Consider the following 72,089-nt stretch of genomic DNA (forward strand, 5'->3'; position numbering starts at 1 on the left):
CCTTTTCCTTCGAAGCCTTGGCCATGAAGAAGTCGGCAGGAGTTTCATCGTCGCTTGACGGGTTCCTGAAGAAATTTGTTGTAGGAGAAGAGGCACATGCAATGCTAGCCATGCCTGAGTCGGAGTCATCATCTGACTCATTTTCTTCTTCCGAGGCAGACGATTCTTCTTCTTCAGAATCCATTTCCTTGCCGATGTATGCCTTGGCCTTGCGAGAAGTATTCTTGCGGTTGGAGGAGGACTTGGAAGGATTCTTTGAGGAAGATCTTGACAATGATTTTGAGGATGATCTGTCCTACTTCTTGAAGAACTTCTTTGTTTTCTTCTCATCATCGGAGTCGTAGTTCTTGCTCTTGCTTTTCCCTCGAAAGTTGCCTGAATCATATCTCCTACTAGCACGGATTTCAGCTTCCCAGATAGGGCAGTCCGAAATGAAGTGTCCAGGCCTTTTGCACTTGAAACAGGTGTATTCTCCGACAGGTTTTGGTGAAGATTTTGAACCCCCAGAGTTGCTTGAACTTCTTTTCTAGAACTGGCTCTTCTTGTGGAAACATTGGAATAGTTTCGTGATTAGTGCGAGATCTTTGCTGAGTCGTTCTGGATCATCTAAATCTTCTTCGGACATTCCATATGAGGAGTAATCAGCCATAGCTTTGAGAGAATGATTTTTGCGTTGAGTTGAGCCATACAGATCTCTCTTCTCTTCTTCTTGTTCTTCGTGAGTGTTCAGTCTTTCCATGACATCAGTAGAGTTAAGGCTTTTGAAATCAGGATGCTCTCGAATCATCAGAACAAGCGTGTCAAATGAAGTGCCAAGGGATCGAAACAATTTCTTCATAACTTCATAGTCAGTGATATCTTTGGTGCCGAGTCCTTGAAGTTCATTTGCTATGTCACTGAGGCGGTCGAAGGTTTGCTGACAGCTCTGATTTCCAATATCCTTGAAGCGATTGAAGTTCGCTCAAAGAGTGTCAATTCAAGCTTCTTTCTGAGTTGAAACTCCTTCATTGATCTTCTTGAGGACATCCCATAGCTCCTTTGCAGTCTCACACTGGCGATACTGAAGGGATAGTCCGTCCCATCGAATATGGGGATCTTGAGATGCGACTTGTAGTTCACTGAAGACATCCTTAAACTCCAAAGTCGTTAGACTAAAATGAGCAGAGTCAAGGAGTACCTTGCTATGATGCCAATTGTGTCGGTGGAAACGACACCTATGGGATCACTGGGATCCCGTCTACGGTTGGCGGGCGCGGGGTTGTGCAAAGAGCGGGTCTGGTAGTCAGCACAAGGATCGTTTACCCAGGTTCGGGCTGCGAGGATGCGTAATACCCTAGTCCTGCTTCGGTGTATATTTGAGTGTTCTTGAGCTCTCGAACTAGCTGCGGTGCGTGCGTAGTCCAAAAGATCCGAATCCCTCTCCTGTACGCCTCGAGCCTCCTTTTATAGACGAAAGGGGTTGCCACAGTGGCACACAGGAGGTGGAAAGGTATACAGTGTACAAGCTTATCGCCTGTCATTACGGGACAACGCGCATTAAATGCGCCCCTTAGGCGTCCCGTTGCTTTATTGGGGACGTCAACGAGGCCCATCTCGTCCGTCGCCGCTCTGCCTCACTCTGATACGCGCCCAGGCCAACAAGGCATGCAGCGCTACGTAGGCTGGCAGGCTGCTGAGATGGCATGGTGGTAGGGTCTTCATGAAGATCTGCATGCCACCACATAGGTGCTTGCTGAGTTGGCCTGGAAGCCGCACGTTGCCACGCAGGTGCCCGTTCAGCTGGTTGGGCTGGCAGCTGTATGGGAATGGCGGTGGAGTCTTGGCAGACGTGGGTCTGGCTGTGGCCCCGCAGGTGTCCTCGGCAAGGGTCTCGCTGGGCCCCCGGCAAGGGTCTTGTCGTGGCATCGCGGTCATCCTCGGCAAGGATCTTGCCGGGGGTCTCCTGGATTTCCTCGGCAAGGATCTTGCTGAGGGTCGTCGTCTTCTGGTCTTCATCTGATCTCGTGTGTTTATGATCTTCACAAAGATCTTCATGCCACCACGGAGGTGCCTCGCGAGCCTTGGTTCCAATGTGATTGATGGTGTTGGAACCCCTGGGCTCAAGGGTGTGGCGCGCTCTGCTGGCGTTGGGCAAGCTGCCCCGGCAAGGCTCTTGTCGGGGCTGCAGAGGCCGCACCGGCAAGGGTCTTGCCAGGGGAGTCCACCTCGCCCTCTTGCTCTTTGTGTCTCTGGCCTTGGCGTTGCTCTGCCCGTCTTGTGCTTTTGGTTGGAGCGCTGCTCTGGTATTCTTGTGCTTCTGCTCCCTCCCTCTGCCCTGCTAAGTGTGGCCGCAGGTGCGGCTCTGACTGCCCGTGCACAAGTAGAGGGGTAAAAAGGAGAGCCCCTACTTTTGTACACCGACAGGAGCCCCCGGGCCTGGGCGACACATAAGCGCAATGCATTGTTGGGCTAGGCCCAGAACGGTGCGCGGGCATGCGGGGCAGATTTTTACCGCAGTAACTCCTTCGCTCGCTACGCTTCCCCACGACCCGTGTTGAATGTGCGACGTGGAGGGTCGTGCGTGACGTGGGGGTCATACGTGGGGCGGTTCCTGCCCTCATGCGTCACATCGTGGTAAAGAGGCGGCTCGCGCCTTCCCCATAAAAAGAGGAAAAACGCAGCAGCGCGGTTCATTTACTGAGTGGACTCGGGTCGTGGCCTTCAAGGCGCCCGTGCCCTATGATCACAGGGTACAAAACGGTCGCCTCATCCGTTCCCTCTGTCGGTGGGAAACGACACCTATGGGATCACAAGAATCCCTACTACGGTTGCCGGGGCGCAGGGTTGCAAGAAGAGTAGGATTAGTAATCAGCACAAGGATCGTTTGCCCAGGTTCGGGCCGCGAGGATGCGTAAAACCCTAGTCCTACTTTGGTGGATGTATTGAGTGTTCTTGAGCCTTCCAACTAGCTACGGTGGCTGGATCGATCCAAAGAGCCGAATCCTTCTCCAGTATGCCATGGGCCTCCTTTTATAGTCGAAAGGGGCTGCCACAGTGGCACACAGGAGGTGGAAAGGCGTACAGTGCTATGAGCTTATCGCTCGTATTACAGGAAAAGACACATTTAATGCATCGCTTAGGTGTCCCCTTGCTTTATTGGGGACGGGAACGAGGCCCGTCCCATCCGTCGCCACTCCTCCTTGCTTCGACACGCGCCCTAGCCAGCGATGCATGCGGCGCCATGTAGGCAGGCAGGCAGCTGAGGTGGCGCGGTGGTAAGGTCTTCACGAAGATCTGCATGCCGCCACGCAGGCGCTTGTTGAGTCGGCCTGGAAGCTACATGTTGCCACACAGGTGCCTGCCCAGCTGGTTGGGCTGGCAGCTGCATGCGAACGGCGGTGGAGACTTGGCTGGTGTCGGCCTGGAAGTGGCCCCGCTGGCGCCCTTGGTGAGGGCCTTGCCGGGTGGCCCGGCAAGGGCCTCGCCGCGGCGTGCTGTCGTCCCCGGCAAGGATCTTGCCGGGGGTCTTGTGGCTCTCCTCGGCAAGGATCTTACCGAGGATCATTGTCTTTTAATCCTCATCTAATCTTGAATATTCCTTGTCTTCACAAAGATCTGCATGCCACCATGGAGGTGCCTCCCGAGCCCTGGGCTCAAGGGTGGTGCACTCCGCTGGTGTTGGACGAGCCGCCCCGGCAAAGGCCTTGCCGGGGCCGTGGAGGCTGCCCCGGCAAGGGTCTTGCCAGGGGAACCTGCTTCATCCCTCTGCGCATTCTGGTCTCGGCCTTAGTGTTGTTCTGGCTGTCTTGGGCCTTGGTTTCACCTCGGTTCACCTCCCTTGTTCTGCTTAGTGCGGCCGTGGGCGCGGCTCCGACTGTCCGTGCACTGGTAAAGGGGTACAAAGGTGCGCCCCTTCTTTTGTACACCGACAGGAGCCCCCGGGCCTGGGCCACACATAAGCGCGACACGTTGTTGGGCCAGGCCCAAAACGATGCGCGGGGCGGTTTTTACCACGGTAAAACTTTTCATGCGCTGCGCTTCCCACGACCCGCGTTGAATGCGCGATGTGGAGGGGTGCGCGTGACGTGGGCGGCATGCGTGGGGCGGTTCCCGCATGCATGCGTCACATCGTGGTAAAGAGGCGGCTCGCGCCTTCCCCATAAAAAGAGGGAGGCGTGGAGGCGCGGCTCATTTACTGGATGGACTCGGGTCGCAGTCTTTAAGGCGCCCACGCCCCCTGATCATGGGGCGGGGAACGGTTGCCTCACCCGTCCTTTCGACCCTGCACGCTCGCCACGCGTCCTTCATGTAGGTGGCGAGCTGTGGAGGCGGGAAACCGGGCCGTCGCTGGTTGGGGCAGCGGGTCGGTCCCGATTCCCTGCGCTCCCGATGGCTGGATTGGCTAAGCGGGGCGGCCGAGCCCCGACCCCGCCCCTTTATAAGGAGAGGGAAGGGGGGAATGGCACTCCGCACTCTTCTATCTTCTATCTCCTCCTGCTTCTGCTTGTTCCACTCACCTGCCATGGAGAAGGGGAACCCCGGTCCCTCGACGGTGGCGGCGAGGGTCGCCGCTCGGCAGCGCGTCCCTCCTCCTCCTGAGCCCACGGTGGTGGAGCCGGCCGCGAGGGGAAGGGGGAGTGGCGGGGCCGTGGGCGAGGTCATGGAAGAGGTCGTGGTGCCCGGGGAAGAGGAGGACGGGGTGGCGCGCCAGCCTTGCCCCCGCCAATGATGCCTTTCCTGAAGGAGGGCCACGTTGGAGACCAGCCTCCGCGTCGCCGTCTTTGTCTTCCCACCCCGTTTGCTCGGGAGATGGAGCGTGACCCGCCCCAGACCCTCAGATTGCACATGAGGGGTTGTGGGAATGGGGGCACACGGTCCGACGTTGACTTCCCGGCTCCTTGGGTCATGTACCTCCGCCGTGGATGGAAGACGTTCGCTCGCATCTATAGCCTAACGGCGGGGCTCATCCTCTACTTCAAATTAATGGAGGACGGCCTGCTCTCCATGAAGGTCTTCGGGGATCTTGGAACTCGCCTGAAGTGCTGCGTGGAGAGCTCCTCCGACGGAGATTCCGACGATGGAAGCTCTTCCTCGAGCAAAAGTGACGAGGAGGACAGCGTGGCAGATGATGGGGACGAGTCCGACTAGGCGTCGGACGCCCCGCGCCTGGGCAGGTGCGGCAGCAGCAGCATCTACACCTGGCCGATCCTCCGGCGGAGTTTCGCCGGGGGAGGGGCCAGCTCCTTGAACTTCTCGGGGCCGTCTCCTTGGGCGGCTGGCGTCGGGGGGCTGCGGAAGAGGAAGAGGGCAGGTGGCAAGGCCGTCAACTCGAAGTACGCGGACACTGACGCCTTCGTCGCTTGTTCGGCGACTTGCCGCCTTGTCTTCTAGCTCCTTTCCCGGCACCGTCATCACTGGCCCATCCATGGGCGGCCACCGGGGTGTTCTCTTGGTGCTTTCTGCTGCTCGTGGTTCGCCTAGGCACCCCTTTTGCCCTGTCGCCTCCTTGACCTACCTCCTGAGGAGAGGGACAAAAAGGGATCACGGGCATCTCATCTATTTTTTAATCTGCAAGCCTTTGGGCCTTGTTAAATTTAAAGCTTGTAATCCCCCTTGTTCATGTTTTTCTTTCCATACGAACTGTACCTGTATGGGACATTTTTAATGAAAAAGGGTGCTTGTCGGGTTCTTCGTGCGTGAGCGAGGCCCATGCCAAGGATGAATCCTTGTTATTTTCATAATAAACGTTATCGCTCGGCAACAGGCCTTGCCGTTTCTCTTCTTCGGCCGACCGTTCTCGCGCTTTTGGCGGAGGCAGGGGCAAAGTAGAGTTAGGCTCCTCGTTCATCCCTTCGCCACCGCAACTACTACCAAATTCCGACCCAGGAGGTAACTCTCGGGTACGGGGAAAAGGGGAGTACGGTGGGTTTAAGACATAAACGAGGCTTCACATGTCCCAGTTCCATACGGAAACGTACAGGAGGGGGATGGAAAACTTATCTAAATCCGCAGCCCCCGGCAACCTTGGCTCGCCGTGGTTGGATCCTTACATCTTCAGCCCCCGGCAGCCTTGCCTTGCCGGGGTCGGAGCGTCAGTTCGTTCTCCTTTCCCAAGTGGCTCAGCAGAAGTGCCATGTGAACCAAAGAAAACAGAAGAGACGCACACCCGACCTCTAGGCTAGGGGTTAGTCGCTGCTAAGCACTATCAACCCTAACCGAGGAAGAGACTCAACCTAGCATGCATGCTATGACTTAGGGCGCCAGTGCTTCGTTTATTTATGCTCAGGGTCTGCGCCTGGCTTTGTACAGAGGGTTACATGCCTTGCCGGCAAAGCTTGTACAAAAGGTGGCTTGCCGGGGGGCCTGGCAAGCCGCGCCTTATGGGTAAAACTTGCGAAGATGCTCGATGTTCAAGGAATTACTCACTGGGACAGCATCTTCAGTCTCCAGGCGGACTGCGCCAGGCCTAGTGACTCGTATTACCCAATAAGGGCCTTCCCACTTCGGCGTCAACTTTTTGGTATTCTTGGCTGACTAAACACGCCGAAGAACAAGGTCGCCTTCCTCAAAGCTTCAGGCATGAACCTTGCAGCTATGATAGCGGCGAAAGGCTTGCTGGTAGCGTGCTGCTCTCACAGCCGCCCGAAGACGATCTTCCTCAAGGAGCGTTGCGTCATCTTGCCGCAACTGCTCTTGCTCAAGCTCATCATAAGCGAGCACTCGAGGTGACCTGTATATGAGTTCCGTGGGGAGAACTGCCTCTGCCCCATATACTAGGGCAAAGGGTGTCTGACCGGCGGCTCGATTTGGCGTCGTCCTAATCGACCAAAGAACCACCGGCAACTCATCAATCCAGCACCTTCCACTCTTGTGCAGCCTGTCAAAGGTCTTCGTTCTCAGGCCTCGCAACACTTCAGCATTCGCCCTCTCCGCTTGGCCATTGCTCCGGGGGTGTGCCATGGAAGCAAAACAGACCTTGCTGCCGAGATCTTGAACGTACTGCATGAAGGTGTGGCTCATGAACTGCGTGCCGTTGTCGGTGATAATTCTGCTTGGCACACCAAAGCGGCAGACCAGTCCCTTGAAGAACTTGACGGCTGACTGTGATGTGACCTTTCTCACTGCTTCCACTTCCGGCCACTTTGTGAACTTGTCGATTGCAACGTACAAGTACTCAACGCCCCCGACAGCACGGGGGAAGGGGCCCAGTATATCGAGTCCCCAGACCGAGAATGGCCAAGAGAGAGGGATTGTTTGAAGGGCTTGAGCTGGTTGATGAAGCTTCTTTGAATGGAACTAGCATGCTTCACACTTGGTTACTAGTGCCATTGCATCCTGGAGGGTTGTGGGCCAGAAGAAACCTTTTCGGAATGCCTTGCCGGCAAGGGCCCTTGACCCAATGTGGGAGCCACATATGGCTCCATGTCTCTCCGCCAACAGCTCCAGTCCTTCCTCCCGGGGGATGCACTTCAATTTCACACCGTTCGGCCTCCTCCTGTACAGGATGTCATCGATGAACTGGTACAGGGCAGATCGACGGGCTACTTTTTCCGCCTCTTCCTGCTCCTCGGGAAGCTCCGCTGTTTGGAGGAATCTGACAGTATGTTGTGCCCATGCTGGAGCCTGGGGCTCGACGGCAAGGACCAAAGGCATCTCTTCTGCCATGGGAGCGGCTGTCTCCACGGCCAGGGCTTGATGCCCTGCCGGAGTCAGTTGCTCTTTGGCAGGCTCAGTGTGCACGGCAACATCCTTGCCTGCAGTCCCAGGGGGCTCGGTGGGAAGGTACTTGCCGGGACCTGATTTCCTCCGCTTGTTCTGCCCCATTGATGGTTCGACAGATGGCTGAGTTAACCGGAGCAAAAAGGTACCTGGTTCCACAGGTAGCTTGAATGTGGCACGCTTCAACAGGTAATCGGCGATGTCGTTCTCCGCTCGGGGAACGTGCTCCACTTGGATACCGTCAAAGCGCTCCTCCAGCTTCCTCACTTCATCTATGTAGGCCTCCATCAATGGGCTCTAGTAATCCTTGTTGACTTGCCTGACGAGAAGCTGCGAGTCACCCCTGACGATGAGCTTCTTCACCCCGAGGTCTGCCGCGATTCTGAGATCGGCAAGCAGCCCCTCATACTCAGCAGTGTTGTTTGTGGACATCTCCCTAGGAAAGTGCATCTGGATCACATACTTGAGGTGCTCTCCGGTGGGTGCGACAAGCAGCACACCGGCACCGGCGCCTTGCAGCGAGAAAGCCCCATCAATGTACATGATACAGTCATGGTCTGCTTCCTTGCCAGGGAGAGCGGTCTCCTGGATTTCTTCGTCGGGCGTTGAGGTCCATTCTGCAATGAACTCTGCCAAGACTCTGCTCTGGATTGTCAATGTACTTTCAAACTTCAACCCAAAACATGACAACTCCAGGGCCCACTCCACAATCCTTCCGGTGGCATCTGGGTTATGCAGTATCCGTTGCAATGGGAGGCGGGTGACAATAGTGATCTCGTGGGCTTGGAAGTAATGACGCAGCTTCCTCGAGGCCATAAGGAGGCCGAAGAGCAATTTCTGCACACCGGAGTACCTCGACCTAGCCCCCTGCAAGAGGGAGCTGACAAAGTAAACCAGGTGCTGCATCATCTTCTTCTTTTGCATCACCTCACTTGACTGCGCGGGCACTGCCTTGGTGGCATTAGACTCTGCTCGGGGCCTTCCCTTGCCGGCACCAGGCCCTGCCGGGGGAATCTTTGGCTTGCCATCCACTGGTTCTACCGTCGCCACTGCCTCCTCGTCGACCTTCCTCTGTGCCATCAGTGCGGCGCTGACCACTTGATTCGTCTCCGCCAGATATAGCAGCAACGACTCTTGTGGTTTTGGCGCAACCAGTATTGGCGTGGAGGAAAGGTATTTCTTCAGATCCTGCAATGCCGCCTCGGCTTCTGGGGTCCACCCCATTACGGTGAAGGTAAAAGCCTACGTCCAGTTTGAGGTGGTATTGATTAGGGTTTCGATAACCAGGGAGCTAAACTGCTATGCCTGGCTCTCGATGAGATCTTTCTTGTCCCTAAACCGCTGCTGGGTCGTCCCTTTATATAGGGAGGCTGATGCCCAGCAGCTCTCAGAGTCCCGGCCGGCTCATAAGAGTGTCCGGCTCGGACTCTCAACTATTCATGCCTTACACTACAAGTTCTACCATAATAATGATTGTAACTACGGGCCTTAAGCCATATCCGGGTCTTAAGCCCATCTTTGGCCCACCGTCTTCAAGCTTGGCGCCGGGCTTCTGGCAATGACCTTTATGAGTAACCCGGCCCCTCCTGGCGGGTGACTCTAAGGTCTATATCCTCAACATTAGGCCCCAGATTGATTTGAGCCGGCTCATGTCAATCTTCAATCCTTTCGACAGAAAATCTCCGGCTTACAATTGTGTGAAGGCCATAACCCGGCGTGACGTCATCCTCTGGACTCCGGGTAATCCGCCATGACGTCATCTTCCATTAAGTCCGTTTTTTACTCCGCCAGATCCGCAACGGATCTTATCTTTACTGTCATCCCGAAAATCGAGGCGTTTCGTGGGGAGATAACCACGCCGTGGTCTCCTCGTTTCTCGCGCCCACTTATGAGCTCACCCTTATAAATAGACCGGCCCGACGGGCCTTCAGCCACTCCTCTCTTCTTCGTCTTCTTCCTCGCGCCACTGCTCCCCTGCTCGAGCTCTGCTGCTGCCGCCGCCGCGGGTCTTCTCGCCGTCACCAACTCAGGCCGCTGCATCACCCTGATTTGACCAGAGAAACGCGACGACCTCCGCGGCTCACCAGCCCCTGTAAGTCCTGCTTGCCCTGTAGAACAGATCTGCCGTAGGGTTTGTCCGTGTTCTTCGTGTTCTTCGCCGTCACCCACGAGCTCCGGTAGTTGTCATTTTTACTGCCCGTCTTGATCTTAGACCTGCATAGACCTGCCGCGGTAGCTGTTTGGCACTCATTTCAAATGCAAGTAGATCTCTTTTGACTGCCTAAAGGCCCCATTCAAGCCCAAGAACTTCCCTCGCGTCCGTTTTTAGGTCTAGAAATTTTCTTTTTCAGCCGACCGTTTGATCCAAATTATTTACCGCAATGTGTGAAACTTGTTTTCACCACACTTAGTAAAAAACTGTACTTCATTGAACCATGGCGACTTACATTTCCGGTTTAAAGAAACCACACGCCACAGGATCTTCCGGCTCAAAAGAAGCCACAAGCCGTAAAAGTTTCCGGTTTACTTACAACAAGGCTGTAGACGAACTGAATTACTCTTGGCATCTTTTCGGCGGCTTAGATAACCCAATGTACTCAGATATATATCATTAGGCCCCTCCATGAGCCGCCACCTTAAACCTTGACTTGTAAGTCTCTTCCGGCTCATTATTTAAACCGGACATTTTTCCCTGTATCATTGGCTTCCCACGTTCATCATGCCTCCCAAAGCTCCCAAAGCACCCATCACTTGCAACTGGATGAGGTCCAACGTCACCGACGAGACCTTGATGGACTTTATGAAGTCGGGTTACTTGCCCAAGAAGGACGTCATGTCCTACCGTGCCCCTGACCCGTCAGAGGAGAGACCACAACCAAAGGATGGGGAGGTAGTGATTTTTGCGGATCACATGAGCCGGGGCTTCGCACCGCCCGGCTCAAAGTTCTTCAGAGACGTGCTGAATTTCTTCGACCTGCAGCCTCAAGACATAGGGCCCAACTCAGTGTCCATTATCTGCAACTTCCAAGTGTTCTGCAAGGTCTACCTTGGAGAGGAGCCCAGCCTGCTGCTCTTCAGAGAGCTCTTCTACCTGAACCGGCAGAATGAGTGCGCCAATGGGCCAAGCTTGGAGCTCGGTGGCATCTCCATTCAGCGGCAGAGGGACTGCCTTTTCCCTTACGCAGAGCCGCCAAGCCACCCCAAAGACTGGAACCAGACATGGTTCTATTGCCAAGACACGTCACCGGCTGATGAAAGTCCGCTGCCCGGCTTTCGCCCCTCGCATCTGGAACCGACACGCCCACTGTCAGACAAGCTGACTCAAGCGGAGCGCCAACCTCTCCTCCCCACTATTAACAGGATCAAGGCTCTCCTGGGCAATGGTCTTAATGGAATTGATCTGGTCCGGGTCTGGATCTCCTGGCGGGTAATCCCATTGAGCCGCCGCCCCGGCTTAATGTGCGAGTACACGGGCCGGAAAGATGATCCCTTGCGACACAGCCGCAGCGACCTCCCTGAAGATGTCGCCGAGGACATGACCAAGGCTCTCCTGAACGAGAGCTTGGCAGACTACGGGAGGACCGGGTTAGCCCCCTTCTGCAAGACCAATCCAGCCCCAGCAGTAAGCCACTGATTTGAACATTTTATCTTTGTCTACAGATAACCTTCATCTGAATCTTTAAGAAATCATCATTGTATTTTTCAGGCTGATGACAAATTCTGGCGGGTCAAATATGACCACGAGGCGGCCAAGAAGGCCAGGAAGGCGAAGAAAACCGCCAAGAGAGCCGCTCCCCGTAAGAAGGGAAGTAGGCCTACTGCTTCGGAGCTGATGCAACTAAGCGACAGCTCCGAGTCAGAGGTAACCCCTGAACCTGTAAACTCTTTGTTATGTTTTATTGTTTATTTCTGTCCGCCTTACCAACACTTGTCCATCAACAGGATGACACCGGAGCCAGTAACCCGGTGGTTGAAGAGGTAATGATACTTTCCTCCGACTCGGAGCCCTTGCCAAGGCTGAAAATCCGAAGGGTAACTCGGAAAGTAAGCTTTTCACATCCTTTAGCTTATCAAGGTCCTCAATTTATTTTGAAGCGACAGACTCATGAGAGCCGGCGGCACACCCGGACCAACAAGGACGCTGACCTCTCTTCTGGCTTACCGGATGCGTTGAGGAAGCGCCAGACCGAGGTGATCTCAAATTTGTACCCTTTTCATCCTTTGGCGGGTGTTATACGTCAACCGCTCAACTCTTCTCACTCAAATTATCAGGAAACTTCCCCCTCTTCTGGCGACTCTATGCAGTCAAGCCTGCCGGCTTTCAAGATCGTGCCCGGGTAATGATGATCATCTCATATTGTACTTGTCTTTACTTACATTTTTATGCTTAACCTTTCTGTCTTTTCAGTGCCCAGGCCAAACTCACCAAGAGGGCGAAGAAGACCAACCGGTCGAAGAGCCGGATTTGCCTGAGCCGGAGGTAGCAGGTCAAGAACCGCCAGCTGCCTCCGCTCCCGAAGCCACCGCTCCAACCGACAAGGCAACTGCAGAAGCTTCTGCTAACCCGGAAGCCTCCAGCTCGACTCAACCAGCAGATGATCCGGACGTGGTAATCACCCGGACGGAATTTGTTGAGCCGGGGAGACCTACTGCGCTGGCCAAGTGCTCCGCCAAGGGGGAGTTGCTACAGCCCCGCTGGGTTAACCTGGACCTCACCGACTATGCCAATTTCAACATCGGAGAGATCGTCTCCGGCTTCGTCAGCCAGGTGCACAAGAGCCGGGATGCAGAGATCAGCATGGTAAACCAGATTCAGCAGAAGTCTGAGGTACCACTCGTCTTTCTTCTTGCTTATTGTATAGTTATCTTGTCATTCTTACCATGCTCTAGCCCCCAAGTCTACGACTTATGATAGAATGTGTTGTAGACTTTAAGTTCCGGGTTAAACACTTGAACCGGTCAATTGTAGATAGAAACGTTCAATATGCATTAGCCCCCAAGTGCCAAGTGTCTTTGCTTGTAAAGTGCTCGGGACTTTGAAAATTTATAATAACTGTTCATCCTATAACCCGGAAATTATGCAGGCTGCTTGCAAGAAATTCGAAGCTGACATCTCCGATCTGAAGAACCGGCTGAAGACACAAGAAATTGAGACCCGGAAGGCCAATGCCAAATTCGTGTCCAGCATTGCCGCTCAAGAAAAGATGAAGACGGAATTTGATGCTGAACGGAAAGCCTGGGCCGAAGAGAAGGCCACTCTGGTGAACCGGGCCGAACAGGCGGAGAAGGCCCTGTCAGAGAAGACGGCCGAACTCTCCGGCTTAAAGCGCCAAGTGTCCCAGATGGTTGCTGCAATCTTCGGTAAGTCATCCGCCAGCTTTCATCCAGTTTAAAAAATTTATATCTCATAACTCATCCTTGTCGGCGGCTTATCTGATTCTATTAAACAGGTCCCAGAAGTGCCAACCTCAACCAGAGTGTGGTAACCAAGCTGAAGGCCGTGTACACCCTGGTGGAGCAGCTCTACACCGGGTCACAGCGTGCCTTGGCTGTGGTGGCCCTATCCAACGAGGTGCTGACTCACCTGGCGGAAGTTCTTCGCCGGCTCGCCGTTCTGCCTCAACGTATCCAAGAGCTGCGACGGGCCTCTGCAAGAGCCGGAGCGATCGCCGCGCTGAGCCGGGCCAAGGCGTTCCTTCCAGATTTAGACCCGGCGGACATCGCCCTCGGCTATCCAAGTCTGAAGGAAGACGGCACAGCCTTCGACCAAAGGGACTTTGCCGCCTGCGTGAAGATCGTGCGCCCGATCGCCACCCTCATTGGAAACGACACAGATCTGACCAAGTACCAGCCGGGTTACAATGCGGAAAATCAGAGGATCCCGACCCCGCGCTATGAAGCCCTCAGCTTAATCCCGCCGGCTCGTCAGCACACCTTCGCCCCGGAGATTGACCCGGCGGGGTTAATTGACGAGGAGGCTCAATTCGAAGCTCTGAGTGGCATCGACTGGAAGTCGTCGACCTTCCAAGCCTTGGGAACAGCCGGAGGAGAAGAGAGGGACGAACCGGAGACTTCAGCCCAGCAAGCGTCTTAACTCTGCAGGCGGCTTATAAAACAATGCTCCACCCTTTTGGATTCAATGAGTCTTGTAATAGAGTAGGACCAACACTTTAACTCTGCCGTGCCATCGTGCACACGTTGAATGCCGAAGTCCATTGAAGTTGTCTCCTTTATATTTCTCCGGGTCATAATTGATCATTCATTTTCCTTAAGCTCAAAATAGTTGCCTTTAACTATCCGGCATAAAAGGACAAATCACAAGTCTCTAGGCGGCTTACCGCACTAAGAATCATATGTTTTAGATATATAACCTGGAATATGAACCAAAAAAGACTGGTCCTCAATTATGTCCTTAATACAGCCGTAATAACACACTTAGCGGTCTGCAAGTATACTTCCGGTTTAGATAACCCGGGTAATAAGGTTGGTACCTTAATTCCGATTTACCTGTCTTAATAGTTAACACTGTAAATCAACGTTAAGCCGGCAAAGTGAGACCCGGCTGTACACACTTTGAAATAATCAAAAGAAACTTGCTATAAAACAGAAGAACTTAGGGGCTTCCGGTTCGAATATGACCAAAGACCCGGCCCAAAGGGGTTTTGCTAGGATTCGAATACGATCATATAGCCCCCAGTGGGTGTGGCGATGCCAATCAAGAGGGTACCGACAGCTATGTTCTCTTTGGTTCGAATACGACCCATGTTTGAACAGGAAGCCCCCAAGTGATTTTAAGAATTGTTTAACGACGCTGATTCGAATACGATCCACATCGGTTCCCAAAGGGTTAAACTAAGATTCAAATATGATCAAAGAAAACTCCACAATGAGCTCGGCACTTTGCCAATCAAATGGGTATCGACAGCTATGTTCTCTTTGGTTCGAATACGACCTATGTTTGAACAGGAAGCCCCCAAGTGACCTTACTGCCTACGGCTAGATTCGGATATGATCATAAGCCGGATCCTCCTTCAAGTTTATCATGTAATCTTGCAATGAAAACAACACGTGCACATTTGGAGGAGAAAAAAGGACAGAGGTCCTGCTTTATTGCTTATCATAATATATACATGGCTTAGAGAAATATGTACATCATGAGAGCCGGTGGCTCAAGTGTAGTAAGGCCGAAGCTGAGCTATGTTCCACGGCCGACAGGTCTCTTCCTCCGACTTACGTGAATCTTTGTGCTCCCGAATGTCAATGAGGTAATACGACCTGTTGTGCAAATTCTTGCTGACCACAAAGGGCCCTTCCCAAGGCGGGGATAGCTTGTGCGCGTCTGTTTGATCTTGGATGAGCCGGAGCACCAGATCACCTTCCTGGAAGACCCGGGATTTAACCCGACGGCTATGATAACGACGCAGGTCTTGTTGGTAAATCGCTGAACGGGCTGCTGCCGCATCACGCTGTTCGTCCAACAAGTCAAGAGCATCTTGGCGCGCCTGCTCATTATCCGCCTCAACATAAGCCGCCACTCGAGGCGAGTCATGACGGATGTCACTGGGGAGGACTACTTCTGCCCCATAAACCATGAAGAAAGGCGTAAAACCTGTAGACCTGTTAGGAGTAGTGTTGATGCTCCATAACACGGAGGGCAACTCCTCCACCCAACAACCCGGCGTCCGTTGCAAAGGGACCAAAAGCCCGGGCTTGATGCCCTTCAGAATCTCCTGATTAGCTCTCTCAGCTTGACCATTGGATTGAGGATGAGCCACCGAGGAAACATCAAGTCGGACATGCTCTCGTTGACAAAACTCCTCCATGGCGCCTTTGGATAAATTGGTGCCATTGTCAGTTATAATGCTGTGTGGAAAACCAAAGCGAAAGATCACCTTTTTCATAAACTGAACCGCCGTGGCTGCATCACACTTGCTAACTGGCTCCGCTTCAACCCACTTGGTAAATTTGTCAACTGCCACCAAAAGGTGGGTCTTCTTATCCTTGGACCTTTTAAAAGGCCCAACCATATCAAGCCCCCAGACCGCAAAGGGCCAAGTAATTGGGATCATCCTCAGCTCTTGAGCCGACACATGAGCCCGTCGCGAGAACCTTTGGCAACCATCACACTTACTGACCAAGTCCTCTGCATCAGCATGAGCCGTCAACCAATAAAAACCATGACGAAAAGCCTTGGCCACAAGAGACTTTGAGCCGGCGTGATGGCCACAATCCCCTTCATGAATCTCACGCAAAATCTCTTGACCTTTCTCAGGGGAAACACAACGCTGAAACGCTCCCGTAACACTGCGGTGATGCAACTCGCCATTGATAACAATCATTGACTTAGCCCGCCGGGTTATTTGTCTGGCGAAAGTTTCATCCTCAGGCAACTCTCCCCGGGTCATGTAAGCCAGATAGGGCATTGTCCAGTCCGGTATGATATGGAGAGCCGCCACCAGTCGTGCCTCCGGGTCAGGGACAGCCAAGTCTTCCTCTGTAGGCAACTTAACAGAAGGGTTATACAGGACATCCAGGAAAGTATTAGGCGGCACCGGCTTTCGCTGAGAGCCCAGCTGGCTTAGAGCATCAGCCGCCTCGTTCTTCCTGCGATCAATGTGCTCTACTTGGTAGCCCTGAAAGTGCCCAGCAATGGCATCAACCTCGCGGCGATAAGCCGCCATGAGAGGGTCTTTAGAGTCCCAATTGCCTGATACTTGTTGAGCCACCAAGTCTGAGTCACCGAAACACCTTACCCGGCTCAAGCTCATCTCCTTAGCCATCCGAAGACCGTGGAGCAAGGCCTCGTACTCAGCCGCATTGTTAGTACAAGGAAACATCAACTGTAGCACATAATGGAACTTGTCACCTTTAGGGGAAGCCAACACGACTCCAGCCCCCGAGCCCTCCAACTGCCTGGACCCATCAAAGTGAATAGTCCAATATGTGTTATCCGGCTTTTGCTCGGGCACTTGTGACTCTGTCCAGTCATTGATGAAATCCACCAAGGCCTGAGATTTAACAGCAGTGCGTGGCACGTATTTGAGACCATGAGGTCCAAGCTCTATAGCCCACTTAGCCACTCTCCCTGTGGCCTCTCTGTTTTGAATGATATCACCAAGAGGGGCAGAACTGACCACAGTGATGGGATGACCCTGGAAATAATGCTTAAGTTTCCGGCTCGCCATGAACACACCATAAACAAGCTTCTGCCAATGCGGATACCGCTGCTTGGACACAATGAGCACTTCGCTGACATAATAAACCGGCCGCTGAACCAGATGCTCCTTACCCTCTTCCTTGCGCTCCACCACCACAGCCACACTGACAGCTCGTGTGTTCGCCGCCACATATAGTAATAAGGGCTCCTTATCAACCGGAGCAGCCAGGACTGGGGGCTCTGCCAGCTGCTTCTTCAAATCCTCAAAGGCAGTATTAGCTGCATCATTCCAGACAAAGTTATCAGTTTTCTTCATCAACTGATATAATGGCATGGCCTTCTCACCCAAACGGCTTATAAACCGGCTTAAAGCAACGATGCGACCCGCCAAGCGCTGAACATCATTTATACACGCCGGTTTAGCCAGGGAGGTGATGGCCTTGATCTTCTCCGGGTTAGCTTCAATGCCTCTGTCAGAAACCAAGAAACCCAAGAGTTTGCCTGCAGGAACACCAAAAACACACTTGGCCAGGTTAAGCATCATCTTGTAAACCCGGAGATTATCAAAGGTTTCCCTTAAATCATCTATCAGGGTTTCCTCCTTTATGGACTTAACCACAATATCGTCCACATAAGCATGAACATTGCGCCCAATCTGGTCATGAAGACAGTTCTGCACACAACGCTGATAAGTCGCCTGTGCACACTTGAGTCCAAAGGGCATAGACACATAGCAGAAGGCTCCAAAGGGAGTGATGAATGCCGTCTTCTCCTGGTCCTTAACTGCCATTTTAATCTGATGATATCTGGAATAAGCATCCAAGAAACTTAAGCGCGCACAACCTGCCGTAGCATCAATAATTTGATCAATACGGGGAAGGGCAAAAGGATCAGCCGAACACGCCTTGTTTAAGTCCGTGTAGTCCACACACATCCGCCAAGTGCCGTTCTTCTTGAGCACGAGCACTGGGTTAGCTAACCACTCTGGGTGAAAGACTTCAACAATAAACCCGGCCGCCAAGAGCCGGGCCACCTCTTCACCAATAGCTTTCTGCCTCTCCTCATTGAACCGCCGAAGGAACTGCCTGAACGGCTTAAATTTCGGATCAACATTGAGAGTGTGCTCAGCGAGTTCTCTAGGTACACCTGGCATGTCAGAAGGTCTCCATGCGAAGATGTCCCTATTCTCACGGATGAACTCGATGAGCGCACTTTCCTATTTTGGATCCAGATTGGCACTGATGTTAAATTGCTGAGATGAATCTCCCGGAACGAAATCAACAAGTTTAGTCTCATCAGCTGACTTAAACTTCATTGCCGACTCATGCTCCGTAGTCGGCTTTTTCAGAGAGGTCATATCTGTTGGGTCAACGTTGTCTTTGTAAAACTTCAATTCCTCTGTTGCACAAACAGATTCTGCATAAGCTGCATCGCCTTCCTCACACTCCAGAGCCACCTTCCGGCTTCCATGAACCGTAATGGTCCCATAATGACCCGGCATCTTGAGCTGTAAATACACGTAACACGGCCGTGCCATGAACTTGGCGTAAGCCGGCCGCCCAAATATAGCATGGTACGGACTTCTTATCTTGACCACCTCAAAGGTCAAATTTTCCACCCTGTAGTTGTTCTCATCTCCAAAGGCCACTTCCAACTCGATCTTGCCGACCGGATAAGCCGGCTTACCAGGTACCACACCATGGAAGATAGTGTTTGACTGGCTGAGGTTCTTATCAATCAACCCCATACGACGGAACGTCTCATAATAGAGGATGTTGATGCTGCTGCCTCCATCCATGAGCACCTTAGTGAACTTATATCCTCCCACCTGAGGAGCCACCACCAAGGCTAAGTGACCCGGATTATCCACCCGGGGAGGGTGATCCTGAAGGAAATATGCCCAAGAGGCAATAATAAAGTATTATATATTTCCTTATATAATGATAAATGTTTATTATTCATGCTAGAATTGTATTAACCGGAAACATAATACATGTGTGAATACATAGACAAACAGAGTGTCACTAGTATACCTCTACTTGACTAGCTCGTTAATCAAAGATTGTTATGTTTCCTAGCCATAGACATGAGTTGTCATTTGATTAACGGGATCACCTCATTAGGAGAATGACGTGATTGACTTGACCCAGTCCGTTAGCTTAGCATCCGATCGTTTAGTATGTTGCTATTGCTTTCTTCATGACTTATAAATGTTCCTATGACTATGAGATTATGCAACTCCCGTTTACCGGAGGAACACTTTGTGTGCTACCAAACGTCACAACGTAAATGGGTGATTATAAAGGTGCTCTACAGGTGTCTCCAAAGGTACTTGTTGGGTTGGCATATTTCGAGATTAGGATTTGTCACTCCGATTGTCGGAGAGGTATCTCTGGGCCCACTCGGTAATGCACATCACTATAAGCCTTGCAAGCATTGTGACTAATGAGTTAGTTGCGGGATGATGTATTACGGAACGAGTAAAGAGACTTGCCGGTAACGAGATTGAACTAGGTATCGAGATACCGACGATCAAATCTCGGGCAAGTAACATACCGGTGACAAAGGGAACAACGTATGTTGTTATGCGGTCTAACCGATAAAGATCTTCGTAGAATATGTGGGAGCCAATATGGGCATCCAGGTCCCGCTATTGGTTATTGACTGGAGACGTGTCTCGGTCATGTCTACATAGTTCTCGAACCCGTAGGGTCCGCACGCTTAACGTTACGATGACAGTTTTATTGAGTTTTGATGTACCGAAGGAGTTCGGAGTCCCGGATGAGATCGGGGATATGACGAGGAGTCTCAAAATGGTCGAGATGTAAAAATCGATATATTGGACGACTATATTCGGACTTCGGAAAGGTTCCGAGTGATTCGGGTATTTTTCGGAGTACCGGAGAGTTACGGGAATTCGTATTGGGCCTTAATGGGCCATACGGGAAAGGAGAGAAAGGCCTCAAAAGGTGGCCGCACCCCTCCCCATGGTCTGGTCCGAATTGGACTAGGGAAGGGGGGCGCACCCTTCCTTCTTTCTCCTTCCCCCTTCCCTTCTCCTACTCCCACAAGGAAAGGAGGAGTCCTCCTCCCGGTGGGAGTAGGACTCCCCCCTATGGCGCGCCTCTCCCCTTGGCCGGCTGCCTCCCCCTTGCTCCTTTATATACGGGGGCAGGGGGCACCCCAGAGACACAACAATTGATCCTTGAGATCTCTTAGCCGTGTGCGGTGCCCCCCTCCACCATATTACACCTCGATAATACCGTTGCGGAGCTTAGGCGAAGCCCTGTGTCGGTGGAACATCATCATCGTCACCACGCCGTCGTGCTGACGAAACTCTCCCTCAACACTCAGCTGGATCGGAGTTCGAGGGACGTTATCGACCTGAACGTGTGCTGAACTCGGAGGTGCCGTGCGTTTGGTACTTGATCGGTCGGATCGTGAAGACGTACGACTACATCAACCGCGTTGTGATAACGCTTCCGCTGTCGGTCTACGAGGGTACGTGGACAACACTCTCCCCTCTCGTTGCTATGCAACACCATGATCTTGCGTGTGCGTAGGAAATTTTTTGAAATTACTACGTTCCCCAACAGTGGCATCCGAGCCTGGTTTTATGCGTTGATGCTATGCACGAGTAGAACACAAGTGAGTTGTGGGCGATATAAGTCATACTGCTTACCAGCATGTCATACTTCGGTTCAGCGGTATTGTGAGATGAAGCGGCCCGGACCGACATTACGCGTACGCTTACGCGAGACTGGTTTCACCGTTGCGAGCACTCGTTGCTTAAAGGTGACTGGCGGGTGTCTGTCTCTCTCACTTTAGTTGAACCGAGTGTGGCTACGCCCGGTCCTTGCGAAGGTTAAAACAGCACCAACTTGACAAACTATCGTTGTGGTTTTGATGCGTAGGTAAGAACGGTTCTTGCTAAGCCCGTAGCAGGCACGTAAAACTTGCAACAACAAAGTAGAGGATGTCTAACTTGTTTTTGCAGGGCATGTTGTGATGTGACATGGTCAAGACATGATGTGATATAATTTGTTGTATGAGATGATCATGTTTTGTAACCGAGTTATCGGCAACTGGCAGGAGCCATATGGTTGTCGTTTTATTGTATGCAATGCAATCGCCATGTAATGCTTTACTTTATCACTAAGCGGTAGCGATAGTCATAGAAGCATAAGATTGACGAGACGACAACGATGCTACGATGGAGATCAAGGTGTCACGCCGGTGACGATGGTGATCATGACGGTGCTTCGGAGATGGAGATCACAAGCACGGTGCTTCGGAGATGGAGATCACAAGCACAAGATGATGATGGCCATATCATATCACTTATATTGATTGCATGTGATGTTAATCCTTTATGCATCTTATCTTGCTTTGTTTGACGGTAGCATTATAGGATGATCCTTCACTAAATTATCAAAGTATAAGTGTTCTCCCTGAGTATGCACCGTTGCGAAAGTTCTTCGTGCTGAGACACCACGTGATGATCGGGTGTGATAGGCTCTACGTTCAAATACAACGGGTGCAAAACAGTTGCACACGCGGAATACTCAGGTTAAACTTGATGAGCCTAGCATATAACAGATATGGCCTCGGAACACGGAGACCGAAAGGTCGAGCGTGTATCATATAGTAGATATGATCAACATAGTGATGTTCACCATTGAAACTACTCCATCTCACGTGATGATCGGACATGGTTTAGTTGATATGGATCACGTGATCACTTAGAGGATTAGAGGGATGTCTATCTAAGTGGGAGTTCTTAAGTAATATGATTAATTGAACTTAAATTTATCATGAACTTAGTCCTGATAGTATTTTGCAAATTATGTTGTAGATCAATAGCTCGCGTTGTTGCTTCCCTGTGTTTATTTTTGATATGTTCCTAGAGAAAAATTATGTTGAAAGATGTTAGTAGCAAAGATGCGGATTGGATCCGTGATCTGAGGATTATCCTCATTGCTGCACAGAAAAATTATGTCCTTGATGCACCGCTAGGTGACAGACCTATTGCAGGAGCAGATGCAGACGTTATGAACGTTTGGCTAGCTCAATATGATGACTACTTGATAGTTTAGGGCACCATGCTTAACGGCTTAGAATCGGGACTTCAAAGACGTTTTGAACGTCATGGACCATATAAGATGTTCCAGGAGTTGAAGTTAATATTTCAAGCAAATACCCGAGTTGAGAGATATGAAATCTCCAACAAGTTCTATAGCTAAAAGATGGAGGAGAATCGCTCAACTAGTGAGCATGTGCTCAGATTGTCTGGGTACCACAATCGCTTGAATCAAGTGGGAGTTTATCTTCCAGATAAAATAGTGATTGACAGAATTCTCTAGTCACCATCACCAAGTTAGTAGAACTTCGTGATGAACTATAGTATGCAAGGGATGACGAAAGTAATTCCCGAGCACTTCGTGATGCTGAAATCGACGAAGGTAGAAATCAAGAAAAACATCAAGTGTTGATGGTTGACGAGACCACTTCAAGTGTTGATGGTTGACGAGACACTAGTTTCAAGAAAAGGGCAAAGGGAAGAAGGGGAACTTCAAAAAGAACGGCAAGCAAGTTGCTACTCAAGTGAAGAAGCCCAAGTCTGTACCTAAGCCTGAGACTAAGTGCTTCTACTGCAAAGGAACTCGTCACTGGAGGCGGAACTGCCCCAAGTATTTGGTGGATAAGAAGGATGGCAAAGTGAACAAAGGTATATTGGATATACATGTTATTGATGTGTACTTTACTAGTGTTTATAGCAACCCCTCGGTATTTGATACTGGTTCAGTTGCTAAGAGTAGTAACTCAAAACGGGAGTTGCAGAATAAACAGAGACTAGTAAAAGGCGAGGTGACGATGTTTGTTGGAAGTAGTGCCAAGGTTGATATGATCATCATCGCACACTCCCTGTACTTTCGGGATTAGTGTTGAAACTAAATAAGTGTTAGTTGGTGTTTGCGTTGAGCATGAATATGATTTGATCATGTTTATTGCAATACGGTTGTTCCTTTAAGTTAGAGAACAATTGTTGTTCTGTTTACATGAATAAAAACCTTTTATGGTCATACACACCAACGAAAATGGTTTGTTGGATCTCAATCGTAGTGACACACATATTCATAATATTGAAGCCAAAAGATGCAAAGTTAATAATGATAGTGCAACTTATTTGTGGCACTGCAGTTTAGGTCATATTGGTGTAAAGCGCATGAAGAAACTCCATACTGATGGGATTTTGGAATCACTTGATTATGAATCACTTGATGCTTGCGAACCGTGCCTCATGGGCAAGATGACTAAAACGCCGTTCTCCAGAACTATGGAGAGAGCAACAGATTTGTTGGAAATCATACATACAGATGTATGTGGTCCGATGAATATTGAGGCTCGTAGCAGGTATCATTATTTTCTGACCTTCACAGATGATTTGAGCAGATATGGGTATATCTACTTAATGAAACAGAAGTCTGAAACATTTGAAAAGTTCATATAATTTCAGAGTGAAGCGGAAAATCATCGTAACAAGAAAATAAAGTTTCTACGATCTGATCGTGGAGAAGAGTATTTGAGTTACGAGTTTGGCCTTCAGTTAAAACAATGTGAAATTGTTTCACTACTCACGCCACCTGGAACACCACAGTGTAATGGTGTGTCCGAACATCGTAACCGTACTTTATTAGATATGGTGCAATATATGATGTCTCTTACCGATCTACCACTATCGTTTTGGGGTTATGCATTAGAGACAACTACATTCACGTTAAATAGGGCACCATCAAAATCCATTGAGACGACGCCTTATGAACTGTGGTTTGGCAAGAAACCAAAGTTGTTGTTTCTTAAAGTTTGGGGTTGCGATGCTGATGTGAAAAGGTTTCATCCTGATAAGCTCAAACCCAAATCGGAGAAATGTGACTTCATAGGATACCCAAAGGAGACAGTTGGGTACACCTTCTATCACAGATCCGAAGGCAAGACATTCGTTGCTTAGTATGGATCCTTTCTAGAGAAGGAGTTTCTCTCGAAAGAAGTGAGTGGGAGGAAAGTAGAACTTGATGAGGTAACTGTACCTGCTCCCTTATTGGAAAGTAGTTCATCACAGAAATCTGTTCCTGTGACTCCTACACCAATTAGTGAGGAAGTTAATGATGATGATCATGTAACTTCAGATCAAGTTACTACCAAACCTCGTAGGTAAACCAGAGTAAGATCCGCACCAGAGTGGTACGGTAATCCTGTTCTGGAGGTTATGTTACTAGACCATGACGAACCTACGAACTATGAGGAAGCGATGATGAGCCCAGATTCCGGGAAATGGCTTGAGGCCATGAAATCTGAGATGAGATCCATGTATGAAGAACAAAGTATGGACTTTGGTTGACTTGCCCGATGATCGGCGAGCCATTGAGATTAAATGGATCTTCAAGAGGAAGACAGACGCTGATAGTAGTGTTACTATCTACAAAGCTAGAATTGTCGCTAAAAGGTTTTCGACAAGTTCAAGGTGTTGACTACGATGAGAGAGTTTCTCACTCGTATCTATGCTTAAAGACTGTCTGAATCATGTTAGCAATTGCCGCATTTTATGAAATCTGGCAAATGGATAAACAAAACTACATTCCTTAATGGATTTATTAAAGAAGAGTTGTCTATGATGCAACCAGGAGGTTTTGTCAATCCTAAAAGTGCTAACAAAATATGCAAGCTCCAGCGATCCATCTATGGACTGGTGCAAGCATCTCGGAGTTGGAATATACGCTTTGATAAGTTGATCAAAGGATATAGTTTTATACAGACTTGCGGTGAAGCCTGTATTTACAAGAAAGTGAGTGGGAGCACTACAGCATTTCTGATAAGTATATGTGAATGACATATTGTTGATCGGAAATAATGTAGAATTATTCTGCAAAGCATAAATGAGTGTTTGAAAGGAGTTTTTCAAAGATAGACCTCGGTGAAGCTGCTTACATATTGAGCATCAAGATCTATAGAGATAGATGAAGACGCTTGATAAGTTTTTTCAATGAGTACATACCTTAACAAGATTTTGTAGTTCAAAATAAAACAGTCAAAGAAAAGGTTCTTGCGTGTGTTACATGGTGTGAAATTGAGTAAGACTCAAAGCCCGACCACGGCAGAAGATATAAAAAGAATGAAAGTCATTCCCTATGCCTCGGCCATAGGTTCTATAAAGTATGCCATGCTGTGTACCAGATCTATTGTATACCCTACACTGATTTGGCAAGGGAGTACAATAGTGATCTAGGAGTAGATCACTGGACAGCGGTCAAAATTATCCTTAGTGGAATAAGGATATGTTTCTCGATTATGGAAGTGACAAAAGGTTCGTCGTAAAGGGTTACGTCGATGCAAGTTTTGACACTAAATCTAGATGACTCTAAGTCTAGGTCTAGATACATATTGAAAGTGGGAGCAATTAGCTAGAGTAGCTCCGTGCAGAGCATTGTAGACATAGAAATTTGCAAAATACTTACGGATCTGAATGTGACAGACCCGTTGACTAAAATTATCTCACAATCAAAACATGATCACACCTTAGTACTCTTTGGGTGTTAATCACATAGCGATGTGAACTAGATTATTGACTCTAGTAAACCCTTTGAGTGTTGGTCACATAGAGATGTGAACTATGGGTGTTAATCACATAGTGATGTGAATTACTGATGTTAAATCACATGGCGATGTGAACTAGATTATTGACTATAGTGCAAGTGGGAGACTGAAGGAAATATGCCCTAGAGGCAATAATAAAGTATTATATATTTCCTTATATCATGATAAATGTTTATTATTCATGCTAGAATTGTATTAACCGGAAACATAATACATGTGTGAATACATAGACAAACAGAGTGTCACTAGTATGCCTCTACTTGACTAGCTCGTTAATCAAAGATGGTTATGTTTCCTAGCCATAGACATGAGTTGTCATTTGATTAACGGGATCACCTCATTAGGAGAATGACGTGATTGACTTGACCCATTCCGTTAGCTTAGCATCCGATCGTTTAGTATGTTGCTATTGCTTTCTTCATGACTTATAAATGTTCCTATGACTATGAGATTATGCAACTCCCGTTTACCGGAGGAACACTTTGTGTGCTACCAAACGTCACAACGTAAATGGGTGATTATAAAGGTGCTCTACAGGTGTCTCCAAAGGTACTTGTTGGGTTGGCGTATTTCGAGATTAGGATTTGTCACTCCGATTGTCGGAGAGGTATCTCTGGGCCCACTCGGTAATGCACATCACTATAAGCCTTGCAAGCATTGTGACTAATGAGTTAGTTGCGGGATGATGTATTACGGAACGAGTAAAGAGACTTGCCGGTAACGAGATTGAACTAGGTATCGAGATACCGACGATCAAATCTCGGGCAAGTAACATACCGGTGACAAAGGAAACAACGTATGTTGTTATGCGGTCTAACCGATAAAGATCTTCGTAGAATATGTGGGAGCCAATATGGGTATCCAGGTCCCGCTATTGGTTATTGACCGGAGACGTGTCTCGGTCATGTCTACATAGTTCTCGAACCCGTAGGGTCCGCACGCTTAACGTTACGATGACAGTTTTATTGAGTTTTGATGTACCGAAGGAGTTCGGAGTCCCGGATGAGATCGGGGATATGACGAGGAGTCTCGAAATGGTCGAGACGTAAAAATCGATATATTGGATGACTATATTCGGACTTCGGAAAGGTTCCGAGTGATTCGGGTATTTTTCGGAGTACCGGAGAGTTACGGGAATTCGTATTGGGCCTTAATGGGCCATACGGGAAAGGAGAGAAAGGCCTCAAAAGGTGGCCGCACCCCTCCCATGGTCTGGTCCGAATTGGACTAGGGAAGGGGGGCGCACCCTTCCTTCTTTCTCCTTCCCCATTCCCTTCTCCTACTCCCACAAGGAAAGGAGGAGTCCTACTCCCGGTGGGAGTAGGACTCCCCCCTATGGCGCGCCTCTCCCCTTGGCCGGCTGCCTCCCCCTTGCTCCTTTATATACGGGGGCAGGGGGCATCCCAGAGACACAACAATTGATCCTTCAGATCTCTTAACCGTGTGCGGTGCCCCCCTCCACCATATTACACCTCGATAATACCGTTGCGGAGCTTAGGCAAAGCCCTGCGTCGGTGGAACATCATCATCGTCACCACGCCGTCGTGCTGACGAAACTCTGCATCAACACTTGGCTGGATCGGAGTTCGAGGGACGTCATCGAGCTGAACGTGTGCTGAACTCGGAGGTGCCGTGCGTTCGGTACTTGATCGGTCTGATCGTGAAGACGTACGACTACATCAACCGCGTTGCGATAACGCTTCCGCTATCGGTCTACGAGGGTACGTGGACAACACTCTCCCCTCTCGTTGCTATGCATCACCATGATCTTGCGTGTGCGTAGGAATTTTTTTGAAATTACTACGTTCCCCAACAGATCCTCCCTACTCCACACTATAGGCTGCTCAGACCACCGCAAGTAGCGTGGAATCGCCGGCTCAATAGCATTCGCAGCCCTCTTATGAAGCTTCTGATCTCGCTTACACAGACTAGTGGTAAACACATGATACTGTCCACCGCTAAGCTGCTTTGGATTAGTCTGATAATCTCCCTGCTGCTATTGATGACCCTGGCCAGACTGCTGATTAAAGCCCCCTTGACCGTTCTGAGGATTAGAATTTGAGCCGCCGCCCGGGCCATTGTAATTCTTAAAGGCCTTCATGATTGCACAATCCTTCCATAGATGAGTTGCTGGCTTCTCTCTAGAGCCATGCCTTGGACAAGGCTCATTCAACAGTTGCTCCAGCGTCGGGCCTGACCCGCCGCCTCGGGGAGGGGGCCTCCCCTTGCGTCGCTGGTTATTACCTTGTGAGCTGGCGTTGGCTACAAACTCTAGGCTGCCATCGGCCTTGCGCTTGCCTCCTCCTTGGTTCCCCGGGTTATGCTGAGGACCCTTGCCATTGCCGTTCTTCTTTCCCTTCCCTGTCCTTTCATCATCTGAAGCGGGGTCCTTGGTACCATCAGAATCGGCGTACTTGACAAGAGCCGCCATCAGTGTACCCATATCATTGCAGTCGCGCTTAAGCCGCCCGAGTTTCATCTTCAGGGGCACGAAACGACAATTCTGCTCCAACATTAAGACTGCAGAGCCGGCATCCATCTTATCTGATGAATGTATGATCTCCTTGACCCGGCGAACCCAATGTGTCGTGGATTCACCCTCCTGCTGCTTACAGTTAGTCAAATCCACAATTGACATAGACTGCCTACAGGTATCCTTGAAGTTTTGGATGAACCGGGCTTTCAGCTCAGCCCAAGACCCGATGGAATTCGGTGGCAGCCCTTTCAACCAAGTGCGGGCAGTCCCATCTAACATCATGGTGAAGTACTTAGCCATGGCCGCTTCACTGACCTCCAGCAGTTCCATGGCCATCTCATAACTCTCGATCCAGGCTGCGGGTTGTAAGTCTGCTGTGTAATTAGGCACCTTCCTAGGGCCTTTGAAGTCCTTGGGTAGACGTTCATTGCGGATAGCTGGCACTAAACAAGGGACACCCCCGGTCCTGGTAGGGATACCCACGTCGATGGAAGTCGTCGGATAAGCCGGGGGAGTCTGGTAAGCCGTCAACTGAGGCACCTGCTCCGCCTCGTGCCGCGCTCTGTCTTGGTCTGCTGCGTGAAAGGCTCCGTTATGAGCCGGGCCATGACCAGGGGGCGGGTCATGGCGTCGGACGTTACTTGAGCCGGTCGCTAAGACCATGTGTCTGCTGTAACTCGGGCTCCGGCCTGGCCGAGGGGTCGAGTGGATCCTATCCCGGCTGTAAGAGTATGCCTCTTGCTGCGCCAGTGCTGTCTGAAGGAGTTCCCTGACCCGGCGGGTTTCAATAGCCGTCGGAGAGTCTCCATCAATTGGGAGAGCCGCCAGCCGTGCTGCCGCGGCGACCATGCTCTCCAGCGGGTTAGCATAATGACCCGGTGGTATTGGTACATACTGAGGCGGGGCAGGGGGCACCTGGGGAGGCCCTATTACGTGTGGCTGAATAGGGGTCCCTGACCCGGGCACTATGACCCCTGGCAGGTTACTAGACCCTGCATCTGGCGTGTTGAAGAGGTTTCGTGGATCGTAAACCGGAGGGAGTCGAGATTGGGCCTTTTGATGCCTCCTTCTCATGACCTCATTGGACGCGTTCTGATCCATCGTGAGCCGGAAGGACTGCGCTTGAATCAACTGGGTTTGGGCATCGAGAGCCGCCCTCTCCGCAGCCATCCTGATCCCTTCTGCTGCCAGATCCTCCTTAGCTTTCACTAGATCCAACTTTAACTGTGCCACCTCCGCATCATGCTGAGCTTGATCTGCCGGGTCAACCGTGGCGTTTAACAGGGCCGTCATCTTGTCCGTGAGATCCATTAGCACCTGAGCCGGCGAGGGCACCGGGTTTCCCGCTCCAGCAGGAGGGTTCTGAACAGGCTGCGCACCGGCCATGAAGATTCCAACCCGGCTTGGCGGCTCAAACGGGTCCGGAATACTGTCACCATCGGAGCAACCCATGAGCCTGCCGTCTTGAAGTTGATACAACGAGTTTGACTCATCGATGGACGACTCGCCGTCAGAGCCGGCGGCCGTCTCATCACCAGATCCAGATCGATCAGAGAGCCCTCCATGGATACATCCCACAAAAGCATGCCTTAAGGCAGGCCGGGACCGGGCGGGTCGTGCACGCTGAGCCGTCTCGATGAGGTCGGCGCAGAGATCTGGCTCAGGGCCCGGCTCACCAACCTTGCCAATGAAAACATGAATTCCGCCGAAGGGGACCCGGTACCCGTACTCAATTGAGCCAGCGTCGGGGCCCCAGTTTGCATCATCGATGTAGAGCTTGCCGCGACGACTCTTGGTCATCCGGCCCACAGCGTATCCCTTGAGCCCTTCGAAGCTGCCCTTCAAGAACTCAAATCCACCGTGCGCTGGCCCCACGGTGGGCGCCAACTGTCATGGAATTGTCACGGCAGATGTCCTCGAGCTAGGACTTAGTCGTGGAGCCATCGCAGCTAGGAAGCTTGAAGGGGTTAAGCGGGACAAGGAACACGAGGGTTTATACTGGTTCGGCCCCTTACGGTGAAGGTAAAAGCCTACGTCCAGTTTGAGGTGGTATTGATTAGGGTTTCGATAACCAGGGAGCTAAACTGCTATGCCTGGCTCTCGATGAGATCTTTCTTGTCCCTAAACCGCTGCCGGGTCGTCCCTTTATATAGGGAGGCTGACGCCCAGCAGCTCTCAGAGTCCCGGCCGGCTCATAAGAGTGTCCGGCTCGGACTCTCAACTATTCTTGCCTTACACTACAAGTTCTACCATAATAATGATTGTAACTACGGGCCTTAAGCCATATCCGGGTCTTAAGCCCATCTTTGGCCCACCGTCTTCAAGCTTGGCGCCGGGCTTCTGGCAATGACCTTTATGAGTTACCCGGCCCCTCCTGGCGGGTGTCTCTAAGGTCTATATCCTCAACAGTCGGGGATCTAGCATTTGGGGTTGTCTTCTTTATTTTGGTTCCGTAGTCAGACCTTGATTGTACTCTGAATGATGTATGATTTTATTTATGTATTGTGTGAAGTGGCGATTGTAAGCCAACTCTCGTTATCCCATTCTGGTTCATTACATGGGATTGTGTGAAGATGACCCTTCTCGCGACAATACCTACAATGCGGTTATGCCTCTAAGTCGTGCCTCGACACGTGGGAGATATAGCCGCATCGTGGGCGTTACAAGTTGGTAATCAGAGCCATCCCCGACTTAGGAGACCCCTGCTTGATCGAATTGCTGGCGTTGTTGAGTCTAGAAAAGAAAAATGTTTTGAGTCTTAGGATTATATACGCTCGGCGGACATGGAGATGAATCGGCTCATGGTGGCGACGCAACCGGTGAGCTGATGCACATCTTTGATCTGCTTGGGTGCCTCAATCTACTCAATAGCCTTGATTTTGTCTAGGTTTGCCTTGATCCCGTGCTGCGACACGAAGAATCCGAGAAGCTTGCCGGACGAAACGCTGAAGACACACTTCTCAGGGTTCATCTTAAGGTTGATCTTGCGCAGTTTGGCAAATGTCTCTTTCAGATCTTGCACAAGAGTTGCCCCGTCCTTGGTTTTGACCACTATGTCATCCATGTATGCTTCCATATTTCTATGGAGCTACGGTTCAAAACCAATTTGGACTGCTCTTGCAAACATTGAGCCAGCACTCCTCAATGGAGGTGCCTCCCAAGCCCCGACCCCGCCCCTTTATAAGCAGGGGGGAGGATGGCACCCCTCAATCTATCATCATCCATCTCCTTTCACCTTGGCTCCTTTCTTTCCTCTGCTATGGCGAGAGGGCGTGCCGGCACTTCATCGGTGGCGACGAGGGTCTCTGCTTGACAGCGCGCTCCTCCTTCCCAAGAGCTCGTGGCAGCGGAGCCGGCCATGAGAGGAAGGGGAGGGGACGAGGCCGAGGTCGTCGTGGCGCTCGGGGAAGAGGGGGACGGGGGGGCGCACTAGCATCGCCTCCGCCAGTGGTCCCTCCCCCGATGGAGGGCCACGTCGGGGACCAGCCCCGCGAGTTCTTCATTAGGCTGCACCGGCCAGTGTGTCGTCGTCTTCGTCTCCCTGCTCCATTCGCCCGGGAGATGGAGCTCGATCCGCCACACACTCTGATGTTGCATATGAGGGGCTGCGGGAATGGCGGCACGTGGGTTGATGTCGACTTTCCCGCCCCTCACGTCATGTATCTTCGTCGTGGATGGAAGACCTTCGCTCGTGTCCACACCCTGACGGAGGGGCTCATTCTCTACTTCAAATAAATGGAGAACGGCCTGCTCTCCGTCAAGGTCTTTGGGGACTTCGGGACTCCTCCTCAAGCGGAAGTGACGAGGAGGACAGCGACATCGACTACGAGGGCGCCGAGCGGGGCGCGCCGACTCCAACTCCGACTGATGGTGCCGCCCCTTCCTTAGCCACGCGCCCTGCCGAGGGCCTTCCTCGTCAAGCTCTCCATCTGCGCATTCCCTGTCGCCCCCTTTTTGCCTTCGCCTGCCGCACCTGGGAGGAAAAGGGCAAGAACGGGAATCACGGGGCACTTATCTTTTTTTAGTTTGTAAGCCTACGGGCCTTAGTAGAATTTAGACCTTGTAATCCCCTCGCTCGGGCATACATTCCGTACGAATTGTACTTGTTAACAACGTATGAATGAAAAGAAGGGTGTTTGCCGGGTCTCTTTTGTGTGTGGGCGGGGGCCACACCAAGGAACGAGTCCTTGTTATCTTAAGATAAACATTGTAATCCGGCAAGAGTCCTTGTCATCCTCCAATAGCTCGATTACACTCACGCCCATGGCGGAGGTAGGGGCAAAGCAGGATGGGGCCCTTCTCCCGTTCCCTTCCCACGGCGCTATGACCAAGTCCCGGCCCAAAGTAAGGTTCTTTGGACATGGGAAAAAGGGAGCATGATCGTATAAGAGTGAGCGAAGTCTTGTGCGTTCAAGTTTCATACGGAAGTAGGGAGCAGGGAATGAAAAACTTATCTGATGTTGCAGCCCCCGGCAGTCTTGGCTTGCTGTGGTCGGACCTTCGGATCCGCAGCCCCCGGCAACCTTGGCTTGCCGGGGTCGGGGCGCCGGCCTGTTCTCTTTCCTCCAAACAGCTCAGCAGAAATGTCCATGCACCCTGCGAACCTAAAAAGGACGGGAAGGAACAGAGAGATACACACTCGACCTCTATGCTAGGGGTTAGTCGCCGCTAAGCACTATCAACCCTTACCGAGGGAGAGACTCAACCTAGCATGCATGCTAAAACTTAGGCGCCAGCGCTCCATTTATTTATGCTCAGGGTCTGCGCCTGGCTTTGTACAAAGGGTTACATGCCTCGCCGGCAAGGCTTGTACAAAAGGTGGTCTGCCGGGGGGCCCGGCAACTGCGCCTTATGGGTAAAACTTGCGAAGATGTTCGATGTTCCAGGAGTTGCTCACAGGAATAGCATCTTCGGTCTCCAAGCAGACTGCGCCGGGCCTGGTGACTCGTATTACCCGATAAGGGCCTTCCCACTTTGGCGTCAACTTGTTGGAATTCTTGGCCGATTGAACGCACTGAGGAACAAGGTCGCCTTCCTCAAAGCTTCGGGCATGAACCTTGCGGCTATGGTAGCGGCGCAAGGCTTGCCGGTAGTGCACTTCTCTCACAGCCGCCTGAAGACGATCTTCCTCGAGGAGCGTTGCGTCATCTTGCCACAATTGCTCTTGCTCAAACTCATCATGAGCGAGCACTCGGGGTGACCCGTACGTGAGTTCCCTGGGGAGAACTGCTTCTGCCCCGTAAACGAGGGAGAAAGGTGTCTGGCCGGTGGCTCGATTTGGTGTCGTTCTGATTGACCAAAGAACCGCCGGCAATTCATCAATCCAGCTCCGTATGCACTTGTGCAGCCTGTCAAAAGTTCTTGTCCGGAGGCCTCACAATACTTTAGCATTCGCCCTCTCAGCCCGGCCGTTGCTTCGTGGGTGTGCAACAGAAGCAAAACAGACCTTGCTACCGAGGTCCTGGATGTACTGCATGAAGATGCGGCTCGTGAACTGTGTGCCTTTGTCGGCGATAGCTCTATTTGGCACACCAAAACGGCAGACTAGCCCCTTGAAGAATTTGACGGCTGATTGTGCTGTCACCTTTCTCACTGCCTCCACCTCCGGCCATTTTGTGAACTTGTCGATTGGAACGTACAAGTACTCAAAGCCCCCGACAACACGGGGAAAGGGGCCCAGTATGTCGAGCCCCCAGACCGAGAATGGCCATGAAAGAGGGATTGTTTGGAGAGCTGGAGCTGGTTGATGAAGCTTCTTTGAATGGAACTGGCATGCTTCACACTTGGTTACTAGTGCCATTGCATCCTGGAGGGTTGTGGGCCAGAACAAACCTTGCCGGAATGCCTTGCCGGCAAGGGCCCTCGACCCTATGTGGGAGCCACATATGCCTCCATGTATCTCTGCCAATAGCTCCAGTCCTTCCTCCCGGGGAATGCACTTCAACTTCACATCGTTTGGTCTTTTCCTGTACAGAACATCATCGACAAACTGATACATGGCACACTGACGGGCCACTTTTTTCGCTTCTTCCTGCTCCTCAGGGAGTTCCCCTGTTTGGAGGAATCGGACGGTATGTTGTGCCCATGCCGGAGCCTGGGGCTCGACGGCAAGGACCAAAGTCATTTCCTCTGCCATGGGAGCAGCTGTCTCTACGGCTAGGGCTTGATGCCCTTCAGAGTCTGTTGCCCCATGGCAGGCTCAGCGTCCACGGCAACATCTTTGCCGGCAGCTCCTGGGAGCTCGGCGGGAAAGTACTTGCTGGGGCCTGATTTCCTCCGCTTGTTCTGCCCTGTCGGTGGTTCAACAGATGGTTGAGTTAATAGAAGCACAAAAGTACCTGGTTCCACAGGCAATTTGAAGGCAGCGTGTTTTGACAAGTAGTCGGCGATGCCGTTCTTCACTCGGGGAACATGCTCCGCTTGTATACCGTCAAAACGCTCTTCCAGCTTCCTCACTTCGTCTACGTAGGCTTCCTCACTTTGTTGACTTGCTTGACGACAAGCTGTGAATCACCCCTGATGATGATCTTCCTGATCCCGAGGTCTGCCGCGACGAGACGGGCAAGCAACCCCTCGTACTCAGCGGTGTTGTTTGTTGACATCTCCCTGGGAAAGTGCATCTAGACTACATAATTGAGGTGCTCTCCGGTGGGTGCGACGAGTAGCACACAAGCACCGGCGCCTTGCAGCGAGAAAGCCCTGTCAAAGTACATAATCCAGTCGCGACTTGCTTCCTTGCTGGGGAGGGTGGTCTCCTGAATCTCCTCGTCCGGCGTTGAGGTCCATTCCGCAATGAACTCCGCCAAGACTCTACTCTGAATTGTCGAAGTGCTTTCAAACTTCAACCCAAAGCTCGATAGTTCCAAGGCCCATTTCACAATCCTCCCAGTTGCGTCTGGGTTATGCAATATCCGTTGCAACGGGAGGCGGGTGACGACGGTGATTTCGTTTGCTTGGAAGTAATGACACAGCTTCCTCGAGGCCATAAGGAGGCCGAAGAGCAATTTCTGCACACCAGAGTACCCTGACCTAGGCCCCTGCAAGAGGGAGCTGACAAAGTAAACTGGGTGCTGCACCATCTTCTTCTTCTTCACTATGTCATTTGGTTGTGTCGCTTCTGCTTCGCCAGCGCCAGACTCTGCCACGGGCCTTGCTTTACTAGCACCAGGCCCTGCCGGGGGGAGCTCTGGTTTGCCATCCGCCATCCCTGCCATTGCTACTGCCTCTTTGTAGACCTCCCTCTGTGCCACTAGCGCGGCGCTGACCACTTGGTTCGTTGCCGCTAGATATAGCAGCAACGGTTCTTGTGGTTTAGGCACAACCAGTATTGGCATAGAGGAGAGGTACTCCTTCAAATCCTGCAGGGCTGCCTCGGCCTCTGGGGTCCATTCCATCGGGCCCGCCTTCTTCAAGATTTTGAAAAAGGGAAGGGCACGCTCAGTAGACATGGAGATGAAACTGCTCATGCCGGCAACGCAGCCAGTGAGCCGATGCACATCCTTGATCCGCCTAGGCGCCTCAATTTGCTCAATGGCCTTGATCTCGTCTGGATTCGCCTCGATCCCACGCTGCGACACAAAGAACCCGAGAAGTTTGCCGGACGGAACACTGAAGACACACTTCTTAGGGTTCAGCATGAGGTTGATCTTGCGCAAATTTGCAAACATCTCTTCTAAATCTTGTACGAGTGTTGCCCTGTCCTTGGTTTTGACCACTATGTAATCCATATAAGCTTCCATATTTCTATGTAGCTGAGGCTCAAAACCAATTTGGACTGCTCTTGCAAACGTTGAGCCATCACTCCTCAACCCGAAAGGCATTCATAAAAAACAATACGTACCACATGGGGTGATGAATGTTGTCTTCTCTTCATCTTCTTTCGTCATGAAGATCTGGTGGTATCCCGAGTAAGCGTCAAGGAATGATAACAAGTCACACCCGGCCGTGGAGTCAACAATTTGGTCGATGCGTGGTAACGGGAAAGGGTCCTTTGGACAAGCCTTATTGATGTCTGTGTAATCAATACACAGTCTCCACTTTCCATTTGCCTTGCGCACCACCACCGGATTGGCCAGCCCCGTCGGATGGAGTACCCCTCTTATCAAGCCTGCCGCTTCCAACTTCCTGATTTCCTACGTGATGAACTCTTGCCGTTCTAGAGCCTACTTCCTGACCTTCTGCTTGACGGGTCGGGCATGAGGACAGACAGCAAGATGGTGCTCAATCACCTCCCTGGGAACACTGGGGATGTCGGATGCTTGCCACGCAAACACATCGACATTCGCCCGCAGGAAAGTGACGAGCGCGCCTTCCTATTTGCTGTCGAGGGTGGAGCTTATGGTAAAAGCCCCTCCCATGCCATCCTCCTTGACGGACACCTTCTTGGTCTCTGGTGGTGCAACTCTGGATTTCTTGCTCTTGCCGGTGGAGCTCTCTGGCACGTCCTTGATGGGAGCACTACACTCCGAAGAGGTGTGCTTGCCGGAGTGGGTGCGAGAGGTCCTGCCGGTCTTCTTCCCTCCCGGGGCTTCGGCGGCAGGAGCAAGTGCCTTGGCGGCAGTCGCTGCAACCGCCTCCCGGTAGACTTGGTCAGTGCAGATCAGCGCATCGTTCTTGTCGGAGGGGACGGTGATGATGGTCATCGGCCCAGGCATCTTCAGCATTTTGTAGGCGTAATGTGAGGCCGCCATGAACTTGGCTAGTGCTGGGTGGCCGATGATCCCGTTGTAGGGCAAGGGGATCTCGGCTACATCGAAAACAATCCTCTATGTCCTATAGTTTAACTCGCCTCCGAACGTCACGAGCAGTGTGACATTACCCTTCGGCTGACTCCTCCCCGGGTTGACCCCTTGAAACGTGCCTGTCTCTTCGAGGTCTCCATCAGGAATCTGCAGCCTTTTGATCACAACAGGCGAGATCAAGTTCAGACCGGCCCCGCCGTCAACTACCATTTTTGTCACCTTGAGGTTGCGTATTGTTGGCGATACCAACAATGGCAAACACCCAACCGCAGTTGTGCGATCAGGGTGGTCCTCGGTGCCAAAAATGATAGGCATGCTGGACCACATCGGTGGCTTTTGAGCATCGAATGATGGTTCCACTGTTGTGATCTCACGCGCCCACTGCTTGAGTTGGCGGTGAGAGGTGTGCAGCGAGGCGCCACCGTCGACACACATGGCCTCCGTAGCTTTTTGGAACTCATGCTCGCCGGACTCGTCGTCCTCGTCATGATCATCATCTTCTTGCTTCTTATCGTGGCCCTGAGTGGCCCTCTCTTGCTAATTATCCTTGCCGTGGTGACCTCCTTGGCCACCACGCTTCTTGCCAGATCCCTCGGCACCATCCTGACCCTTCTCCTTGTCCCGCCTCTCATACTCAGCTTTTTGCTTCTCAGCAAGCAGCTCAACTTGCCGGCAGTTCTGGAGGTCGTGGCCCTTGGTGCGGTGGATCTTGCAGTATTGCTTGTCGGAGCCTCCTGGCTTCTCGGCAGCCGCCAAGGCCCGGCAAGTGGCGCACCCAGCAATTTCCTTGCCGGTGTCGTCTGCCTTGGCCATCTTGGCGGTGCCGGTGTCCTCAGATCCCTCGACGGCAAGCACGGTCTTGCCCTTGCGCTTCCTGTTGCGGCGCCGGCCCTTCTTCGTCGGGGCGGCTGTGTCTTCGTCTGTGGAGTCGGTTTCCGTGCCGGCGTCCTCGCCGGGGTACTTCCTCCCCTCTTCAGCTCAAGCGCACCTATCACCCAGAACATAAAGTTCGGCCACATCTTTGACCTTGTTCATCGCCAACTCTTCACGCATCTTGCGGTTGCGCACATTCTTATGGAAGGCGCTGATCACGGCGGCGGGATGAACATCTGGGATGTTGTACTACACCCGGCTAAACCTCTGTATGTACTTGCACAGGGTTTCACCTTCTGGGGATGATATGCAAATCGCTTGCCTGGCCATGAGCTTGGTGGCCTCCGGTGAAGGCGCCAACGAGCTCATGGCACAAATCCGACCAAGAAGAAATGGAATCCGCCGGCAAGTGCATCAACCATGACATGACATTGGGTTTAAGTGACAACGGGAAGTAATTGGCAAGCACCTTGTCGTCGCGAGCTCCAGCAGCTTGCATCGTGATGGTGTAGATGCTGAGGAACTCCGACGGGTGGGTCTTGCCGTTGTACTTCTCACCAACGTCGGGCTTGAATGTGCGGTGGGAGGGCCACTGGAACTGCCATAGCTCACGGGTAAAGGCTGGGCAACCCACCTCGTAGGGTAGACCTCCAGAGCCTCCCGGCGCTGGGTGGTCCATGGCGGGCCATGATACGTCCATTTTGCATCATGCTTTTATATTGATATTTCTTGCATTATGGGGTGTTATTACACATTATGTCACAATACTTATGCCTATTCTCTCTTATTTTACAAGGTTTACATAAGGAGGGAGAATGCCGGCAGCTGGAATTCTGGGCTGGAAAAGGAGCAAATATTAGAGACCTATTCTGCACGACTCCAAAAGTCCTGAAACTCCATGAAAGTTATTTTTGGAAATAATAAAAAATACTGAGCGGAAGAAATACGTCAGGGGGGCCTCCACCTGTCCACAAGGGTGGGGGCGCGCCCTACCCCCCTGGGCGCGCCCCCCTACCTCGTGGGCCCCCTGTTGGCCCTCCGGTGCCCATCTTCTGCTATATGAAGTCTTTCGTTCAAAGAAAAATCATAAGCAAGCTTTCCGGACGAGATTCCGCCGCCACGAGGCGGAACCAATCTAGGGCTCCGGCAGAGCTGTTCTGCCGGGGACACTTCCCTCCGGGAGGGGGAAATCATCGTCATCACCAACGCTCCTCTCATCGGGAGAGGGCAATCTCCATCAACATCTTCACCAGCACTATCTCCTCTCAAACCCTAGTTCATCTCTTGTATCCAATTCTTGTCCTCAAGTCTGGGATTGGTACCTGTAGGTTGCTATTAGTGTTGATTACTCCTTGTAGTTGATGCTAGTTGGTTTATTTGGTGGAAAATCATATGTTCAGATCCTATATGCATATTAATACTCCTCTGATTATGAACATGAATATGCTTTGTGAGTAGTTACGTTTGTTCCTGAGGACATGGGAGAAGTCTTGCTATTAGTAGTCATGTGAATTTGGTATTCGTTCGATATTTTGATGATATGTATGTTGTCTAATCTCTAGTGGTGTTATGTGAACGTCAACTACATGACACTTCACCATTATTTGGGCCTAGAGGAAGGCATTGGGAAGTAATAAGTAGATGATGGGTTGCTAGAGTGACAGAAGCTTAAACCCTAGTTTATGCGTTGCTTCGTAAGGGGCTGATTTGGATCCACATGTTTCATGCTATGGTTAGGTTTACCTTAATACTTTTGTTGTAGTTGCGGATGCTTGCAATAGAGGTTAATCATAAGTGGGATGCTTGTTCAAGTAAGGGAAGCACCCAAGCACTGGTCCACCCACATACCAAATTATCAAAGTACCGAACGCGAATCATATGAACGTGATGAAAACTAGCTTGACGATAATTCCCATGTATCCTTGGGAGCGCTTTTCTCCATATAAGAGTTTGTCCAGGCTTGTCCTTTTCTACAAAAAGGATTGGCCCACCTTGCTGCACTTTATTTACTTTTGTTACTTGTTGCTCGTTACAAATTATATTATCACAAAACTATCTGTTACCTATAATTTCAGTGCTTGCAGAGAATACCTTGCTGAAAACCGCTTATCATTTCCTTCTGCTCCTCGTTGGGTCCGACACTCTTACTTATCGAAAGGACTACGATAGGTCCCTATACTTGTGGGTCATCAAGACTCTTTTCTGGCGCCGTTGCCGGGGAGTGAAGCGCCTTTGGTAGGTGGAATTTGGTAAGGAAAATTTTTTATAGTGTGCTGAAATTTACTGTCACTTGTTACTATGGAAAGTAATCCTCTGAGGGGCTTGTTCGGGGTATCTTCACCCTGACCAGTAGAGCAAAGAGTTGCTCCTCAACCTACTGAACCTACTGAAAATGAAAATGTCTACTTTGAAATTCCTTCGGGTATGTTAGAAAAACTGCTAGCTAATCCTTTTGCAGGAGATGGAACAGTGGACCCTGATGAGCACGTAATCTATGTGGATGAAGTTTGTGGATTATTTAACCTTGCAGGTATACCCGATGATGTTATTAAGAAGAAGGTATTCCCTTTCTCTTTGAAGGGAGATGCATTGACATGGTATAGGCTATGTGATGATACTGGGTCATGGAACTACAAACGATTGAAATTGGAATTTCATCAAAAGTTTTACCCTATGCATCTTGTTCATCATGATCGCAATTATATATATAATTTTTGGCCTCGCGAAGGAGAAAGCATCGCTCAAGCTTGGGGGAGGCTTAAATCAATGTTATATTCATGCCCCAATCATGAGCTCCCAAGAGAAATAATTATTCAAAGTTTTTATGCTCGGCTTTCTGATAACAATCGCACCATGCTCGATACTTCTTGTGCTGGCTCTTTTATAATGAAGACTATTGAATTCAAATGGGATTTATTGGAAAGAATTAAACGCAACTCTGAATATTGGGACCTCGAGGAAGGTAAGGAGTCAGGTATGACACCTAAGTATGATTGTGTTAAATCTTTTATGGATACCGATGTTTTCCGTAAATTTAGCACTAAATATGGACTTGACTCTGAGATAGTAGCCTCTTTCTGTGAATCTTTTGCTGCTCATATAGATCTCCCTAAGGAGAAGTGGTTTAAATATCATCCTCCCATAGAAGTAAAATTAGTTTCACCTATTAAAGTTGAAGAAAAGACTATCACTTATAATGATCCTATTGTTCCTACTGCTTATGTTGAAAAACCACCTTTCCCTGTTAGGATCAAAGATCATGCTAAAGCTTCAACTGTGGTTCGTAAAAGCAATATTAGAACCTATACACCTCCTGAGCAGGTTAAAGTTGAACCTAATATTGCTATTGTTAAAGATCTCTTGGCTGATAATATTGATGGGCTTGTTATTTATTTCTGTGAAACTGCTAGAATTGCTAAACCTTGAGCTAAACATAAACATAGACCTGTGGTAGACATGCCTGTTATTTCTGTTAAAATAGGAGATCATTGTTATCATGGCTTATGTGATATGGGTGCTAGTGCTAGTGTAATACCTTTTGACTTATACAAAGAAATTATGCATGATATTGCACCTGCTGAGATAGAAGATATTGATGTCACAATTAAACTTGCCAATAGATATACTATATCACCAATGGGAATTGTTAGAGATGTTGAAGTCCTGTGTGGGAAAACTAAATATCCTACTGATTTTCTTGTTCTCGGTTCCCCACAAGATAGCTTTTGCCCCATTATATTTGGTAGACCCTTCTTGAACACTGTTAATGCTAAGATAGACTTCAAAAAGGATGTCGTTACTATTGGTTTGGGTGATATGTCTCATGAGTTTAACTTTTCTAAATTTAGTAGACAACACCGTGAAGAGGAATTGCCTAGTAAAGATGAAATTATTCGTCTTGCTTCTATTGCCGTACCTCCTAGTGATCCTTTAGAACAATATTTGCTAGACCATGAAAATGATATGTTTATGAATGAAAGAAGGGAAATAGATGAAGTATTCTTTAAATAGGAACCCATCCTGAAACACAATTTTCCTGTTGAAATCCTAGGGGATCCTCCTCCACCCAAGGGTTATCCCGTGTTTGAGCTTAAACCATTGCCTGATACTCTTAAATATGCTTGCCTTGATGAGAAAAAGATATATCCTGTTATTATTAGTGCTAACCTTTTAGAGCATGAAGAAAAGAGATTATTGAAAACTCTGAAGAAGCACCGTGCTGCTATTGGATATACTCTTGATGATCTTAAGGGCATTAGTCCCACTCTATGTCAACACAAAATAAATTTGGAGAAAGATGCCAAACTAGTTCATGATCACCAACGACGGCTGAATCCTAAGATGAAAGAAGTGGTAAGAAAGGAAATACTAAAGCTCCTTGAGGCAGGTATAATTTATCACGTTGCTGATAGTCAGTGGGTAAGTCATGTCCATTTTGTCCCTAAGAAGGGAGGTATTACTGTCGTTCCTAATGATAAAGATGAATTGATTCCGCAAAGAATTATTACAGGTTATAGGATGGTAATTGATTTCCGCAAATTAAATAAAGCTACTAAAAAGGATCATTACCCCTTACCTTTTATCGATCAAATGCTAGGAAGATTATCCAAACATACACATTTTTGCTTTCTAGATGGTTATTATGGTTTCTCTCAAGTACCTGTGTCAGCCGATGATCAATCAAAGACCACTTTTACTTGCCCTTTTGGTACTTTTGCTTATAGCCGTATGCCTTTTGGTTTATGTAATGCACCTGCTACCTTTCAAAGATGCATGATGGCTATATTCTCTGACTTTTGTGAAAAGATTTATGAGGTTTTCATGGACGATTTCTCCGTTTATGGATCCTCTTTTGATGATTGCTTAAGCAACCTTGATCGAGTTTTGCAGAGATGTGAAGAAACTAATCTTGTCTTGAATATGGAAAAGTGCCACTTTATGGTTAATGAAGGTATTGTCTTGGGGCATAAAGTTTCTGAAAGAGGTATTGAGGTTGATAAAGCCAAGGTTGATGCAATAGAAAAGATGCCATGTCCCAAGGACATCAAAGGTATAAGAAGTTTCCGTGGTCATGCTGGGTTTTATAGGAGGTTCATTAAGGACATCTCAAAAATCTCTCGGCCTCTGACTAATTTTTTACAAAAGGATATACCATTTGTTTTTTATGATGATTGTGCAGAAGCATTTGAAATACTTAAGAAAGCATTGATCTCTGCACCTATTGTTCAGCCACCTGATTGGAATTTACCCTTTGAAATCATGTGTGATGCTAGTGATTATGCTGTAGGTGCTGTTCTAGGGCAAAGAGTTGATAAGAAATTAAATGTTATTCAATATGCCGGTAAAACTCTAGACAATGCTCAGAGAAATTATGCTACTACTGAAAAGGAATTCTTAGCAGTTGTATTTGCTTGTGATAAGTTCAGACCTTATATTGTTCATTCTAAAGTAACTATTCACACGGGTCATGCTGCTATTAAATATCTTATGGAAAAGAAAGATGCTAAACCTAGACTTATTAGATGGGTTCTCTTACTACAAGAATTTGATTTGCATATTATTGATAGAAAGGGAGCTGAGAACCCCGTTGCAGACAACTTGTCTAGGCTAGAGAATGTTGTTGATGACCCACTACCTATTGATGATAGCTTTCCTGATGAACAATTAAATGTCATAAATGCTTCTCGTACTACTCCTTGGTATGCTGATTATGCTAATTATATTGTTGCTAAATTTATACCACCTAGTTTCACATACCAGCAATAGAAAAAGTTTTTCTTTGATTTGAGACATTATTTTTGGGATGACCCACATCTTTATAAAGAAGGAGTAGATGGTGTTATTAGGCGTTGTGTACCTGAGCATGAACAGGAACAGATCCTACGCAAGTGTCACTCTGAAGCTTATGGAGGACACCACGCTGGAGATAGAACTGCACATAAGGTATTGCAATCCGGTTTTTATTGGCCTACTCTCTTCAAGGATGCCCGTAAGTTTGTCCTATCTTGTGATTAATGCCAAAGAATTGGTAATATTAGTAGACATCAAGAAATGCCTATGAACTATTCACTTGTTATTGAACCATTTGATGTTTGGGGCTTTGATTATATGGGACCTTTTCCTGCCTCCAATGGATACACACATATTTTAGTTGATGTTGATTACGTTACTAAGTGGGTATAAGCTATTCTAACTAGTAGTGCTGATCATAACACTTCTATTAAGGTGCTTAAAGAAGTTATTTTTCCGAGGTTTGGAGTCCCTAGATATTTAATGACTGATGGTGGTTCACATTTTATTCATCGTGCTTTCCGTAAAATGCTTGCTAAGTATGATGTTAATCATAGAATTGCATCCCCTTATCACCCACGGTCTAGTGGTCAAGTAGAATTGAGTAATAGAGAACTCAAATTAATTTTGCAAAAGACTATTAATAGGTCTACAAAGAATTGGTACAAGAAACTCGATGATGCATTATGGGCTTATAGAACTGCATATAAAAATCCTATGGGTATGTCTCCGTATAAAATCGTTTATGGAAAAGCATGTCACTTACCTCTCGAACTAGAACATAAGGCTTATTGGGCTATTAAAGAGCACAACTATTATTTCAAACTTGCCGGTGAGAAGAGGTTATTTGACATTAGCTCACTTGATGAATGGAGAACCCAAGCCTATGAGAATGCCAAATTGTTTAAAGAAAAAGTTAAAAGATGGCATGACAAAAGAATACAAAAGTGTGAGTTTAATGTAGGTGATTATGTATTGCTATACAACTCTCGTTTAAGATTTTTTGCAGGAAAACTTCTCTCTAAATGGGAAGGTCCTTACGTTATGGAGGAGGTCTATCGTTCCGGTGACATAAAAATCAACAACTTCGAAGGCACAAATCCGAAGGTGGTGAACGGTCAAAGAATTAAACATTATATCTCAGGTAATCCCATAAATGTTGAAACCAATGTTATTGAAACCGTAACCCCGGAGGAATACATAAGGGACACTTTCCGGAACGTTTCAGACTCCGAAAAGGAATAGGTATGTGGTATGGTAAGTAAACCTACCCCAAAACAGTTCTAAAGGCAATTTTTCTCCGTTTTGCAATATTTAGAAAAATAGAAAAATAAGAAGCAGTCCGGGAAGGACATGAGGGCTCCACGAGGGTGGAGGGCGCACCCTACCCCCCTGGGCGCGCCCCCTACCTCGTGGGCACCTCGTGCGCTCTCCGGACTCCGTTTTCTTGCACGATACGTATTTTGGTCGGTAAAAATTCATTATATAATCTCCCGAAGGTTTTGACTCCCGTATCACGCAATTATCCTCTGTTCTTGTTTTGAGTTGTTTCTCTGATAGATCTAGATCATCATGACGTCTCCAAGCGCCCCCAAGGACAAGTTCTTCGAGAAGGTCATCAACCCCTACCTCGCGGAGGTGCTGCAACACCCTCAAACCATTGAGATGCGTGATGGGTTGCTGCACATCCGCGATGTGGAGGGACCACGGAGGACCGGAAGCGTGGAGACAAGGCTTGAAGCAATGGAGCAACAAGTTTTCAAGTGCCAGGAGATGGTGGAGCGTGGACTTGACTCCAATCACATAATGATCATGGAGTTCACCAACAAACACAAGCTGGATGCCAAGGACATTGGGGAGGCCATCTTCAAGCTCCACGAGAAAATTGAGCACCTCCAAGCCCAAATCTATGACCTGCAAAACCAAAACTGTGAGTATGAATATAGATTCAAAAGGATGAGTTTGGCTGTAGATTTAAAGATCCCGGAGACTCGAGCGTCTTTCTATGATGGTGAGCCTATGCCTTGGAAGATGGACGACAAGCCTACATCATCAACAATCCCTTCACCAGCAAAGGAGATATAATCACATGGGTATGGGCACTCCCCTTGGCAACTGCAAGCTCGGGGGAGATGCCCCGGTATCGTATCACAACCACATCTCCTTTCTTTACCCTTTTTCTTAGTTTGATCCTATTAAGTAATATCTTGATCTAGTAGAATAAAGTTTTAGTATGATTTAGTTTTGAGTTTTACCTTATGATCCCTCTATGTAATCGAGTCCATGAGCTATATAATAAAGATTAGTGTTGAGTCAAGGGCTTGATTATTTTGCCATGATCTTGAGGAAATAAAAGAAAAGAGAAAAAGAATAAAAAGAAACAAAGAGATCATATTGATCTTATGGATAGTAATGACTTCACATAGAAAGAGTATGGTGATTAAAAGTTGTTAAGAGTTGACAAACATAGCTTTGGTCATTGTTGCAATTAATAGGAAGTAATAAAGAAAGAGAGGTTTCACATATAAATATACTATCTTGGACATCTTTTATGATTGTGAGCACTCATTAAAATATGACATGCTAAAGAGTTGATGTTGGACAAGGAAGACAACGTAATGGGTTATGTTTTCTTATATCTGAGATAAAGTATATTGTCATGGATCATCCAACATGTTGAGCTTGCCTTTCCCCTCATGCTAGCCAAATTCTTTGCACCAAGTAGAGATACTACTTGTGCTTCCAAATACCCTTAAACCCAGTTTTGCCATGAGAGTCCACCATACCTACCTATGGATTGAGTAAGATCCTTCAAGTAAGTTGTCATCGGTGCAAGCAATAAAAATTGCTCTCTAAATATGTATGATTGATTGGTGTGGAGTAAATAAGCTTTATACGATCTTGTGATGTGGAAGAAATAAAAGCGACGGACTGCATAATAAAGGTCCATATCACAAGTGGCAATATAAAGTGACGTTCTTTCGCATTAAGATTTTGTGCATCCAACCTTGAAAGTGCATGGCAACCTCTGCTTCCCTCTGCGAAGGGCCTATCTATTATTATTATCTTCTACCTTATCCAAGAGTCATGGTGATCTTCACCTTTCCTTTTACATTTTATTCTTTGGCAAGCACAGGGTGTTGGAAAGATCCTGATATATATATCTAATTGGATGTAAGTTAGCATGAACTATTATTGTTGACATTACCCTTGAGGTAAAAGGTTGGGAGGCGAAACTATAAGCCCCTATCTTTCTCTGTGTCCGGTTAAAACTCCGTAACCACAAGTATTGCGTGAGTGTTAGCAATTATGAAAGACTAAATGATAGTTGAGTATGTGGACTTGCTAGAAAGCTCTGACATAGACTCTTTCTGATGTTATGATAAATTGCAATTGCCTCAATGACTGAGATTATAGTTTGTTAGCTCTCAATAAAGTTTCTGATTCGTACTTTGCATTGTGAACAGATTGTTACTTGAGCATAAGAAATCATATGACAATATCCATATATGTTACTGTTATGAGGATAATCATGATGCCCTCATGTCCGTATTTTATTTTATCGACACCTCTACCTCTAAACATGTGGACATATTTATCGTTATCGGCTTCCGCTTGAGGACAAGCGAGGTCTAAGCTTGGGGGAGTTGATACGTCCATTTTGCATCATGCTTTTATATTGATATTTATTGCATTATGAGCTGTTATTACACATTATGTCACAATACTTATGCCTATTCTCTCTTATTTTACAAGGTTTACATAAGGAGGGAGAATGCCGGCAGCTGGAATTCTGGGCTGGAAAAGGAGCAAATATTAGAGACCTATTCTGCACAACTCCAAAAGTCCTAAAACTCCACGAAAGTTATTTTTGGAAATAATAAAAAATATTGAGCGGAAGAAATACGCCAGGGGGGCCTCCACCTGTACACGAGGGTGGGGGGCGCGCCCTACCCCCTGGGCGTGCCCCCCTGCCTCGTGGGCCCCCTGTTGGCCCTCCGGTGCCCATCTTCTGCTATATGAAGTCTTTCGTCGAAAGAAAAATCATAAGCAAGCTTTCGGGATGAGACTCCGCCGCCATGAGGCGGAACCTTGGCAGAACCAATCTAGGGCTCCGGCAGAGCTGTTCTGCCGGGGACACTTCCCTCCGGGAGGGGAAATCATCGCCATCGTCATCACCAATGCTCCTCTCATCGGGAGAGGGCAATCTCCATCAACATCTTCACTAGCACCATCTCCTCTCAAACCCTAGTTCATCTCTTGTATCCAATTCTTGTCTTCAAGTCTGGGATTGGTACCTGCAGGTTGCTAGTAGTGTTGATTACTCCTTGTAGTTGATGCTAGTTGGTTTATTTGGTGGAAGATCATATGTTCAGATCCTATATGCATATTAATACTCCTCTGATTATGAACATGAATATGCTTTGTGAGTAGTTACGTTTGTTCCTGAGGACATGGGAGACGTCTTGCTATTAGTAGTCATGTGAATTTGGTATTCGTTCGATATTTTGATGAGATGTATGTTGTCTATCCTCTAGTGGTGTTATGTGAACGTCGACTACATGACACTCCACCATTATTTGGGCCTAGAGGAAGGCATTGGGAAGTAATAAGTAGATAATGGGTTGCTAGAGTGACTGAAGCTTAAACCCTAGTTTATGCGTTGCTTCGTAAGGGGCTGATTTGGATCCATATGTTTCATGCTATGGTTAGGTTTACCTTCATACTTTTGTTGTAGTTGCGGATGCTTGCAACAGAGGTTAATCATAAGTGGGATGCTTGTTCAAGTAAGGGCAGCATCCAAGCACCGGTCCACCCACATACCAAATTATCAAAGTACCGAACGTGAATCATATGAACGTGATGAAAACTAGCTTGACGATAATTCCCATGTGTCCTCGGGAGCGCTTTTCTCCATATAAGAGTTTGTCCAGGCTTGTCCTTTGCTACAAAAAGGATTGGGACACCTTGCTACACTTTATTTACTTTTGTTACTTGTTGCTCGTTACAAATTATCTTATCACAAAACTATCTATTACCTATAATTTTAGTGCTTGCAGAGAATACCTTGCTGAAAACCGCTTATCATTTCCTTCTGCTCCTCGTTGGGTTCGACACTCTTACTTATCGAAAGGACTACGATAGATCCCCTATACTTGTGGGTCATCAGGCCCCGCCTGCCTATCTGACTTGTGGCGTGCTTCGCGCCGGCGCTCGATGGTGGTTCGAGCGTCTTCATGGGCTCGCTCCCGAAGAATTGGCGCTAATCGCGGTGGGTCCGTGGGTCGGACGATGCTATGGAAATATTATCACAAGCGTCTTCATGACGGACCGACACCCGCGATGGCTGGCACGGGGGTGGAGAGTGCACCGTGGCCGCAGCACCTCCGGTCCTTCCACCACCGGCATGCGGTGGCTCAACGGAGCACCGGCCTGAGGGCCTCGCTGGTCGCGGCTCATCTTTGTTGGCAATGCCGACGAGGCTCCGGATGGTGGCTCTCCACTCGTCGAGCTTTTCCGCAGCAGGAGGGAAGTCGAGGAGCAACTGCGTGCACGCCAAAGCTTCTGTTGGCGTGGGTGGCGGCAAAAGCTGCGTGGACCGTGATGCGCTCTGACTTCTAACCACGTTAGAAGGAGCTCTATCACGGCCTTGCGGCTGTGCACCATTTTCGCCAGCACCTCGGCATGCATGCTGGCCTTCTACGTCCCGCGAATGAGGCACATGACTCTTCCCACGGCGGCGCCCGGGGTCACCAGCGAGGTGACGCTGCTCGTCGCGCACAACCTGGGAAGAGCGCGTCATGGGTGCCGGCGTAGGCGTCCTAGAAGTCGCCGCGCCTCCCGTGGGTGGCACGACGCTGCCCTTGGAGGTCCCCGTGCCGCCTGCGGGGGGCCTGGCTCCGTCTTTGGATTTGGCGGTGTGCGGCCCGTCGTCTCGCGCACGAATGACGCCGCTCGCCAGGCTTTGACTGCCAGAGTGATGTGGGTGTTCGTGGACCGCGCCTCGGCTTCCGTCCGCGACCGCCCCACCACTGGTACGGGCCGTTCGGCTCCCGATGAACCGATCGCTGTGATTGTCTCTTCTTGGGAGCCATGGCGATGAAGAACTGCAAGACTAACTGCTAGACCGGATTTTCACAACTGCGCCCCCTACCTGGCGCGCCAAAGATGTCGGTGAAAACGACACCTATGGGATCACTGGAATCCCTTCTACAGTTGACGGGCGCGAGGTTGTGCAAAGAGCGCATCTGGTAGTCAGCACAAGGATCGTTTACCCAGGTTCGGGCCGCGAGGATGCATAATACCCTAGTCCTGCTTCGGTGTATATTTGAGTGTTCTTGAGCTCTCGAACTAGTTGCGGTGCGTGCGTAGTCCAAAAGATCTGAATCCCTCTCCAGTACGCCTCGGGCCTCCATTTATAGACGAAAGGGGTTACCACAGTGGCACACAGGAGGTGGAAAGGTATACAGTGTACAAGCTTATCGCCTGTCATTACGGGACAAGGCACATTAAATGCGCCCCTTAGGTGTCCCGTTGCTTTATTGGGGACGGCAACGAGGCCCGTCCTGTCCGTCGCCGCTTCGCCTCGCTCCGACACGCGTCCAGGCCAACGAGGCATGCAGCGCCACGTAGGCTGGCTGGCTGCTAAGATGGCGTGGTGGTAGGGTCTTCACGACGATCTGCATGCCACCACGCAGGTGCTTGCTGAGTTGGCCTGGAATCCGCACGCTGCCACGCAGGTGCCCGCCCAGCTGGTTGGGCTGGCAGCTGTATGGGAACGGCGGTGGAGTCTTGGCAGACGTGGGTCTGGGTGTGGCCCCGGCAAGGGTCTTGCCGTGGCATCGCGGTCGTCCCCGGCAAAGATCTTGCCGGGGGTCTCATGGATTTGCTCAGCAAGGATCTTGCCGAGGGTCGTCGTCTTCTGGTCTTCATCTGATCTCGTGTGTTTATGATCTTCACAAAGATCTGCATGCCACCACGGAGGTGCCTCCCGAGCCTTGGTTCCAAATTTGTTGATGGTGTTGGAACCCCTAGGCTCAAGGGTGCGGCGCGCTCTGCTGGCGTTGGGCAAGCTGCCCCGGCAAGGCTCTTGCCGGGGCTGCAGAGGCCGCACCGGCAAGGGTCTTGCCGGGTGTCGGTGTACAAAGGTAGGGGCTCTCCTTTTGACCCCTTTACTTATGCACGGGCAGTCAGAGCCGCGCGCTGCGGCCACACATAGCAGGGCAGGGAGGGAAGCCGGAGAGAAGCCAAAGGCACAAGGCGGTCAGAGGCAACGCCAAGACCAGAAACACAAGACAGCAAAGGGGTGAGGTGGACTCCCCCGGCAAGACCCTTGCCGGGGCGACTTCCGCGGCCCCGGCAAGAGCCTTGCCGGGGCAACTTGCCCAACACCAACAGAGCGAGCCACCCTTGAGCCCACGGGTTCCAACCCAACCAACTACGTTGGACCCAGGGCTCGGGAGGCACCTCCGTGGTGGCATGCAGATCTTTGTCAAGACCATAGATATGTGAGATCAGACGAGGATCAGAAGACGGCGACCCTTGACGGGATCCCAGCCGAGGGAATCCACAAGGCCCCCGGCAAGCGTCTTGTCGGGGACGACTGCGACACCACGACAAGACCCTTGCCGGGCCCCCGGCAAGGCCCTTGCCGAGGGCGCCAGCGGGGCCACTGCCAGGCCCGCACCAACCAAGACTCCGCCGCCGTTCGCATGCAACTGCCAGCCCAACCAGTTGGGCAGCACCTGCGTGGCAACATGCAGCTTCCTAGCCAACTCAGCAAGCACCTGCGTGGTGGCATGTAGATCTTCGTGAAGGCCCTACCACCGCGCCACCTTAGCTACCTGCATGCCTACATGGCGCTGCATGTATCACTGGCCTGGGCGCATGTCGAAGCGAGGCGGAGCGGCGACGGACGGGACGGGCCTCGTTCCCGTCCCCGATAAAGCTAATGGACACCTAAGTAGCGCATTTAATGCACTTTGTCCCATAATGCCGTGCGATAAGCTCGCACACTGTAGGCCTTTCCACCTCCTGTGTGCCACAGTGGCAACCCCTTTTTCCTATAAAAGGAGGCCCGAGGCGACCAGGAGAGGGATTCGGCTTTTGAACTACATAGCCACCGTAGCTAGTTCGAAAGCTCAAGAACACTCAATACATCCACCAAAGCAGGACTAGGGTATTACGCATCCTCGCGGCCCGAACCTGGGTAAACGATCTGTGTGCTTCCTGTTAGACCTGCTCTTCTCACGACCCCGCGCCCGCCGACTGTAGAAGGGATCCCAGTGATCCCATACGTGTCGTTTCCCCGATATCTTTGGCGCGCCAGGTAGGGGGTACCGTTGTGAGAATCTGGTTTTGCAACCAGCTTAGCAGTTCCTCATGGCCATGGTTTCTAAGGAGGAAGACGGCCAAGAGAACGGCGCCGCCTGCGAGCGCGAATGGCGCCAGCGCGGCGACAGGAAAGCTAAGTCATGCCAAATTTTAAACATTCCTTTTTATATAAGGTTATTCCCCTCGGAGATCTCGTCCTTTGTATGGAAAACCTGCACGCAATGGGGCCATTCCACTATTGGCAACGCCCTTACTCTGTTTCGAGTCCGCTCAACAGCTTAAGCGGCCTCGTCGAGAACGGCACGGTAGCCTTCCGCAATTGGCAATGCTCTCGATTCTGACTCGAGTCAAGCTCGACAGTTCGAGCGGCCGCGTTGAGAGCGGTAAGGTGGTTCGCCTGGCAGCAAGCACACCCGGCAGGCCATTAGGGATCTGTCCCCGAGGCGCCGCCATGGGTTTACGCGCCGGCAAGCCTACCCGATTAACATAGGGTGAACATACAAAGGAGAAATTGAACAGGAAAATATCATGCGCTGATTCAAAAGTACTGCAGAGTTATATTACATCACTTGTTGCCGCAGTTCTAACTAAAGATAAAAATTGTCTTGCTTGTGAACCTGCAGCAACAAAAAGAAGCGGGGTGCCTAGTCCCGGCGCTAGCCCTCTACCCTCTAGATTCTATCGATGCCGCTGATGATGGGCTTGATACGCTCCTTGAGCGGCGCGAGGTCCACACCCTCCGGCAAGCTCTCCAGCTCAGCATCGAAGTCGAGGTTGGGATTCCAGTATGTCACCTTGGTGCGAACCTTGGTCATGGCACCCCGGCAAAGCCTCCGGGCCTCATTGACCAGGAAAGTCGCCCTGGTGGAGCGGAAATGCTCCAGGGCTCCAAGAACACCCTCGAAGAATAGGGTCAGCCTGGCGTTGGAGGTCGTGCTGCGATCCTGGACGTACCTCACATTTGGCATACCCATGGTGGCCAGCTGCGTGGTGATCCTGCCGGCGACGTCCTCGAGGCGGCTGATCCAGCGATTCTGGCCCTCCACAAAGTCCTTGTGGTTGGCGGCTTCGTTCTTCCGCTGCAGCTTCTCAGCCTCCAGATCCTTGCCCAGGGTCTCCTCTGTAACGCCCACGATGCGGCTATATCTCCCACGTGTCGAGGCACGACTTAGAGGCATAACCGCATAGTGGTTTTGTCACAAGAAGGGTCATCTTCACACAATCCCATGTAATGAACAAGAATGGGATAAAGAGTTGGCTTACAATCGCCACTTCACACAATACATAAATATCATCATACATCATCCAAAATACAATCATATAGACCGACTACGGTCAAAATCCAGATGAAAATAAGACAACCCCAAATGCTAGATCCCCGATCGTCCCAACTGGGCTCCACTACTGATCATCAGGAAAAGACACATAATAACGACCACGTTCCTCGTCGAACTCCCACTTGAGATCGACGCCATCATCTGCACTGGCATCGTCGGCACCTGCAACTGTTTTGGTAGAATCTGTGAGTCACGGGGACTCAGCAATCTCACACCCACGAGATCAAGACTATTTAAGCTTGTAGGACAAAGAGGTGCAAAGAGGTGGAGCTGCAGCGACAAAAGCATATATGGTGGCTAACTTGCGCAAATGAGAGCGAGAAGAGAAGCAACGGAACGGACGTCATCTAGCAATGATCAAGAAGTGATCCTGAACACCTACTTACGTCATACATAACACAGACCGTGTTCACTTCCCGGACTCCGCCGAGAAGAGACCATCACGGCTACACACGCACTTGGTGTATTTTAATTGGGTCAAGTGACAAGTTATCTACAACCGGACATTAACAAATTCCCATCTGCCTCATAACCGCGGGCACGGCTTTCGAAAGATAATACCCTGCAGGGGTGTCCCAACTTAGCCCATCATAAGCTCTCACGGTCAACGAAGGATAAACCTTCTCCCGGAAAGACCCGATCAGTCTCGGAATCCCGGTTTACAAGACATCTCGACAATGGTAAAACAAGACCAGCAAAGCCACCCGAATGTGCCGACAAATCCCGATAGGAGCTGCACATATCTCGTTCTCAGGGCACACCGGATGAGACATCCTACGAGTAAAACCAGACCTCGAGTTTCCAGGAGGGGGCCCCGCAGTCTGCTCAGTTCGGACCAACACTCGAAGGAGCACTGGCCCGGGGGGGTTAAAATAAGATGACCCTCGGGCTCGCGAAAACCCGGGGGAAAAAGGTTTAGGTAGCGAATAGTAAAACCAAGGTTGGGCCTTGCTGGAGGAGTTTTATTCAAGGCGAACTGTCAAGGGGGTCCCATAAATCACCCGACCGCGTAAGGAACGCAAACTCAAGGAGCATAATCCCGGTATAACAGTAACTAGGGCGGCAAGAGTGGAACAAAACACCAGGCATAAGGCCGAGCCTTCCACCCTTTACCAAAATATATAGATGCATTAATTAAATAAGAGATATTGTGATATCCCAACATGTCCATGTTCCGACATGGAACAAACTTCAACTTCACCTGCAACTAGCAACGCTATAAGAGGGGCTGAGCAAAAGCGGTAACATAGCCACACAACGGTTTGCTAGGAGAGGATGGTTAGAGGCTGACATGGCTGAAAATAGGAGACATGATATAGCAAGTGATAGGTAGCGAGCATGGCAATAGAGCGAAAAACTAGCATAGCAAAGATAGAAGTGATTTCGAGGGGTGGTCATCTTGCCTGCAAGATTCTCGGAGTTGTCGAAAGCTTGATCCTCGTAAGCGTACTCGACAGGTTCCTCGTTCACGAACTCGTCTCCCGGCTCTACCCAAGACAAGAACACAAACAAATGGAACCACAATCAACAACGAGAAATGCGCAAGCAACATGATGCAAGACATGTATGATATGCAAGTTATGATATGCGATGCATATGCGTGCTCCGGAAGGAAAATGATGAACATGGCAGTAACTTGGCAAACCAAGCATACCTACAGCAAGATGGCATGTTTATGAAGCTATCCATGGCAAGAAAAATTGCATAGCATGTATGGATCAACTACAATAAGCTTGGCAAAAATGCATATAATGTTAAGAATCTGCCAGAAATATTTTATAGCAAAAGTAGAGCAAGATTGAGTCATGTTATGGTACTCTAAAATTGCAAACAATTGCAGGAATGGATCAATTACAACTATAGCTCCAAAACACACTTACAAAACATCTCCAAAATATGCATGGATCTCTCTGTAGCATCAAGTTTACATGGCAACAAAATTACAGCAGACAAGGACTTAGAGAAATCACTTGTCCCTGGAATCAGAAATATTACGGGGCCTACTTTGCATGCTTGTGCTAGTCACCACAAAGATCACAAAAATACATGGACTATACCACTGGAAAGATGGCATGGCATACTTCAAAACACATATAGAGCTCATGCTCAAAAGATGCACAGAATAAATGATACAAAAATGACAAATCTCCAAGTTCTGATAAGAACCAGAGATTAACAGCAACTAGCCCTCTTCCAACGAAGATTTGGGAAACAAGATGACCTCTAATGAAAATGGTGCAATTGAACAAAATGAAGAGCATCACGAGGCGAACAATTTGAAATATTATACGTGCGAATCGTAGCTACATGCACAAAGTTATCGCATCGGGAATAGAGCAAGATACTGAGAATATTTAGGGACTTAGAAGATTTTGAGGTCGCGAGAAAGTCAACTCTACCGAGATCTGGATCGAGCCCGATCTCTAGGAGCTCGTCGGCTCGGGCAGTGGACTCGCCGGCGGAAGGAGAGGAGAGGCCGGCGGGCTCGGGCGGAGGGAGGAGGCGGCGACGGAGGAGGCGCCGGCCGGAGGCGGCGGGCCTCGGGCGGCGGGGCACGGCGCCGGCGGCGGCCGCAGGCGAGGGCGCTGGCGATGGCGGGACCGGCCGACGGCGGCGGCGGGGCCGGCCGGCGGTGACGCGGGCGGGCGGCGCGGCGGCGGGGGCAGGCGCGGGCCGCGGGGGCCGGGGTCGGGCTCGCGGGCCTCGGCGGTGGCGGCGGCGAGCGGGCTGACGTGGCGAGGCGCGATTCGTCCGCTGGCGCGGGCGGACGTGTCCGGCGCGGGCAGACGTTGTCCGGCGGCGCGAGGGATTTTTGCTAGGGTTAGACTGCGATTCCGTTTTTCGGGATGCCCACTTATAAATAGGTAGAGGGAGCTAGGAGGCTCCAAATGAGGTGCGGTTTTCGCCCACACGATCGTGATCGAACGACCTAGAGCATGGAAGAGAGTTTGGTGGGTTTTGGGCTGGTTTTGGAGGGGGTTTTATGCTGGACACTCAAATGGACTTTGCGGATGCCCGGTTAACCGATGGAGTACCAAACGACCTCCGAATGGAACGAAACTTGACCGGTAGTCTCCGGGTGGTATATTAAGACCACTTGACAAGCCTCGGTCCATTCCGAGAAAGTTTGACACACGCACACGAAAGAAAACTAGAGGGGTGCACCGGAGGAGACAGGAGCGCCGGATTGGAAAACGGACAACGGGGAAAATGCTCGGATGCATGAGACGAACACGTATGCGAATGCAATGCACATGATGACATGATATGAAAATGCATGACATGACAAAATACAAAACGAAAGACAAAACCCAACAACGGAGGGAAAAACATATCACATAGCCGGAAATGGCAAGAGTCGGAGTTACAAATATGGCAAGTTACATGCGGGGTGTTACATCCTCCCGAGCCTTGGCCTCTGAGAACATCTCCTCAATGCCCTCCAGCTTCAGCTTCAGGTCCTTGATGGAGTCAATGGCCTTGGAGAGCTGCTCAGCCTTGCCGAGGACTGCGCCCTGCACCTCCGCCATGGTACCATTGAGCGTGTCCTTCTCCTTGGCCAGCTTCTAGGTCTGGTCCTTCAGCCCGTCCCGCTCCACCTCCAGCTCCTTCACCCTGCCAGCGTGAACCAGAGCCTGAGCATCGAGTGCCTCCCTGTGCCTCTGCTCCAGCTCCCGGGTCCACTGCACGACGAGCTTCTCCACCTCCTCATCCTTGCCGCGGAGTGTTGTGGCAAGCTTCTCCACACGCGCGGCAAGGTCCTCCTCCTGGGAGTTCAGCGCGGCCTAGTGCTGGGTCCGAGCGGCCTCGGCTGCGGCGGCCAAGCTCTCCGCCGTCTCCTGGGCCTTCTCGATGCCGGCCAGCTTCATGGTGAGCTCCACATCGCGCTTGGCCAGCTCACCCTGGGCGACCTTCAGCTCCTCACAAGCCTGGCGAAACCAAGTCTGCGTCTCGGCGACGCGCACCTTGAGGTCCGCCTCTGCCTTGTCCATCGTTGCCATCCCGGACTTGGCCTTGTCCAGGCGGGCGCGGTGGAGCGCCTGGAGCTTCCGGAAATTGGCGCCCATGGCCTGGAGAAGCCGCTCCTCCTGAGAACCGTCGCCACCGGTGCTCGGTTCGTCAACAACCTCGAGCCCGGCGGCGACAAGCACCTCTTCATCGAACAACTCTCCCTCGACGGGCGCCCTGGAGCTCGACGACACTGGGAGGTGGACGAAAAGTTCATCGCTCACCCTAAGATACCTGCCGGAGCCAGAGGCAGCAGAGGAGGAAGGCTGGTCATCAATCACCTCCTCCTCGGCAGCGGCCTTGCCGGCCTCCCCGGCAGGCCCCTTGCCGGCCTCCTCGGCAGTAGCCTTGCCGGGCTCCCTGGCAGGCCCCTTGGCGGCGTCCTCAGCAGCGCCCTTGGCGGCCTCCTCGGTGGCGATCTTCTCGGCCTCCGCCTCGGCGGCCTTGGCGACATCCTCGATGACGGTGTCTATGTCCTCCTGGTCCGCCGACGGGCGGTCTGGATACCAAGAAGGGGGGTGAGGCGAAGCCAAGACCAAGATTCAGAAAGAACGGAAAAAGAACAGGGACAGAAGGCGAGCGACTTACCCGTGCCGGGCTGGGAAGCAGAAGTCCCCTCCCCGCTAACATTTGGCGCCGAGGCGAAGCCACCAGTGCCCGGGTTCTCCTCCTCCTCCGTGTGCATGGGCTCGATGCTTGGCGCCCTTGCCGAGGACGCCCCTCGGGGCGGCATAGTCGATGGGGGCGGCATGTTGGGGGTAACCCTCTGTGGCTCCTCCTGCTGCTGACCTCCTCCTGCAACCACGGCAAGGTCAGCACCAAGAGATCGTGCCCCAACACACGTCGATGAGGGGTGAGCGGTGAACTTACGCTGGGGGCTGTGCCGGGGGCTGTTGTCCGGGCTGCTCAACACCACCAGCGGTGTACCAAAAATCCCTGCCGGGGGCTGGCCGCTCGCCGAAGCCCTGGCCCTCTTCACCCTCTAGGCCAGTGTCTTCGCATCCCTACAAAGATGAAGACGAATCAAGATAAGTGGCGTGATCCGAGGAGATGGAGATGACATAAAGGGACAAGATACTTACTCGTCCTCCACCTCCTCCTCTGCTGCTTTCCTCTTCCTCCTTGGGTTGAGGGACCCGAAGTCAAAGGTGACCTCCGCATCGACGTCGGCATTGACGTCTGCTGGAGGAGGGGAGGAGGGCGGAGTCTGGACGCGCTTGGATGAAGAGGAGGAAGATGCTTTCTCCTTCACCACCGCGGCCTTCACCGATTTATTCGCAGCAGCGGCCCTCGTCTGGCGCGCGGACGCCTCCTGAGCTTGCCGGGGCTGCCCGACCCTGCCGGGCCGAACCGGCTCGCCAGAGGTGGCCTGCTACAGGACTCGCCTCTCCCCGTGGTCGGAGGGTCGACAGCCTCAGCCTCCTCATCCGACGACCCGTCGACCACATCTTCGACAAGATGGGCCCCGGTGCCGGTGTTGCTGGCCTCCCCAGCGGCCTCCGCCCACTGGGCCAGCTCCTTCTCCTCCGCGGCCGCCGCAGCCTCGTCCTCTACACCGCTAGCACTACCGGCCTGCCTGGCGAGCTCCGCCTCCGCCGCCCTGGCGGCGATGTAGTCCAGCTCTGCCTGGGTGGTGTCCTGGATAAGCAGCGGCTCCTTGTGGACGTATATCTCCGCCAAGCCGTCAAAGAACTCCTGCACATCCTCCTCCGGCGGTGGGGCCCAATCTTGGACGGGACCGTGCGCGTTGCAGTCCGGCATCATGGCGATGATGTTGGTCTGGCGCGAGTTGTTGCTCAGCGGGACCACCACCGCCGGCAACCCAAACAAGGCCCCCTTGACGACCTTGCCGGCCTTTGTAGCCTTGCCGGACCTCTCGGCCCAGCCTTCGCGGTTCACGTCGAGCTGAAAGATCCGCTGGCAGAAGTGGGCATGCCCCATCATCGTGGAGCTGTGATTGAGGCCGGGGCGAAGCCTCATGATGTCAGCCGCTGATACGTATCCAATGTATATATAATTTTTTATTGTTCCATGCTATATTATATTCTGTTTTGGACATTATTGGGCTTTATTATACACTTTTATATTATTTTTGGGACTAACCTATTAACCGGAGGCCCAGCCCAGAATTGCTGTTTTTTGCCTATTTCAGAGTTTTGCAGAAAAAGAATATCAAATGGAGTCCAAACGGAATGAAACCTTCGGGAACGTGATTTTCGGAACGAACGTGATCCAGAGGACTTGGACCCTACGTCAAGAGAGCAATCAGGAAGGCACGAGGTACGGGGCGTGCCTACCCCCCAGGGCGCGCCCTCCACCCTCGTGGGCCCCACGTTGCTCCACCGACGTACTTCTTCCTCCTATATATACCTACGTACCCCCAAACTACCACATACGGAGCCAAAACCTAATTCCACCGTCGCAACCTTCTGTTCCCGTGAGATCCCATCTTGGGGCCTGTTCTGGAGCTCCGCCGGAGGGGGCATCGATCACGGAGGGCTTCTACATCAACAACATAGCCTCTCCGACGATGTGTGAGTAGTTTACTTCAAACCTTCGGGTCCATAGTTATTAGCTAGATGGCTTCTTCTCTCTTTTTGGATCTCAGTACAATGTTCTCCCCCTCTCTCGTCGAGATCTATTTGATGTAATCTACTTTTGCGGTATGTTTGTTGAGACCGATGAATTGTGGGTTTATGATCAAGTTTATCTATGAAAAATATTTGATTCTTCTCTTAATTCTTTTATGTATGATTGGTTATCTTTGCAAGTCTCTTTGAATTATCAGTTTGGTTAGGCCTACTAGATTGATCTTTCTTGCAATGGGAGAAGTGCTTAGCTTTGGGTTCAATCTTGCGGTGTCCTTTCCCAGTGACAGCAGGGGCAGCAAGGCACGTATTGTATTGTTGCCATCGAGGATAACAAGACGGGGTTTATATCATATTGCATGATTTTATCCCTCTACATCATGTCATCTTGCTTAAAGCGTTACTCTGTTCTTATGAACTTAATACTCTAGATGCATGCTGGATAGCGGTCGATGTGTGAAGTAATAGTAGTAGATGCGGGCAGGAGTCGGTCTACTTGTCTCGGACGTGATGCCTATATACATGATCATACTTAGATATTCTCATAACTATGCTCAAATCTGTCAATTGCTCAACAGTAATTTGTTCACCCACCGTAATACTTATGCTCTTGAGAGAAGCCACTAGTGAAACCTATGGCCCCGGGGTCTATTTTCCATCATATTAATCTCCCTACAACAAGTTATTTATAGCACCGTTTTTATTTTACTTTCTTTACTTTGCATCTTTATCATAAAAATACCAAAAATTATTATCTTATCATATCTATCAGATCTCACTCTCGTAAGTGACCGTGAAGGGATTGACAACCCCTTTATTGCGTTGGATGCGAGGATTTATTTGTTTGTGTAGGTGCGAGGGACTTGTGCGTGGCCTCCTACTTGATTGATACCTTGGTTCTCAAAAACTGAGGGAAATACTTACGCTACTTTGCTGCATCACCCTTTCCTCTTCAAGGGAAAACCAACGCAATGCTCAAGAGGTAGCAAGAAGGATTTCCGGCACCGTTGCCAGGGAGGCCTACACCAAGTCAAGTCAAGATTTGATTTCCCGTCAATGAGTGATTTTTGGCGCCGTTGCTGGGGAGTCTACGCAAAAGTCAACATACCAAGTACCCAGCACAAACCCTTATCTCCCGCATTACATTATTTGCCGTTTGCCTCTTGTTTTCCTCTCCCCCACTTTACCCTTGTCATTTTATTCGCCCTCTCTTTTCCGCTCGCATTCCTTTCGCCATGTCAGAATCAAAAAGGGTTTGGGTTTCTCTACCGAGTTTTAGCACTTTAGACAACCCTGCTATTTTATGTAAACTCATAAATAGAGATACTATGGAAAAACCTGCCGGAGTTATCAGTGAGAATCTTAATAATTTTGATGAAGATGATTCTGGAATTTTTCGTTATTTACTCGATGAAACTTTGAAAGATGCTTGGGATAGGCTGTTAAGGATCCTGGCTAGCTATGTACCCCAATATCAAATTGAGGTTTACTTAAAAAGCTTTTATGTTGGGTTGCCCGCTTCATTCAAACAAGTTTTAGATTCTATTTTTGAAGAGGGTTTTCTTGAAGGGGACCCCATAGATACCTATGAGAAGATAAAAAGTATATTTGGGCACCCCATGAATAAGAAAGTTGAATCCACATCTCTTTTGCTCTCTTACCAAAACGAATCTATCAAAGAAATAAAAGCTAGCCTAGATGCCAATTTCCGCAACGTGCTTAATCTTTCTTCTACCATTAATAGCCACGTTCTTTATCAAAATAGAAAGATTAATTCCATAGATAACAAGTTTTATCTTTTCTTCCCTAAAACCAAAGATGGCAATACCTAGATCTATCCTTGCTTTTATGCCTAGCTAGGGGCGTTAAACGATAGCGCTTGTTGGGAGGCAACCCAATTTTATTTTTAGTTTTTTGCTTTTTGCTTCTGTTTAGGAATAAATATTTGATCTAGCCTCTGGTTAGATGTCTTTTTATGTTTTAATTAGTGTTTGTGCCAAGTTTAACCTATAGGATCTTCTTGGATGATAGTTATTTGATCTTGCTGTAAATTCAAGAAACTTTCTGTTCACGAAAATAATTGTTAAAAATCACCAGAACGTGATAAAATATTGATTCCAATTGCTACTGATCAATAAACAAATTGTCTAGGTCTTCCTAGTTTGGCTGAATTTTTGGAGTTCCAGAAGTTTGCGTTAGTTACAGATTACTACAGACTGTTCTGTTTTTGACAGACTCTGTTTTTCATGTGTTGTTTGCTTATTTTGATGAATCTATGGCTAGTAAAATAGTTTATAAACCATAGAGAAGTTGGAATACAGTAGGTTTAACATCAATATAAATAAAGAATGAGTTCATTACAGTACCTTGAAGTGGTCTTTTGTTTTCTTTCGCTAACGGAGCTCACGAGATTTTCTGCTGAGTTTTGTGTTGTGAAGTTTTCAAGTTTTGGGTGAAAGATTTGATGGATTATGGAACAAGGAGTGGAAAGAGCCTAAGATTGGGGATTCCCATGGAACCCCAAGATAATCTAAGGACACCTAAAAGCCAAAGCTTGGGGATGCCCCGGAAGGCATCCCCTCTTTCGTCTACTTCCATCGGTAACTTTACTTGGAGCTATATTTTTATTCACCACATGATATGTGTTTTGCTTGGAGGGTCTTGTATTATTTGAGTCTTTATTTGTTAGTTTACCACAATCATCTTTGCTGTACACACCTTTTGAGAGAGTCACACTTGATTCGGAATTTATTAGAATACTCTATGTGCTTCACTTATATTTTTTGAGCTATATAGTTTTGCTCTAGTGCTTCACTTATATCTTTTAGAGCACGCTGGTGGATTTGTTTTATAGAAACTATTGATCTCTCATGCTTCACTTATATTATTTTGAGAGTCTTAAAATAGCATGGCAGTTTGCTTTAATTAATATCATGAGAAATTTGATGCTTGATAATTGTTTTGAGATATAAAGGTGGTAATATCATAGTTGTGCTAGTTGAGTAATTGTGGAATTGAAAAATACATGTGTTGGAGTTTGTGATTCCCATAGCATGCACGTATGGTGAACCGTTATGTAACGAAGTCGGAGCATGAAGTATTTGTTGATTGTCTTCCTTTGTGTGGCGGTCGGGATCGCGCGATGGTTAACTCCTACCAACCCTTCCCCTAGGAGCATGCGTAGTAGTACTTTGCTTCGAGGGCTAGTAAATTTTTGCAATAAGTATATGAGTTCTTTATGACTAATGTGAGTCCATGGATTATACGCACACTTACCTTTCCGCAATTTTCTAGCCTCTTCGGTACCGTGCATTGCCCTTTCTCACCTTGAGATTTGGTGCAAACTTCGCCGGTGCATCCAAACCCCGTGATATGATATGCTCTATGACACATAAACCTCCTTATATCTTCCTCAAAACAGCCACCATACCTACCTATCATGGCATTTCCATAGCCATTCCGAGATATATTGCCATGCAACTTTCCACCATTTCGTTCATCATGACACGCTCCATTATTGTCATATTGCTTTGCATGATCATGTGTTGACATTGTATTTGTGGCAAAGCCACCGTTCATAATTCTTTCATACATGTCGCCCTTGATTCATTGCATATCCCGGTACACCGCCGGAGGCATTCGTATAGAGTCATATTTTGTTCTAAGTATTGAGTTGTAACTCATGAGTTGTAAGTAAATAAAAGTGTGATGATCATCATTATTAGAGCATTGTCCCAAGTGAGGAAAGGATGATGGAGACTATGATTCCCCCACAAGTCGGGATGAGACTCTGGACTAAATAAAAAATGAGAAAAAAAGGAGGCCATAAAAAAAAGAGAAAAGGCCCAAATAAAAAAATGAGAGAAAAAGAGAGAAGGGACAATGTTACTATCCTTTTACTACACTTGTGCTTCAAAGTAGCACCGTGATCTTCATAATAGAGAGTCTCTCATTTTTTCACTTTCATATACTAGTGGGAAATTTCATTATAGAACTTGGCTTGTATATTCCAATGATGGGCTTCCTCAAATGCCCGAGGTCTTCGTGAGCAAGCAAGTTGGATGCACACCCACTTACTTTCTTTTTGATCTTTCATACACTTATAGCTCTAGTGCATCCGTTGCAAGGAAATCCCTACTCCTCGCATTAACATCAATTGATGGGCATCTCCATAGCCCATTGATTAGCCTCGTTGATGTGAGACTTTCTCCTTTTTTGTCTTCCCACATAACCCCTACCATTATACCTTATTCCACCATAGTGCTATATCCATGGCTTGCGCTCATGTATTGCGTAAGAGTTGAAAAGGCTGAAGCGCGTTAAAAGTCTGAACCAATTGCTTGGCTAAAACCGGGGTCGTACATGATATGACTATTTTGTGTGGGGAAGATGGAGCTTAGCCAGACTATATGATTTTGTAGGGATAACTTGCTTTGGCTATGTTATTTTGATAAGACATAATTGCTTAGTTAGTATGCTTGAAGTATTGTTGTTTTTATGTCAACATTAAACTTTTATCTTGAATCATATCAAATCTGAACATTCATGCCACAATAAGAAGAATTATATTGAAATTATGCTAAGTAGCATTCCACATCAAAAATTCTGTTTTTATCATTTACCTACTCGAGGATGAGCGGGAATTAAGCTTGGGGATGCTTGATACATCTCCAACGTATCTATAATTTTTTATTGTTCCATGCTATATTATATTCTATTTTGGACATTATTGGGCTTTCTTATACACTTTTATATTATTTTTGGGACTAACCTATTAACCGGAGGCCCAGCCCAGAATTGCTGTTTTTTGGCTATTTCAGAGTTTCGCAGAAAAAGAATATCAAACGGAGTCCAAACGGAATGAAACCTTCGGGAACGTGATTTTCAGAACGAACGTGATCCAGAGGACTTGGACCCTACGTCAAGAAAGCAATCAGGAAGGCACGAGGTACGGGGCGTGCCTACCCCCCAGGGCGCGCCCTCCACCCTCGTGGGCCCCACGTTGCTCCACCGACATACTTCTTCCTCCTATATATACCTACGTACCCCCAAACTACCAAATACGGAGCCAAAACCTAATTCCACCGCCGCAACCTTCTGTACCCGTGAGATCCCATCTTGGGGCCTGTTCCGGAGCTCCGCCGGAGGGTGCATCGATCACGGAGGGCTTCTACATCAACACCATAGCCTCTTCGATGATGTGTGAGTAGTTTACTTCAGAACCTCGGGTCCATAGTTATTAGCTAGATGGCTTCTTCTCTCTTTTTGGATCTCAATACAATGTTCTCCCCCTCTGTCGTGGAGATCTATTCAATGTAATCTTCTTTTGCGGTGTGTTTGTTGAGACCGATGAATTGTGGGTTTATGATCAAGTTTATCTATGAACAATATTTGATTCTTCTCTAGATTCTTTTATGTATGATTGGTTATCTTTGCAAGTCTCTTCGAATTATCAGTTTGGTTTGGACTACTAGATTGATCTTTCTTGCAATGGGAGAAGTGCTTAGCTTTGGGTTCAATCTTGCGGTGTCCTTTCCCAGTGACAGGAGGGGCAGCAAGGCACGTATTGTATTGTTGCCATCGAGGATAACAAGATGGGATTTATATCATATTGCATGAGTTTATCCCTCTACATCATGTCATCATGCTTAAAGCGCTACTCTGTTCTTATGAACTTAATGCTCTAGATGCATGCTGGATAGCGGTCGATGTATGGAGTAATAGTAGTAGATGCAGGCAGGAGTCGGTCTACTTGTCTCGGACGTGATGCCTATATACATGATCATACCTAGATATTCTCATAACTCTGCTGAATTCTGTCAATTGCTCAACAATAATTTGTTCACCCACCGTAATACTTATGCTCTTGAGAGAAGCCAGTAGTAAAACCTATGGCCCCGGGGTCTATTTTCCATCATATTAATCTCCCTACAACAAGTTATTTCTAGCACCGTTTTTATTTTACTTTCTTTACTTTGCATCTTTATCATAAAAATACCAAAAAATTATTATCTTATCATATCTATCAGATCTCACTCTCGTAAGTGACCGTGAAGGGATTGACAACCCCTTTATTGCGTTGGTTGCGAGGATTTATTTGTTTGTGTAGGTGCGAGGGACTTGTGCGTGGCCTCCTTCTGGATTGATACCTTGGTTCTCAAAAACTGAGGGAAATACTTACGCTACTTTGCCGCATCACCCTTTCCTCTTCAAGGGAAAACCAACGCAGTGCTCAAGAGGTAGCAGCCGCGTTCTAGAAAAGACAGGCCGGCCTCCCCTTGTTGTGCAGAGGAGCGATTCAGCGGCAGAGGAAATCCGCCCCAATCATCTCCAGGGTAAGCCCGGCAACGGTGAGGCAGTGGATCCTAGTGGTGGCGATCTCGAGCTTGTCGTCCTGGGCGTCGATGTTGCCCAGTCGCTCATGCGGACCGGCGGCGCCTGGCGGACCCGGCAGAACTCTTGTGGATCGTCCTCCTCAATCCAGCACCACCGGCCCCGCCATTCTTCCCACCTCTCCTTCTGGGCGCCCTACGGGTACGTCCCTTGGGACCTTGGGATCCAGGTGACGCAGCCAGAAATGGCGCCTCCCTTCTGGATGCGAGGGTAAAAATAATGGCGAAAGAGCGTTGTGTTGGGATGAACTCCGGCGAAGCCTTCACAGAGGTGGGCGAATAGAGCCATGCACGCCACAGCGTTCGGAGTAAAATCCAGAAGGTGGAAGCCAAATGTGTGCATGATATCATTGAAGAAATCGGAGAAAGGGGGCAAAGGCCGCAAGACAAGTAATCGACAAAGAACGGGTACCGATTAGGGGCGGCCTCGGCGCAATTGGCGGGGATGACGCCCGTGGCTGGATGCCCCGTCACCCCCCCCCCAGTCTTGCACCCCCATAGGGGCTTGAGGCAGTCCCGGAGCTCGAACACGTCGACCGTCAAGGGGAAGTAGGCGAGTTGTGTCTGCCGTGCCGCTAACTTGCTCTTCGGCGGCTCGCTCGTCCCGGCGTCCTTGGCCACTCCCTTGCCTCTGCTGGTCTTGGGTGCCATGGCGGCTACGGGGAGCAGGGGACAGAAGACAGCAAAGGCACGGCGGCGGCGAGCAAAAGCGAAAGCTTGGGAAGGAAGGAGAAGGGGGCGGCGGTTCCGAGATTGAAGAAGATGCAGGGGGTAAATGAGCAGCGCGCCCGCGTCCTTTTTACGGGGAAGGCGCGGGCTGCCTCTTTTCCCATTAACTGTGATGTGACGCATGCGTGTGGGAACCGCCCCACGCATGACCCCCATGTCATGCACGACCCTCCACAACGCGCGTTCAACGGGGGTCGTGGGGAAGCGCAGCGAACGAAATAGTTACTGCGGTAAAATCTGCCCCACCTGCCCACACACCTATCTGGGCCTGGCCCAACAACGCGTCGCGCTTATGTGTGGCCCAGGCCCTGGGACTCCTGTCAGTGTACAAAAGTAGGGGCTCTCCTTTTGACCCCTTTACTTGTGCACGGGCAGTCAGAGCCATGCGCCGCGGCCACACCTAGCAGGGCAGGGGAGGGAAGCCGGAGAGAAGCCAAAGGCACAAGGCGATCAGAGGCAACGCCAAGACCAGAAACACAAGACAGCAAAGGGGCGAGGTGGACTCCCCCGGCAAGACCCTTGCCGGGGCAGCTTCCGCGGCCCCGGCAAGACCCTTGCCAGGGCAACTTGCCCAACACCAACAGAGCGAGCCACCCTTGAGCCCACGGGTTCCAACCCACCCAACTACGTTGGACCCAGGGCTCGGGAGGCACCTCCGTGGTGGCATGCAGATCTTTGTCAAGACCATAGATATGTGAGATTAGATGAGGATCAGAAGACGGCGACCATCGGCGGGATCCCAGCCGAGGGAATCCACAAGGCCACCGCCAGCGTCTTGTCGGGGACGACTGCGACACCACGACAAGACCCTTGCTGGGCCCCCGGCAAGGCCATTGCGAGGGCGCCAGCGGGGCCACTGCCAGGCCCGCACCAACCAAGACTCTGCCACCGTTCGCATGCAGCTGCCAGCCCAACCAGCTGGGCAGGCACCTGCGTGGCAACATGCAGCTTCCAGGCCAACTCAGCAAGCACCTGCGTGGTGGCATGCAGATCTTCGTGAAGTCCCTACCACCGCGCCACCTCAGCTGCCTGCATGCCTACATGGCGCTGCATGTATCGCTGCCCTGGGCGCGTGTCGAAGCGAGGCGGAGCAGCGACGGACGGGACAGGCCTCGTTCCCGTCCCCGATAAAGCTAATGGACAACTAAGTAGCGCATTTAATGCACTTTGTCCCGTAATGCCATGTGATAAGCTCGCACACTGTAGGCCTTTCCACCTCCTGTGTGCCATAGTGGCAACCCCTTTTTCCTATAAAAGGAGGCCCGAGGCGACCAGGAGATGGATTCGGCTTTTTGGAACTACACAGCCACCGTAGCTAGTTCGAAAGCTCAAGAACACTCAATACATCCACCAAAGCAGGACTAGGGTATTACCCATCCTCGCGGCCCGAACCTGGGTAAACGATCCGTGTGCTTCCTGTTAGACCTGCTCTTGTCACGACCCCGCGCCCGCCGACTGTAGAAGGGATCCGAGTGATCCCATAGGTGTCGTTTCCCCGACACCGGGGGAGTCCATCTCGCCCTCTTGCTCTTTGTGCCTCTGGCCTTGGCGTTGCTCTGCCCATCTTGTGCTTTTGGCTGGAGCGCTGCTCTGGTATTCTTGTGCTTCTGCTCCCTCCCTTTGCCCTGCTAAGTGTGGCCGCAGGTGCGGCTCTGACTGCCCGTGCACAAGTAGAGGGGTAAAAAGGAGAGGCCCTACTTTTGTACACCGACAAATTGTAGGAACAAAGTATGTCTACCAGAGGGGGGTGAATGGGAGTTCTAAATTTTCTTTGGAAAACTTAAATCTTACGGAACTCAGCAGCAGACTAAGTGGAATATAGACTATGGTGAACTAATACAGAGAATCGAAGGGAAACTAAAGCATGCATCGAAGTAAAACACACGAATGAAATACATCGAATGTAAACATAAGTGACAGAGGTAACCGAATATGCTCGATGGCGACAAGGAATTTGTTTGACCAGTTCGTCCTTCTGCACAAGGACTACGTCTGGTTGGAGGGGTTGTGACTTAACACGGAAGATAAACTCTATTCACCCTATTCTCCTCGACAATCGATTCGTCAACCAATGCCGATCACTCGTGGTACATACTTGAAGGAGATCTCCACACCTTTATAGACTTCTTCTTCGAGAACCACAATCACTCTTGGTCTCTAAAGAAATTGACACCTAACCGTCTAGAGAGTTTGCAGCTCTCAAGAGTAATAGGCGGAGTGTACTAAACTTAGATTCGAGTGATGTTGAACCACTATCTAATTCTTCAGCTCTAGGTTTTTTCTCTCAGTGGATTTTAAACTCAAATCGCTCAGAGAGTGGGTTGCTCAACAATCTTCTCAGAATCAAAACAGAGCAGCCACCGGACAAAGCCAGCGCGGGGTGGCTATTTATAGTCGCAGCCTTCCCAGATAGGAAATGACCATTTTGGACACAAGGTCTAGCCAATGGCCAACCGACACGTTCATAATGGTCGGGTTTGGAGCACTGGTAACATTACTTGAGGAACAAGTAATGCTAAATCCTCGGTCCGAGGCAAATCTCCCGCAGCGAAGAAGATCACAGTCTCTTGCTGGCAAGTATTTGCATGAAGCACAAAGATATTTCTCTCACGGATTTCATAGGATCTGGGTTTAGAATCAGAGATTCAAAGCTTCGAACGCTACACCCCTTTTAATAGTATGGTGGTCCTATGACTCAATGAAAGAAGAAGAACAACGAAATAAAGGAGCGCAGTCATTTTCTTCGAACAAGCACCGAACCAATTGCTTAGACTTCAGCCATTTTTAGGGGTCACTCTTGTCAGCTTTATCTTTGGTGATAACCTTCGCTGCCATGCAGGGAGATTATCTTCGCCGTTTGCATCAAACTCCTCGATACTTCAGGGACATGTTACTCTGTGTGCACTAGCAATCACATAAGTCCCAAACTATTTATGTCAACAAACTCCAAAACAAAAGGGGGCCTATCATTGCACCAACAGGATGTGAATTTTGTTGGTAGGAACAATTTTGCTAATAACGCATATAGAGGTAATTTCAACCCTAGACCGTTTCCTAGTAATTCCTCTAATACTTATGGTAATTCCTACAACAATTCTTATGGAGAGTATAATAAAATATCCTCTCATCTAGAGAATAATATTAAATATTTCATTAATTCTAAAAAAGTTTACAATGCTATGGTTGAAGAAAAATTGCTTAAGATTGATTATTTCTCTAGAAACGTCGATAGAATTTCTCATGAGATTGATTCTTTTAAGATTAGATCTATGCCACCCAAGATTAATATTAATGAATCTCTAAAAGCTATTCAATTTTATATTGATGAATGTAAAGAGAGAGCCGCTAGGGTGCGCGCTAGGAGAGAATGGTTGGTAAAGGCATGTTTTGTGAAAATAATGACGAAGATCTTAAAGTGATTGGTGTGACTCCTATTGAATCTTTGTCTCTAATATAAATCTTGATAAAGATGGCACTAGAGATGAGTCAACTTTAGCTAGAAGGCGTCCCAATAATTTGTAGTTTAAAGATCCTAATGAAAAAATTGATAAAAGTGGGATTGGAGAGGTAAAAAGTTTAAGTAGCAATGAACCCACTCTTTTGGATTTCAAGGACTTCAATTATGATAATTGCTCTTTGATAGATTGTATTTCCTTGTTGCAATCCATGCTTAATTCACCTCATGCTTATAATCAAAATAAAGCTTTTACTAAACATATCGTTTATGCTATGATGAAATCTTTTGGAGAAAAATTTGAGTTGGAAGTTTCTATACCTGGAAAGCTTTATGATGAGTGGGAACCTAGTATTAAGATTAAAATTAAATATTATGAGTGCAATGCTTTGTGTGATTTGGGTCCTAGTGTTTCCACTATCCCAAAAACTTTATGTGATCTGCTCGGTTTTCACAAATTTGATGATTGTTCTTTGAATTTGCATCTAGCGGATTCCACTATTAAGAAACCTATGGGAAGGATTAACAATTTTCTTATTGTTGCAAATAGGAATTATGTGCCCGTACATTTTACTGTGCTTTATATAGATTGCAATCCTTCATGTCCTATTATTCTTGGTAGACCTTTCCTTAGAACGATTGGTGCAATCATTAATATGAAAGAAGGAAACATTAGATTTCAATTTCCATTAAGGAAGGGCATGGAACACTTTCCAAGAAAGAAAATTAAGTTGCCATATGAATCTATTAAGAGAGCTACTTATGGATTGCACACCAAAGATGACTATACCTAGATCTATGTTTTATGCCTAGCTAGGCGTGTTAAACAATAGTGCTTGTTGGGAGGCAACCCAATTTTTAGTTAGTGTTTGAGCCAAGCCATACCTTTGGGATGGTCTATGGTGATAGTTGATTCGATCTTGCTAAAGAACAGAAACTTTTGCGCTCATTACCAGAATTTTGAAAACTCACAGAAACATGATTTTGATCTGAATTTCTTACACAAGATTGATATACAAATTTCCTGTATGTTTCAAAAAAATTAGAGTTATAGACGTATACGAAATTTGCAGATTACTACAGACTATTTTGTTTTTGACAGATTCTGTTTTCTATGTGTTGTTTGCTTATTTTGATGAAACTATGGGTAATATCGGGGGGTATGAACCATGGAGAAGTTAAAATACAGAAGGTATAACACCAATATAAATTTAGAATGAGTTCACAACAGTGCCTAAAGTGGTGATTTATTTTATTATACTAACGGATCTTACGAGTTTTTTTGTTGAGTTTTCTGTTGTGAAGTTTTCAAGTTTTTGGTAAAGATTTGATGGCCTATGGAATAAGGAGTGGCAAGAGCCTAAGCATGGGGATGCCCAAGTCACCCCAAGGTAATATTCAAGGACAACCGAGCATATAAGCTTGGGGATGCCCCGGATGGCATCCCCTCTTTCTTCTTCAATCCATCGGTAAATTTACTTGAGGCTATATTTTTATTCACCACATGATATGTGTTTTGCTTGGAGCATCTTGTATGATATGAGTCTTTGCTGTTTAGTTTGCCACAATCATCATTTCTGTACACACCTTTTGAGAGGGACACGCTTTAATAGTGAATTTATTAGAATACTCTTTGTGCTTCACTTATATCTTTTGAGCTAGGCAGTTTGCTCTAGTGCTTCACTTATATCTTTTTAGAGCACGGCGGTGGTTTTATTTTATAGAAATTGATGAACTCTCATGCTTCACTTATATTATTTTTAGAATCTTAAACAGCATGGTAATTTCTTAGGTTATAAATTTAGTCCTAATATGATGCGCATCCAAGAAGGATATAATAAAATCTTCCATATAAGAGCA

The sequence above is a fragment of the Triticum aestivum genome, chromosome 6D (genome assembly GCF_018294505.1).
Source record: "Triticum aestivum cultivar Chinese Spring chromosome 6D, IWGSC CS RefSeq v2.1, whole genome shotgun sequence".
NCBI lineage: Eukaryota > Viridiplantae > Streptophyta > Magnoliopsida > Poales > Poaceae > Triticum > Triticum aestivum.